This window comes from Nuphar pumila, chromosome 9 (genome assembly GCF_984573655.1).
Source record: "Nuphar pumila chromosome 9, dmNupPumi1.hap1.1, whole genome shotgun sequence".
NCBI classification, from domain to species: domain Eukaryota; kingdom Viridiplantae; phylum Streptophyta; class Magnoliopsida; order Nymphaeales; family Nymphaeaceae; genus Nuphar; species Nuphar pumila.
The window spans coordinates 14,423,103-14,495,191 of record NC_143257.1 but is presented as its reverse complement, the minus strand read 5'-3'; the positions used below and the strand labels follow the sequence as shown (position 1 = coordinate 14,495,191).

Sequence of the window (72,089 nt, the reverse complement as noted above, 5' to 3'; positions counted from 1 at the left end):
TATACGTGCAACCGACGTCCATGAATCGAAGTCCTGCGTTTGCCCATTCAAAAATAGATTCAGTTGTGTATTTCTGAAATGTATCAAAGTTATTCTTTTTGAACAACCATTAAATTTCAAACCATGCAGGGTTAATGGTTTATAAAGTTTGACATTTGAAAATGTCTGATGCATGCGAACATAAAATCTTATACACGTGCTTTTGAAAGGTGAATTAAAACACGCGTACACACATTAAAGTGTATGTATGTAAGTAAATTATGCATAATTTAAATGAAGCAAGCATACACACAACTGTAGATATAAATGGATGCACACATAATTTAAATAAAACAACACCCGCATAAATGCCATTGTAAATAAATACATATATAATTTAAATAAAGCAAGTGTATGCAAAACTGCATACATAAATAGATTCACACATAAATTAAATAAAGCATGTGTATAAATGCCATCATAAATAAATATGTGCATAATTTAAATAAAGCAAGCATACACAAAACTGCTTATGTAAATAAATCACACACACACACACACACACACACACACACACACACACACACATATATATATATATATATATATATATATATATATATATATATATATATATATATATATATATATATATATATGTATGTATGTATGTCTACATAATACGTATATCAGGACCATACAAATACGATCATCACATATATTTTTCCTAGCTCAAAAAATGTGTGATCCTTTAACAAATCTGAGCGTATATGACAATTTGCTTGTACCTCAGTATTTGTGTCAAAGGTACAAGAATGCACGTATGCGCACAATTATAGCGCTCAAGTGGGTTCGCGAATTAAGGCAACAATTCATGGCAAAATTGGAGACAAAAAAGATTTGTTAACTTTTCTCGCAGAGGTGGTGGCTACGGGAGACACAGAGGACAAATTCAAATTGAGCTCGGGTTGACAGGATTGAACCAAGCTCAAGTTGATGAGACCAAGCCACACTTGGTTTGTCGGAATTGAGTCAGACTTAGTTTTGGTTGAGACGAGTTGAGCTTAGCATGATCGGCTCAGCTCGATTGAACCGAGTTGGGGTTCAGTTGGGCTAACCAAGCTGAGCTTAACTTGGTTGAGTCAAGCTGGGCTCAACCTAACTACACTGAGTTGGCTAAGTTTGGATAAACCGAGTTTGACTTGTTTGAGCTCAGCACCAAATACTTGAATTTGAATAATGATTTTAATCAACAAAAATCCCGATTCGACTTTGTATTTTTCTAATAGAGTTTTCGAATCTCAAAACCTCTGATTTTTTTACAGGGACTCACTGACACATCCGTGTATCACATATAAAAAAATCAACAATTTCTAACAAAGATTTCAATACGAACTAACATACTTTCTATGGATTCAAGATTAAAACATACAAAAATCTAAGAAACCCTAAAAAAATATGATTTAATCAATAAGAAACCATAAAAATGCCTAAACAGTAAAACAAAATTAATTTCAATGCTGGAACACATGTAATAAAAATTAATATGCTAAAAAATAAAAATAAAACAGGGAATCCATGGCTGGAATTAATTTTTACCTTTGAAATTATGGATTTAATCCATTTAACGAATAAATCTCATGTTTTCTTGGTTAAAAATATGGAAAATGACAATGTAAACGATTTTAATGGATTAGAATCTCAAAATACAGCATTTAACAAGGTTAGATCATCTTCTTGGACCGATCTTGAGGTTCTTGATGGTGATTTCATGGTTTAAACCATGAAAGAGGGGGCACCAATGGTGAAATCTATGTTAAAACATGGAAAAATATTAAATAAAGCTTAAAAATTTATGAAAACCTTACCTTGAGGTTGTAGCTGCAATGGAGGAAGGAGGAAGGGCTGGAGAGGAGAGAGAAGCTCCAAGATTCACCAAGGGAAAGAGTGGGGGTCGACCCCCCTTGGGCTCTCTTTAAATAGAGATTTTTTTAGGTTTTAATTTGAGAGTTTAAAAAAAATGGACTCTAAAGGGGGGGGGGGGGATTTCTATAGAGGATTATCTAGTTACCCCTAACCTAATTAACCTAATTAATATCTAATTAAGCTCCTAACTAGACTAAAAGACTCTAAAATGTGGTGTCACTTGGCATTTTTCCACATTGATTTTTAAAACCTTTAAAAACAAATTGTTAAAGACTTTAAATAAAAATGGATTTTGACTCCTTTAAACTTCTAAACTAACTAGGACACTTACTAACCCTAGTCTAATCCTGACTTTATCAAATGTGGTGCCACCCAGAGTGGGCCCCACTTGAATTTTCAAAAACAATTTCAAAACCTGAAATTGAGAGGTTTTTCAAAAGATATTCAAAAGTAGACTTTGAGATTGAAAGTTTTGAAATGGTACAGACTCTTGACTGAGTCAAAACTCCTTTAGATATGGTGCCATCTGAGTGGGCCCCACATCAAAGTTTTGAAAAATTTGAAACAAAGACCGAAAATGATTTTGAAAAGGAGTTAAAATCACAGTTGAAATTCAAAGTTTTGAAAATAGAGTTCTAAGCAAATTGGAACTCTGGACCAGAGTTCTGAACCAATTAGGACTCTGAGATTTTAGATTTCAAAAGCCAAATGAAGAAGTTTTTTGAAAGATTTTATCAAAAATGCTAAAATAAGTCAGAAAAATGCAGTCAGGGTTAGAATCCTAACTCAATCAGAACTCTGAAATAGAATCCTGAATTAACTGGACTCTACAAAATGACCTAATTTTTGAAAAATAAATGGAAATAAATGACAACGAAAGTGAAAACAAACTTCATAATAGACTCCTAACTGGATTAGGACTCTGGGACGGAGTCCTGATCGAACTAAAACTCTAGATTTTTTTTTGGTATTTTCTGAAAAACAAATGAGAAGATTTTGAAAAACAGATGAAAACAAGATAAAATTAAAGTTTGATTCATAGTCCTGATCTGACTAGGACTCTGAAAAAGAGTCCTAATTTGTCTAGAACTCTAAATTTTTTTTTGTTTTATGAGAAGTAAATGGTGAGATTTAAACATAGCTTTTGAAAACCAGTGAAAATAGAGTGAGAAAACAAACTTTGGATAGAGTCCTGATTCGATTACGACTCTGGGATAGAGTCCTGATTTGATCAGAACTCTGAGATAAAATCCCAGAATTTTGAAATTCCATGATAAAAATATAACAATTTTGATTCCTGAAGGGATAAATAGAAGGATTTTTTGAAAGATTCTCTTAGAATTGAAATCAAGGTCAGAGTCCTGATCCAACTAGGACTCTTCAAACAGAGTCCTGGTTCAACTAAAACTCTGAGTTTTGACTTCTCTTTGAAAGATTTTGAAAGATTTGATTAAAAATATGTAAGAATAACGATGAAAGATAGAGTCCTGATCCGACTACAACTCTGAGGAAGAGTCCTAATCCGACTAAAACTCTAAAGTTTTGGTTAAAATGGAAGATTTAAAAAAAATCAGATGAAAAGGTTTTGGAATCAAGTGAAGAACAAGAATAAAGGATGAAATCAAGATAGAGTCCTGATTCGATTAGGACTCTGAGAAAGAGTCCTAATTCGACTGAGACTCTAGAATTTTGGTCAAAAATAAAGGATTTTGATATGTTTTCTCAAAAATAGGTAAAAAGGGTAGTAAAAAATAGAGTTATGATCCGATTAGGACTCTGGAAAAAGAGTCCTGATCCAACTAGGATTCTGGAAAAAGAGTTCTGATTGGACTGGGATTTTGAAAATTTGACCAAAAATGACAAGAATGGGCAAGGGATATGACTACATCTGGTTTAAAATCAGAATGAAGTTTTGAAAAGATTCAAAAAGATGAAAATATAGAGTCCTGATCCAACTAGGACCTTAAATTTTTTTGAGATTTTTGATAAATAATGGGATCCAGAAGCGACACCACTTACATGTGTCTCATATGAGAATTAAAATCAATTGAAATTGAGTTTCAAATGCATCCAGATTGTTTTCTGAGAAAAACACTTCAAAATATAAAATCTTGGAGATTGACAAATGGTAGAATGTCGATTCAAAACCCAGGTTTTGAAATTGACTTTGAAAGAAAAGTTTTAAAAGCTCGAATCTGGATTAAATATTTTGAAAACAGGACTTCTAGATCTCGATAATGAGATGCAATGACATGCAATGCTATGCAATGTAATGAAATGATATGTCAAATGCATGCAATGATATGCAGTGACATGAAATGTAAACACTGGATGAGGGTGAAAATTTGGGGTATTTACAGCACTGCACGAGGAGGGTTGTCTGAGCATGGATGAGAAAAATTTAGGGTGTTTACGATGCTCAAACATGTACCTGCAATAAATACACTCCATATTCCACTATCTAAAATCACGACAAGCATGATTTCCTATACCATAAGAAGAAAAACACTTATATTCTTATACATTCAAATCATGCTCAACATGATCTCTAAACTACAGTTACAATAATCCTAGATATCCACAACTAAGTGGCATATGTGCACATAATGGTATGACATACAAGCACTTATATTTTTATACATTCAAATCATGCTCAACATGATCTTCGAACTACAATCACAATAGTCCTTGATATCCGTAACTAAGTGCCATGTGTGAGCATGAAAGCGTTGCATACAATAAAATAAATTTATTGTGTGATGCATTTGCACTAAGATGGAGCACGATAAGGGCTACATATTCACATATGAATGCATGCATTTTTATAGCTTTTTGACCAAATTGCCCATGCTTAGTACAAGAACTTGCACAACAAAAAAATGAGGACAAAAAGGTAATTTTGGATTTGGATCTCATCAGAAGATCTAATTGGTCCAACCCACAACCCAAGACCCATATAAGTTTGGATTGGATCCAAACTGCATTGTGGATTCGATATGGAATCCATAAGTCAACACCTTCCAGTAAATTCAAAATTTTGAATTTATCTTTTTTGCATATGGCTAAGGTGGCAAGCATTACTTGCCAATTTTTGAAATCTCATGCAAACAGAGAAGGTGGGTGGGGGGTGGGGGGGGGGGGGGAGAGAGATTTTCAAAGTCTCCCTCTTCCTTCTTCATCTCATGCTCAAGGAAAGAAAGGAGGAGGCATGAATTTTAAAATTTCCCCCTCCCTTTTAGAAGCTTTGAAAATTAAGAAAAAGATAAAAAAAGAAAAAAAGGAAAGGAAGCAAGAATTTCAAACTTGCTCTTTTTTTCTTCTTGCTTCCTCTTCCTTTCCCTTTCTTACATGAGTCAGAAGGGGCAATTGGTGGTCAGACATAGACCTCTCTGATCAAAATCAGAAAAGAAAAAGGACTATAAACCTGAAGACTCTATAAAGTAAATTCATCAACTCATACTTCCGAAAAGAGGATGGAATAAAGATTTCAAAGGAACCTAATGAACTTTCTGGATCGCTGCCAGGCGTCATGTGATTAATTGGCAAACGGATACAAAGTATCCAGTTATACCTCCTCTAGACGCCGACAACCGGCTACCACCAGAGAAATTTACAGAATAAACAATTACGAAAAGATAGAAAGAAAGAAAAAAAAAATCAGAAACTGGAAAGGGGAATTACTGTGATACAAAATGTGAATTGGGACGTAATGCAAACGAAATAGCAAGGTATGAGGAAAAACAGAGAGAATGAAATGTTGGAACAATATTGTTTCTTTTTGCTATAGCATAGAGATGAGTTGACGTTGCACAGGCAACTCAACACCACCGAGAATGTTGTAATGAAGCCATAATGGGAAAATTTCCAAGCAAAATAATGAAAAGGGGAAATCAAAGGAGAAATGGAAGGTGACTTACCGGATTATTTTATGTTGCAAGGTGGAAAGGGGGCTTTCCTTCTACCAGAGGAAACTTTAGAGAAAGAAGAAGGCTGGATGATGCCTAGGCTAGGAGAGGTAGGAGATGGATGAAGTGAAGGAGAGGCAAATTGTGGATGCTCGATGGAAAATGGATGCCCTCTGATTCCTCTTGTTCCTCTCTTTATAGATGAAGAAGAAGCTTCCAGGAACGGGGGATCGTTGAAGATGGAGGGCCATCGAGCGGGAGAGAGAGCGATAGAGGGTGCGAACGGGAGGTGGTCGTTGCAACTTTTCTCAAATTCCAAAGAGGGGGCTCCCTTCAAGAGTTTTCTAAAAAGTGGTTCTTGATTTTCAAAAGGAGTTTTTAAAAAAAAGACATTTTAAAAAAGGAGGTTCTCAAAACTATTTTTTTTCTTTTTTCTTTTTTTTATTTTTTTGTTCTTTCTTCATTTTCTATATTTTTTTTTGTATTTTTGGAATAAAACTCTAAAAACTAAGAAATTTTAAACTAATTTTGCAAATTTTTCAGAAATATTTATAAAAGAAGGGTTTTTTTGAAAGTTCGAGTTTATCTTTTGAATTTTTCTTCAGAAAATGGGTTTGGATCCGGATTTTGAAGAAATAGTCGAGGTTTAAACCTCGAACCGAGGAATATAGAGTTTTGAATCCAAATGGCCACTGGATCGACTATTCGAGCATTTTTAGAATTTATTTTTGGTATTTTTGTAAAATTTAATATGAAAATTGAATAGTGAGACCCAAATTTGGATTTTAACACTGGATCAGGATCCGAGATCGAGTCAGATATATAAAATGAATTTAATTTCAGTAAAACCTGAGAAATAAACTGGAATTTAGATTTAAAAGTGACTCAATTACTCATAAAGTGGGGTCAGGGGCAAAAAGAGAATATTTACAACATTTTGAAAATTTTGGGGTGTTCACACACACCTTCTTCCCCTTTGAGTTTTGCTTGGTTTTGCCAAGCCTTTCTCTTAGCCGCCATCCCTTTTCTTTCATTTTTTATCCTTCATACCTTCCTTTCTTCTCACCTTGCTGTAGTTGATGTCCCATGTTGTGTTTTTGCAGGTATAAGCAGCAAATGGAGGGCGCCCACCATGGCTGGGGTGCTGTCTGCGCTCCATGGTTAACCGGCTCTATTCCCCTCCGGTTTTCTGCACCACCCGATTCGTCGGTCGAGCCCGCCATCTTCGGAGCTCTCCATCCTGCGAATTCCAGCAAGTTGCTGCAAAGAGGGAACAACACAGCACCACCGAAGGTTGTAGGTGCACCCCCCTAGGCAGATTCCACTCTACCTCACCTCCTCCCTCGTCCGATCACCCTTAAGGTATGATCTTCCCCTTCCCCACTCTTTTAGTGTAGATTGAGTCTATCCCATCATGGTCGAGTCATACCCATTTGTGTGTGTTGTTTTCTGATTTTGTTTCAGCCAATACATGTCTGCAATTCACGTTTGTACAGGTTTACAAGTGTTGAGTGTTTAGTTTAGATTGCATTTTTGTTAACGTGTTCTTATGGGTTTTACTGAAAATGTCAAAATCGGTTAGATGAGACCCAACCAGATTTGACGATTTTGTTAGATCTGATTCCAGCATTTAGAGTTCTGTGTTATCATTAGTAGGTCTGGGCTAATTAGTAGAACGGGGTACTAGTACATCGTTATTTGTTGTAGTTTTATTTAGTCAAACTATAATCTCTTTTGTGACATTGTAAAATCATTTTTTAGAGGGCTTTAGGAGGCTGTCATCTTCCTTAAGGGAATGACAACCATTAATGTACAGGAAGGTGCTATCATTTTAGTAGGTTGCATTTTGTTAGAAAGTTAATTTTTAATAGTCCAGGTACATTGCATTTAGATGGTTAGTAGATGTAGTCAATAATTAGTAATTTTAGAATTATGTCCTTCTTTGCAAGACGTTCACGTGTATTAGTTAGTACCTTTGTTTTAAATATTACTGTTCATTATGTTAGCCTGTAGCTAGTCTAATTAGTTATTATAATGTTGTCATTTTTTAATTTTCAAGGAAGGAGGCGAGTTTAGCCAATTGAGTGGGTTGCCAAAAATTTGATGAAGTAAAGGGAAAGGTTGAATCCCTTTATGGACACCAGCCTTGGATATCTTCTCCTTTTGATGATTTAGGAAAGTATGTAACATTCAAATGATTTTGCATTTCACATTAACTTTACTAAAAAGGAGAAGCTTTCCTTTGAGTTCAAGATCCCATTTAAGAATCGGGTGGGCCCAATAGGGCTGTCGATTCTAACATTGCAAAAATCAGAATTGTTCTTTGGAAAGCTGTCATAGACCCACCTACAGCCATGCTAGCCTATCCATGCTTTAATGTCCTAGCAGGCTGTATTGAGTTCTAGTGGGGTCCATCTAGGGGGAAGGCTCGAGCTTATGCCAACGTCTAACCCAATACCCGTCTCTTTTGTATCTTACTGGACCAACTTAACCTTAGTTTATATTAGATCTCTAGTAGTAAGTGCAATTAATTATATAATTCTAGTTAGATCAATATTGTAGAGTAAGTTAAGTATATTAGTCATAGTTTGCAATGTTAGTTTAGTTAGAATTTATCTATTATCTATCTTAGATTTAACTTGTTCTTTTTAGAAGAAAAGTAGAACCTAATTGTAGATTTACTTATTGTTGTATAATTAGATGTTGGTTACTGTTAGTTAGTTTAGCAGTAAGTTTATAAGATTGTCTTGCAAGTGCTTCCAATAGATAGTACATAAATGGAATCCTCTCAAATGAATAGTGTGTTGAGTTTAAAACCAGAATTTTACACTGATTTACACTCATTATTTTAAGTGATAATTTTTTGAGTTTTTCCAAAATTACTGTTCTATTCTATTTATTAATGTGTTAACTGTTTATGAACCAAAAAGCAGCTTGTTTCGAGTTGATTTGGTTTGCCTTTTAAGCGTTTTACAAAAGCAGTTTTTTCACAATTTTAGATTTCGGGTCAAACGGTTCTAGAATTTTTATCAAACTTGAAACTCTTGTATCCGGAGTTTCCGGATGAGTTTTTCAATTTCGTAAAGTCTGACAGACTCTTGAGTCTGTCAGAAAGAGAAAAAAAGAGAAATACTTAGAATCGAACTTAGTCTGCTCCTTCATACTTCCTGTTTGCGAAAACCTGTTTGAATATGATTTTGCACTGTTCAGGGCCAAAATAGTCATTTGCTTACTTAGTTGATTTTTGTAGTTTTTAGTATTTGCTAACATATAATTGATGAACTCATAGTAGTTAGGCTAGTTAAAGTGTATTTAACTCGTTAGTCTAGTTAGAAATGATAGTTTTGGTCTTCTTTGTTTTTAATTGTAGTTTAATTAAGTAATTAGTTTAGAAATAATTGTAGATATACCTTAGAATTAATTATTGACTCCATACTGACACTTTATTTTCAATGTTTTAGGTTGATAAGTTAGAAACGGATCTACAGGTGTATTTACAATGCTAAGTGCAGATGTACGTGTGGTTAAAAGATAGAATTACCCCTAGCGATCCAGAGAAGACTTAGCAACCATGTTTCAGTTCATTTTCATTGTTAGATTGTCATTTAATTAGAATTGTAATGATAACGTAGTTGTAAACCTTTGTGATATTAATAAATTGAAGTTGCAGATTTAATTGTGAATGTATCTTGTTCCCTGTGGATTCGACCCGTACTCGCCACATTCGTGGAAAGTCGGTTTATTATTACTTGATGGGTGATTTTCCAAAATGATTTCAACGATAAAATAATGTTTTAAAAATAACACTTGCAAATAACCATCAACTTCACTTTGCGTCTAAGCTCCATCTACTAGGGATTGTGAAATTATCCAAATAATCTAACGCATGCTCTTTTTACTTTTGAGCTCATTTTTACATTTTTGTTTATTTGCTTAGTTTTTCAAAAATAAAATTATGCATATTCATATTTGTGATTTAAAATAAACTCTAACATGCATCTATCATCATTTTTTTGAAATCCACATAAATAACCATAATTTTTAGATCCATGTCAGAAAAAAATTTCATGGGGCTTCAAAATCCTCTAAAAACATTAGATTTGAAATAGCATTCATATAAGTTAAAACTCCTTTAAAAACCTACTTTTCATGAAAGATGTGTAAAAATGTGCAAGAACATAGACAGAAATATCAGGGTGTGCAAATTACACCCTCCCCCATGCTTGAATGACATTGTCCCAGTGGCACTCCCCCATGCTTATATGAAACTAAGTGAATGCACATGAGACACAATAAATGAGGGAAAAAAGTAGAATGAACCTGATATGAAATATAAATACACGTTCTATGATTGTAATAAATACAATGGATACATGACATGAAAACTCATGAATGAAAAAGAAAATGAAAATCTTAAGACAGTCTATAACTCCTAAAGGTAAATCTAATACTATACAACATATGGGCTGCCTCCCATAAAGTGCTAAGTTTCACGTCCCCAGCCAGACGAATCCCTAAAAAAACCCTTCATCGTCCATGAGATCAATGGACATGAAGTCAGGCTCAATTGGGCTCTCTATGAAAAAGAGTGTCATCTGTGACACTGCGCACTATGTTTGTAAGACCCATAATTTTTCAGTATCTTTCTGAAGAAATTCACGAGGCATTTCTAAGTAAAAATAGCATCTAAATCTGAAATACAAATCGAATCGATTTATACGAACCAATTATACTTAGAATATTCGTCACTTCATGAATATATGCTCAAACACTCTAGAAGTCATAACTTTTTACTTGGATGAAATCAAGAGATTTCTATGAGCCAACTTTCTTAGTTACGTCAATACGAAGGGAATGGCGTACTTAGAATTTTTCAGAAAAAAATCACCAAAAACCCAAATTTTTTGCAGGACCCACAAAAATGTTGGTGGAACCCACAAAAATATTCCTCAGAAAATATCCGGTGGGACCCACAAAAATATTTCTCAGAAAATATCTGGTGGGCCCCACAGGATAAATATCTCATCTAGATAAGATCAGTGAGTTATCTGGATAAGATCAGTGACTCATCTGGATAAGATCAGTGACTCATCTGGATAAGATCAAATGAAATTTTTGAAAAAGCTATGGACTAAAAAGGAAATTCTAAAACTTGGGGCTCAAGTTTCAGAATCTATAAATAGAGGAGCCCCCCTCCTTTGAAAAATCGTCTAGCCCTCTCTCTCTCCTCCTTTTCCAAACCTCCCCTACCTAGCCTAGCTCACCTGAGCCTGCCTGACCTGGTCTGAGCCTGCTTGACCTGGTCCTAGCTCACCTGACCTGGTCTGAACCCACTTGACCTGGTCCAAACCTAGTTGACTTGACTTGAACCTAGTTAGGTTTGAAGTCAAAGTTAAAGTCCTTTTTGGTCCCAGATTCTGGTTTGGATTTTTCTGAACCCAGACCTAGTCGGACCTCTCGAAGGAAGGATCAAAGCTCGTTCAAAGCATTCGATGCAACTGGAGGCGTTTCTTTTGCAATTTGAAGTAAGTTTGCTTCGTTGATCCATCTCTCTTAAGTATTTGTTTGTTTGTATATAGCATATACTTTCTGAAATAGTATATGATCTTAGTTCTTGGTTGAGCCCTCTAGGACACTTCGATGTTCACTCGCTCGCGTCGTAACTATCGTTGGATATATGTGTTTGAATACGCAGTATATGCATTCTTAAAAATGGTATCTCGCCCTAGTTTCTGCTTGAGCCCTCTAGGACACTTCGGTGTTCACTCGCTTGCCTCATAACTATCGTTGGATACGGATCTTGGTGTATATCGTCTGGAAATGGGTCGTCGCGTCTTATATCACTAAGGCTGTGTAATCTACCTTTGTCGTCGTGTCGTATGATGCCAAAGCTCCCTGCTTTCTGTAATTTCTGATTAATGCACTTTCGATTATGCATTTACTTATGTCGTCACATTGAATGACGCCAAGGCTCCTGTTTTCTGCAAATATATATATAGAATATTTCATTCAGTTATACACTCTGAACAATAGTATATACATTTTCTTTATGCCACCGCTGTATAAAGCACAAGCTTTTTCTTATACTAAATATATGATGCGTAAATGAGCGTTCAAATGGAGATCAACTCCAAATCGCCAATGTGATTCCCTTACCGCTCCTCGTTCAAGATTTTGCTTGACGAATGAAGCCCCTATTAGAAAGGCTTCGCTTTTTGGCAAAATGCTCTTTTTGTAAATACTAAGTCATTTACGTATGGTCTGGCTATGGCCCAGGGTTCCAAATAACCTTGATGGATGCAAGGTAGGCACAACGGTGCACATCCATTTCTTGAGTTAAACATAGTGATTTTCCGCCAAAAAGGGGAGATGCTGCTGAAATGGATAAAAGAAACACACGTTTTCTCCGTCAAAGAGAGGAAGTACTGCTGAAATTTCTGAAGAAGCTAAGAATAGCTTAGAAAGAACGTAGCAGGATACTCCGTCGTATAGCGGAGTGCTACCCAGTTCATGGAATATTTTCTACAATGTAGAAAGGATTGTCGCACCACTGCCGATAGAGCAGAGGAGGTGCTGACGAAATGGTTGGCAGAAGAGCTACCAGAACCGGTTAAACGACATAATGATATCCGTTGTTGGAACAATGCCAGAATGACTCGTATCCCTGTGCCTATGAGGGCACTTTACTTATAAGGGCCGCTGAGTCAGAGTAGAGGTTGCGCCTTGACTAGGTTTGGACTCGTTGCGTAAAAATACGTCGAGTAGCCGATTTGTTTAGATCGAGTCATATGCATGCTCATTGAGAATGGTTACACAACCAGACTCATAAAGGCCGAAGAGCCAGAGTGTGTTGTTTCCACCCAGAAGAGGTGTGATTCTCGTGATGGCCGTAGTGTCGAGAGCGGTGTTCAGCATGCATATGAATAAGACTTAAGGTCGCATATACCCCGCAGTTGAAAATTATGTTAGGGGTATCCTCCTCAGTTGATGATTGTGTTGGGGGCATACTGAATGGGGACGGGTACATACTTCCGTAATACTGAGGCACGGGCTGCCTAAATGGCATGCAAATATCTGTCCAAGTAATCGTAAGTCTGTCAGACCCCTTCAGGAATTATGCTCACCGTGGAATGGCAGTGATTGTGCAACTTTGAGTGACATGTATTAAACTTTGGACCTGATAGAGTCCACGATGGCCTCAGTCACTCATGGGTTTTGGGGTCGTGGTTATCCTTAAGATCTAAGGATTGAACCCAACTACTGCAAGTAGAGGATGCATCCGAATATGAACCTATTAGGGTTCTCCCAGTTGAAACACATTGCCCTACTATGGATAGGGTCAACAGGCTTCTGGGGTATCTAAAATACATAGAATAATCAACCCCCAGAACGTCGAGTTGATGCCCGGACAATTGCTTCGCCTGCGTACCAAGGGTGGAAGAGGTTAAATATCGAAAACAATGCATTAGCTTAGGTTCAGCGATGCTTGAATGTATGAGTGGATGGATGTTGTTGAGTCAATCCTGTATAACCTTTGTGAAGGTGTCATGATCGGTATATGACTGGACCGACTGAGCAAAGACCCATGTTGTATCTGCATGACTAAGCGAAGCTCGAGGAGCTGTCCTTAGATATGTGGGATACAGATGTGCCAAGTATAAAGACTTGAGCTAGACATCCCTTTGAGACCCAGAAGAGGTCAAGGCTAAGTCGTGGAGACTTAAGCAGTTATTCAAATCACAACCTAGAAGAGGCTTGCGCTAAGTCATGAAGACTTGAGTGAATGTTCAACTCATAGCCCTGAGGAGGCTCTTGCGATATACGCTAAGTCATGGAGACTTGAGCGTCGTTATTGCGAACTGCGACCCTGAGTGGTCAACGTATTTACTTGAGTTGAATGGATATGTGTTTGCTTGCTTACCAGACCATCAGTGGTTCTGACCCCATTTTATGGGGATTTCAGGTGTTGGACCTGCATTGCAATATGCGAAGCAAGGCGGCATCGAGTTTCAGGGTTTCTCTAGACAGAGTTGTACTGCAATCTTTTATTGAATCTATACTACTTTTCCAAGCAGTGATATTGTAATAAACATGTGGGTTTCGATAAAATGGAACACTTTGGTGGTCAATGAGTTGCTTGGCCACATATTTGTAATGTGCTCGAAGTTTTCTAAAACTGACAACTCATTATCGTCTTATTCCACTGCTAAAAGTTTTTGTAAGTTTCGCTGCAAAGAAAAAAAATCATAAAAATTTCAACTTAGCTTTGTTTTGGAAATCTGGGGCATTACAGTGTTTCCGCCCACTCAACCCCTAAAAGTAGTATCATGACTCTCACTACAGGAAGGATGAAGGTTAGTCTCCACTTGGAGACTACTCTCGAAAGGAGAGTCTAGGACTGATCGACTATCTATATATGCAACATCAAGCAAAGAAGGGATGTGATCCTGCTTGACTAGGTCAAGCATCTTGTGAATGTATGCATCTTGCTTGCTATAAGCAATTAGTTGTCGTAAGGCTTGGGAAACAGGGGCTCGGAGGATATATGATGATAATGCATTTTGCGGGCCTTGCCCCTTCTTCTGCGGCTTAATGGAGGAGATCGACTCGTTAGTAGGTATGATATTGGGCTCATGAGTCGATTTCTGAATGGGATGACACGCCTTCTCATTCTGAAGGGATGTAACAGATTTGACCTGCGCAGGGTGTAAATCCATAGGCTGCAGGTCAAATGACATGGAATTCTCTCCCTTTGGGATGACAACAAGTCGACTAGGTAGGTGCCCTTCGCTTTGCCTGCTGAAGACATGAGCCAACTGTCCCATTTGAGTCTCTAGCTTGGCTATTGACTACGTATGAGAGCAAAGTGTGGTCTTGATGTCAGAAAATGCCTCTAACATCTTCTTCTGAAATGATATGCGCGATATGAGATTCTGAGGAGAAGGTAGACTATACTCGGGGTGGACCTGTGAAACTATGGGAAGCGAGTAACCTTGTGAAGGGTTACTATGTCTAGGCTGTGTATGGGAGGGTTGATGGGGTGGGTTGATGGATTGGTTTCGTCATCCCGGGTTATATGTGGGTGCAAATGAATCGTGCATGGGTCTAGTGAAACCTTGAGCAGCCTTCACCTGCTCCTGAATGAATTCAGGATATAGCAGTGTTGCCGAACACTCGAAAACATAGTGTGCAGGGCTAGCGCATAGCTCACACACTCTTCCTACTGGACTTCACAAAAACTTGGCTAGGAATTTATCTAATTTTCTAGTCAACAGGTCGACCTTGGTTTGCAAATTTTGCTCAGACCCTACTTCGGAAATCCCAACTTTCCTAAGACCACTAGACACAAATGTGGTCCTATCGAGCCGTGAAGACAAGGCATGATGCATCACGTTCTCACTCAAGGTCTCAAATAAAGACCAAGCTTAATCCTCACTCTTGAGCATGAAAGTGCCCCTACACGATGAATCAATCATTTGCCTATCTTTCTCTGTCAGGCCATCATAAAAATACTGAACCAGTTGCCAATGGGGTACCTGGTGGTGGAGACACTTGCTGAGAAAATCTCTCATTCTCTCCCAAGTTTTGTGAAACTGTTCTCCCTCGATCTAAGAAAACTAGTTATGGCTTTACGAAACTAATTCGTCTTACCAAATGGGAAGTATTTTTTGAGGAATTCGTGTTGTATTTCTTCTCAAGTGGTAATCTGAACTGTCTCAAGAGCCTTTAGCCAGTGCTTGACTTTATCTTTGAGGGAGAATGAAAACAATGTCAACCTCAACGTGTCATCTCCAAAGTTGTTGATTCACACAGTTGAGCAAATCTCAAGAAATTCATCGAGATGACGGTAGGGGTCTTTGTTGCTAAGGCCATGGAACAAAGGTAACATTTGGATAACACTGACCTTAATCTCAAAATGACTCGATCCTACATCAAGTCTCGTGATACAGGAGGCGGGAGTATACTGATTTGGCATGAAATACTCCCTAAGAGGACGAATCAAAGGTTGATCATTGGCCATGGTGATGGGACGAGGTGTTCTCTTAACGAGAGACTCGAGATCCTCAAAAGACTCAACTAGCTCAGGGTCGAGCAATCGTCTCCCTTGCATGCACCAACGAAGTAGACCGGTGTGACAAACATCCTAACTTTAGGTTTTCTGCCTAACTAACGCGCTAGCGGTCAAACCACGCAAACCACAAAGCGAGTAAGCAAAAGCAAATACTAAAAACTGAAAATAAACACATGCCGCGCAGTTACACACAACAGGGATCATGCAGAAAAATGAAATCTATGTGCACGGTATCAGTCGTACACAATCACCTCTAAGGGTGTCCTAATGGGTGGGCTATGCAGGAAAAGTAAGCTTGTCTCTATGGTATGTACACACATGGTTCTAATCCTAAATGCGAAAAACAAACTAAGCAATCCTAAGTAATCAACAGAAATGTGAACTAAGCAGTCCTAAGTAATGAACTGAAAGCAAACTAACAACCTAAAATACGAGAACAAACATAAGGCAATAAAGTGAATACTCATATTTTGCCATTCCTCGGCAACGATGCCAAAATTTGATGTCTATTTTTGAGAAAATGATTTTGAAAATATTTTTAAATGAAAATCCATGAAAGCCAGACACCAAAAATAAAACTGGCTCGTATGAGTGGTGGAGTTAGGGTCGAACTCAGAGAACGGGGAATACTTTGTATTCAAACATGAAATTAACTATTCTTTATTGCCAAAATTACAAAAAATGTATGAAAAAGAACTACTTATTACAACAAATGAATAACCTATGCAGAGGGTTTAAAATGGTTTTATTACAACCCAACATTAAATGAAAATTAAATTCCTAATTCTAAAAGAAAGCAAAAATGTCTTCTGCGCTCGTGCCTTGCGTAGCATGTCGAATGTGCGCCAAAAAGCATCTATCACTTGCTCTCGCTCCACGCTTTCCTGTACAATACAAAACACACAAGCAGCACAAGAGAAAGACGAGAGCTATACTATAGAAATGCAAAATATAAAAATGACTAAATGAAGCTAAATGTAAAAACACACAAATGTAGATGGTATGCTAACATTAAAATGTGTATTCTATCCATATGTAATGTGTAAATGATAATGCAAATTAAGAAATGCAAGGCAAGACTAAGGAAAAACATAGCACATAGGAAGCATCACAGAAAACTGCGAAAATAACAATCAGATTGTTGTGCTAATCAGAGGAACACAATGCACATCAAACAACGAATCTGCTGAATGGAAATCACAGATGTAAAAAAAAAGGAATGTAGTTCGTTGTTGTAGATGTCAACAGATGCACAACTAATGTAGGTAATGTAGAATATGAAATTCACTATGTTATGTTGTTCGATGCAGAAAAAAAAAATAGGTAGACTATATGCTATATGGTGAAAGACTACAATGTTGATGCTGGAATTAGATGCAGCAACACAGTTAAGTGTAGATCAGATGCCGTGAAACAGGTTGTGAAGAATCTCTTAGCCGTGATGTGCAGGTAGTGTGCAATAGTGAATGAAATTAACGATGGAAGTGTCGGCAGATTAACAGATCTGCTGAACTGAGATCCGGAATTTAGATCAGCAGACATTGATCTGAGTTACAACAGGAATTTCAAAACACATCTAGCAGATGTGCAAAATCCAGCAGCTGTGCAGAATCCAACAACTATGCCGGAGGAATTCAAAATAATTCACCGTGAAGTAGAGTTTCACAGTGAAGAAAAATGTGTATTTCATGTACGCTGCAATAGAGGAGTTTCGATAAGCTTCATTGTACACTTAAATGCATTTTCACGATAAATTGAAAACCGAGTTTAAAGCAACTAGATCTGATTGCGCAATACACTAAGCTGCCAGAGTCTGATGCCAGATGCGCAATGGATGAAGCTACACTAATGGCAGAAGGTGATGTGCTGGATGAAAGGATGATGCAACAACACGGGGGATGCTTGATGAAATACAGTGGATGCAGAAATCAAAACACTATATTGTGACTGATGCAGTTGCAGATTGCAAAAAAAAAATGATGCAAACTCATTATGCTAGATGGAACTTAAAGACAGATTGCACTTAATGATCAAAACAACAAATCAAATGCAAGAAATGTACAGGAGATCGATATAGTGAAATCAAGGCAGATAAAAATGATGAACTACGAAATGAGAATACGCTGAGCAGGGAATGATGAAATGATGCAGAAATTGGAAATCACACAAATAGAATTTGATCTATATTTTTTTTCATTTTCTTTTTTAAACAATTTAAACTAATCTAAAATGCAACAACAAGGAGAAGAAGAAGGGGAAGAAGTAGAGAAGAAGGAAAGGGAGAAGAACATGTACCGTGAGAGATCTGGTTGAGAAAAGAGGGTGGCCTCCACCCTTTGCGCTGCCACCGGATTGGGCCTCTCCACCGGAGAGGAAGGAAAGGTGAAAGGGAGAGAGGAAGAGAAAAGAGAGGGAAGGAAGGGAGAGAAGAGAAATCGGTTAGAGATAAAGGGGAAGGAGAGAGAGGAGCATGTGTAGAGGAGGAGACCCCTTCTCCTCTCCTCTACGTTGGATTTTAAAGAAGTTTGAGTGGTAGTTGTGGTAAAATTACCACAACTCCCACTACTTTTGAAATTTTCACTTTACTCCCCTACTAAACAAAAGATTATTTACTAAATACCTTTATTTCTCTACCTTTTTGTAAGACTACAACTAAACCTATTTTAATTATATTTTTTCGAACTTAACCTACTACATTAATTACAAATGATAATCTATGCACTAAATTACAAAGTAAAACTAATTTTTCAAGCATTTTCCACTTTTTATCCTTTTTGCATGTTTTCTTGAAACTAACACAAACTTGGATTTTTAATAAGTTTTTCTATGAAATCATGGATAGTTTAATATGAATTACACCCTAAAATGTATGCATGATCAATGATGCCTTGTGGGCCTACAAAATTGCATTTAAGACCCCTATTGGCATGTCCCCATACTGTTTGGTCTTTGAGAAGGCATGCCACTTACCTGTCGAATTGGAGCATAAGGCCTATTGGGCAATTAGAAGTTTAAATTTTGATTTAATCCAAGCTAGCAAGGAAAGACATTTACAACTTAGTGAGCTCGAAGAGTTGCAAAAGGATGCATATGACAGTGACCAAACCTACAAGACCCGAACCAAAGCTTTTCATAATAAACACATTTTGAGGAAAATGTTTGAAAATGGGTAGAAGGTTTGGTTGTTTAATTCAGATTTGCAACTCTTCCCTGGCAAACTCCGATCTAGATGAAGCGGCCCCTTCATTGTGCATGAACTATTTGCTCATGGGGCCGTGAGTCTAAAGGACCCAAAGACAAGGGGCATTTTTAAGGTTAACGGGCCAAGGTTGAAGCCATATATTTCAGATCTCACGACTGAGCATGACCTTGAGTCCATTGATCTCATGGATGATGAAAAGTAAATATAGATCTATCTAGCTAAAGACGTAGATATGGAATCCACAAGTCAACACCTTCCAGTAAATTCAAATTTTTGAATTTATCCTTTTTGCATATGGCTAAGGTGGCAAGCATTACTTGCCAATTCATGAAATCTCATACAAAGAGGAAAGGAAGGGGGGCGAGATTTTTAAAGTCTCCCCCTTCCTTCTTCATCTTATGCTCAAGGAAGGAAAGAAGGAAGGAGGAGGGCATGAATTTCAAAATCGCCCCATCCCTTTTCGAAGCTTTGAAAATTAAGAAAAAGATAAAAAAAAAAAAGGAATCAAGAATTTCAAACTTGCTCTTTTTTTCTTCTTGCTTACTCTTCCTTTTTCATTCTTACATGAGTCAGATGGGGCAATTGGTGGACCAGATCCACCAAAATCACCCTTCCTAGATAAAAGCTCCCAAAACAAGAGGAAAGAGCATTCTTCCTCTTGAATTCACGTTTTTCCCTGCTGCAGCAGCCCTCCTCCTCCTCTCCTTCAAGATGAGTACCAGCCCCAATTGACGAGCCTTGTGTTTCTTATTCGTTCTGCTCTCTTCTCCAACCCTCTTTTGTGTTCGAAGTGAAGACGAAGGTGTTGGCCGGCCTACCCCCTCCAATGCTGCAACAAGGAATCCACCCCTAAGGTAGAATCGACACCTTGTATCTCCTCTAGTTTGGCAAAATTTTGATAGCCTTTTGATCTAACAATCTCTTAAAGATCATTTTCTGTTTGAAAAGGTTGTCCTTGACATTCTGCAATTTTCTGGTAAAGAAAATCATTCCAGATCAAGTTGGAATCACCCAAACACTTAAATCAAGTTTCTAGACCTGCAGCAGGCCTATTCGGTCGAAAATGGCCAAGTTCAGGTAGTTGCCTATCTTCGATCCACCTGAATTTTGAATGATGCAGAGCACACATCCAACATGACTGGGTTCAATTTTGGCATGATTTCATCCACGAAATCTTTTTTTATAAAATCTAGAAGTCGAGGGACATCCTTGATGCCGAGCGTAGTCAAGATCTGTTACGTCGATCTTGTGCAACACGTATTTTCCTGAGTTTCTTGAGTTTTTTTTTCATATTTTTTTATATTAAAGCTTTGTGTGTCCATTTCGTGTCTTGCTTTTTAGGGATTTTTTTTAAAGTAGAGCACAGAGTTTTAGGCATCACAACTCGATAAGCCAGATTTTGTCAAGAATTTGACCGACTGATACTATTGACATCATTTTATAATCGATTTTTTGTTGTTTTGAGCTAAGTTTGGGGTTGTAGATCACTAACAAACATAGGAACCTCCAGTTCAAATTTCACGACCATCACTATTCGAAGCAGTCGGTAGCAAAGTTTTGAACAGAACATTTTTTTTGGGTTTGTTATAGGACAACACAAGTCCAACTAGGCTCGGTGTGTGGGCTTGGGTGTCGGCAGACCTGAGTCCATTTTCATTGTTTTCTTTCAATTTTTTTCCTGTTTCATGTTAGTTTTAGGTTGTCTAGAGTCTGACCTAACTTTGGTTTGATTTGATCAAACATCCAACTAGGTTAGGTTCAAATTTTGCCTTCATCTAGTCAGCGTAGTCTACCCAACCCACTCAGCTAGCATAGGGGTCTAGTGAAGGGCAGAGTTGTCCTTTTACTTGGGTATAATTTCAAAGTGGGCCCAGCAGCATTTTGGTGGCTTGAGCAAGTCTGCTACAGCAGACTATCTTCTGGTTTTCGTCAAAAAATCAGACTTAGTCTATTTGCAATCCCAGTCCAGCCGACTAGGATCGAGTCTAGCTGGTGGTGCGGTCTAGTCATCGTGTTGGACTAGACTAGGTGCGTAGTTGTATCTGACAGTCTTAGATTGTGTTTAGGTCTGCACTCATATTGTCTTTGTTGCATTTTTAGGTTTGCATTTATAGTTAGGTTTAGGTTACACTAACTCTTGCGCAAGCAAGTTTCTTCTTGTGTTTGCAGTGTTGTGCAGGTGAAGGCAGCTATCTCGTGCATATCACCGTGCTGAGGACATCATCAAGTTGCTGAATTCACTTTTTTTTTATTTGTTTATTTCATTTAGTTAAATAGGGCCTTAGGCCAATTTTAATTCGGGTTGTATTAATTTTTATTTCTACTCAAACAATTGCAATAGGCTTGGTGCTCGATTGCTTTCGCATATTTCTTGTTTATTTTAAGGCAATAAAGAAGATTGAATTATTTGGAATACGTAGTCTTACTTTGTTTCTTGTGGATTCGACCTGGACTTCACCACTTTTGTGTGTGAACCAGTTAAAAAAATTTGGTATACGGTTTACACTTATATTTTATCAAAAATTATATTTCAAAACAAAATCACATCAAATTTTTGGCACCATTGTCGGGGAATGACACTTAAGGCTAGGTATTTACTTTATTGCCTAGTGTTTGTTCATGTACATTAAGGAGTGTTAGTTTGCTTTCTTTCATTATTTGGGATTGCTAGTTTAATTTCTTGCCTTATATTAGGATTGTTAGTTTGCTTTCGCAAATTAACTAAGATTCTTAGAATCACGCTTGTGTGTTAACCCTAGAGCTATCTTATTTTTACTGCTCGGCCCACCTAAATAGGGTACCCAACTCTAGGTAACTGGGCATCTACTTTGCTTATTGTTAAGATAACTCTATTGTTGCAAGTGTTTGGTTGATTGTTTATTTGCTTTCATTATAATTGCATGATTCATGGTGTGGTTTGATTATGATTGCACGCTAGTGTAGGTAGAAAACCATTTCTAGGACGTTTGCTATACCGGGTCTAACTGCGGTATATGCAAGGACGACGTTCTCAAAACCCTCATTTTTAGACGTTTGCGAACACAAACCATGCATGTGTGCGTGCAAAGACCGCACTAGCAATGTACATATTAACATGTTTAACTACGCACATTCGGGCTCTCAAGTGCATGTTCATGATGCAAACTATGAAATCAAAAGCATATTTACAACATGTACAAAACTCATTTTGAAATGAAGTTTCAAACATGTGTACTTGACTTTTGAAGACATTTTTGAAACCTTGTTAGAAAACCATATTCAAAACTGGAATTCGGTCTCACATAGGCATTTCACCAAACACTTAGTGTGCAGCGAAATTCCCAAGACATAATCAAATTTCAGAATTATGCAACATGCTTAATAGTGTTAATACACTATATTAATCTTGCTAATAACAAAATCAATGTAATTGCTATTTAGTTCATGCAAAACCATCAAATTAGGCATTTCTAAACCTAATTCACTACACATAACACTACGTTACGATACTTAAGCAAAGTATCTCTAAGACACAATAGATTAATACCAAACAACAAGAATTTATATTCTACTAATTTAGTTTAGGAGTCCTACCTTTGCGATACGATAAAAAAAGTAGCGAAACTCGAAAACCCAGGATGTCTCACGCAAACCGCAATAAATTGCCACATATGCAATATATTGAATACTTGGTGGCAACATACAATACCAAGCGAACCACAAGAACAGGGTTAGTTGGGCATCCTCTCATAGTGGGAGAGTGCTACAATGCTGCACACATAACGATGAATTCATCAAAATATGTTTTTGCATACGAGCGACAAAAACTACAATATAAATTGATAACCTGATTGGCAAAAGTCCATAGAACAATATACTAAAAAGTCCAAAACAAGGTTAGACAGCTGTGTGGGGCATCTCCATAGGTTTGCACACTGTCCAAAGCACAACCACAGTGTTCGCATGAAGATCGAGGCACCCGATTTCAAGAAAAAAATCATATTCCCTTGGAAATTTGATCCAAAATAGGAAAATACAAAGAAATAGTTGGCTAACACGTTGTCATGGCTGAAAGTGGTGTCATCAGTAGCTAGGCATGATTTCCAATGCTAGAACACAAAATGAGGCAAGCAACAATAATAAAAAACGTCTAGAAATTTACTTAAGCAATAAAGAACGAATAACTAAGAATGAAAAATAGCGAACAACACATACCTTCACACACTAATGAATGTGGAACCGAGTCCAACCTGTTGGGCATGCATCCCAATGCAAAGGAAACATAAAAAAATAAAAAACCCTAGTTGGGGTCATATGGCTAAAGTAAAAACACGAAAAAGTGCATGGAATTTAGAAGAATGAGGGAATGGGGTAGAAAAACTCACCAATGGTCATGAACGGCGATTGAAGGTGGCGCATATCCCCAAAATACAACACAATCCACTATGTTAGGCATCGGCTAGGGTTTGTGCAAAAGCCCAATGCAAAAATGAAAATGGAAAGAGGGATTACACTCTCTAAAAACAAAAGGATAAAAAAAAAAATGGGAAAAGAATCAAGATTAAAGAGGGTACTTGAAGCAAGTTATATGTTCCCCCCTGAAACATGCAGGTTCGTGTTCTCAGGTCTGAATGAGCACCATGTATGTAAGCACGTGGGGCTCATTTCCCCGTGTGTGTCAGCATCACTTAGCATCAGAGTCTGGTGCGTTTGTAATAACTTAAGTACCCTTTCCTGCCATTAGCACCATAAAATGATGTTTTTAGTAAAGGACAAAAATGTCCTCCTGCCAGAAAGGGTTAAAATCATCATCATTTTTGCCCTAAGGAGTAGAATCCTCTGCTTTAACAGAAGATCCTCGCAATATGTCGTCCTAAACATTTTGGATCACCCTTTGGCGATACACCATCTGCTGTAACAAGAGCTCTGATTGATGACGCATTCTTTGTCGTCATCTGCTGTCGCCGGAGCACCCTTTGTTGATGTCTATTATCGTTGGATCACTTTTTGTCATCGTTTGCTGCCGCCAAATCACCCTTTATCGTCGCCATCGTCTATTATTGTCGGAGCACCCTTTATCATCGTCTGTTCATGAGAAATAGTTGAACTACCAGAAAAAACAACATTCTGTCTATTGTTCATCATGATACGAGGGTGCAAACGTCGAACTGAGTAGACAAAGAATAGCGATTTACAACAGAGATAATGATGGAAACATCAAACTGAGTAGAGTAGCGATTTATAATAAAAATCAGATAAGAGGGTAACGATTTATAGTAGAAATCAAATCAGATAGTAGCGATTTACAATAGAAATCAGATAAGAGAGTAGCGATTTAAAGTAGAAATCAACTAAGAGAGTAGCGATTTACAATAGAAATCAAGTAAGAGAGTAGCGATTTACAGTAAAAATCAGACAAGAGAGTAGAGATTTACATTAGAAATTAAATCAGAGAGTAGCGATTTACAATAAAAATAAGATCAAAGAGTAACGATTTACAGTAGAAATCAAATCAGCGAGTAGCAATTTACAATAGAAATCAGATAAGAGAGTAGCGATTTACAGTGGAAATCAGATAAGAGAGTAGCGATTTACAGTAGAAATCAAATTAGAGAGTAGCGATTTACAATAAAAATCAGATAAGAGAGTAGCGATTTATAATAGAAATTAGATCAGAGAGTAGCGATTTACAGTAGAAATCAAATCAGCGAATAACAATTTACGGTAGAAATCAGATCAAATAGTAGCGATTTACAGTAGAAATCAAATCAGAGAATAGCAATTTACAATACAAATCAGATTTTTACTATAAATTGTTATTCTTTGATTTGATTTTTATTGTAATTTACTGCTCTCTGATCTGATTTCTACGATAAATCGCTACTCTTTGATTTGATTTCTACTGTAAATCGCTACTCTTTGATTTGATTTCTACTGTAAATTACTACTCTCTTATCTGATTTTTACTGTAAATTACTACTCTCTTACCTGATTTCTACTATAAATTGCTACTATCTTATCTTATTTTTACTGTAAATCGCTACTATTTGATTTGATTTCTACTATAAATCGTTACTCTCTGATTTGATTTATATTGTAAATCGTTTTTTTTTCAATAGAGAGAGAATAAAAAAAAGCATGGCCACTCAGAGAGAAATCTTATTGCTCTTTTCAACAGTTATAAGAGAGAAATACAAGAAAGAATTTATACAAGGAAAGAGCGACAACCCTAAACATAAACAAGTTGGGTCTGATCCATAAGAAATTGAGTCTCAAACATAATCCCAAAAAAATTTTCTTCCGGAGGGCGCTGCTCCCCATGACCCCCCGCCAAGGGCAGCACCCACTGGACCCTCGCCCGCTGATCGCACAGCGGGACCCGCACTGGAGGGAGCCCTCGGACCCCCTCTTCCTGCAAGGGCAAAAACTTTGAATCAGGCTCCACAACTCATCAGGCAGGAATGAGAAGGCGACCATGTGTTGTAACACAAGCTAAAAACAAAGGCAAAACGTGCAAATCTATTTACGGGGAGTGGGAGGACATTTTCATCCAACGCATATCTATCTTATCGGAGGACATTTCCATTAAAAGCATATCTACCTTTTTTATATATTATTTTATTATAAAGTCATCATGGGCAACATTGGCATATGAATTATCGTGGGTCCCAAGATATTCCGCCGTATACACAGGATCACATGAATTTGTGTTTCAGGGAGAATACACACCACCCTCCCGAGGGTACCTATCGAGTCATAGAGAGGATGCCCAGTTGAGGAAAAGACTGGCATTCACTGAACCATCTTCCACTAGGAAGCCGAAGACTGACACCTCGTTCCTGACATCAAAAAGCTCATTGACAAGGAAATTGTCATCTAGGGTTCCGCCCCTCATGAAGATAACGAAGGAGCGATGAGCTGCCTCAAGCCTCCTCTCTGGCGGTTCAACGAAATAAGGGTGGGTGAAGTCAGAATTAGAAGGGAAGAGGGAGTGGAAGGAGGTCTGATGCTCAAGGAGGAGGGTGTTGTGCTCGAGGGGGACCTTGAAGGAGAAGAAGAAGAGGGTGAAATAGGAGGTTTTCAGCTGGTGTTTGAGTAGGAAATGAAAAGGGGAATATGAAGGTCGGGTGCCCTAGTGGGTCCCACATGACTCTCCTTAGGCGATAATCCAAACAGGCTCCTATTTGGATCCATTTTGGATCCAATTAGCCCCAAAAACCAAAAATTGATCTTAAAATAAAAATTCAAAACTAAAATAACAAAGAAATGTCATATTTAAACAATATTTGTTCAAAAATTCTAATTAGATTTAAATGTAATATTCGTTTAGTTGTTTAAAACCCATAAAACTTTATGTTCGGGTCGATCCATTTGGGTCCAACCCGTATAGAGTTCAAATCCATTTTAAAATCCATAACCTTTTCTAAAATTTAATTTTCTTATCTTATTAACACCAAATAATTATACTAATGTAGATAGTTCATGGTTTTTTATATCTTCTAAAATAATAATTTATTTGATTAAAATATTTTCCATAAATTATTTTATGGCCAAAATACCCTTTTTAAGATTTTTTTTCGAAAACCATTAAAATGTATCTAGTTAAGTTCAAAACACTCAGATGAGTGTGTGACTTACTAAAACCATTATTTTCATAATAATTTAAATTTTTAATAATATTTTGTTTGAAATAATTCTTGAAATGACTATTTTACCCTATAGGTCAGAAAAGAATAATTGAGCATGTAGAATACCCATAATTGACGTTTAAAAGATAAAAACACATTTCTAACTCAAAGATAAAGCTAATTTATTTATAATATCAAATTTTTACAGGTTTGGCAGTTTGGCTTTATTCAATAAACACACTGTCGCCCTAGAGTAGTTAGTAAAATAATCCATGGCACAATGAAGGATAAGAAAAAGGATTACCCCACTTTGTTTGAATACGATCTGGAAGACTGGTACAACGGTGGAGAAGACATTAACAGGGAATCCATGGCAGATGCACACATAGATGAATAGGGAGATAAGGTCCATATCGAGGAGGAAGTTGAGGCTACAACAAGTGCAATTGAGGCGGATGTAGAAATAGCCTGTTTAAGAGAAGAAGTTGCCAAGTTGAGGGATATGCTTAACTCTCAAGGTCCTCTTATTACTAATTTATAAAATTATGTCAAGGAGCTACTAAAGCAATGAATTTTGTGATGTACGTCATTAAACTTTATAGATTATTGAAATTTGTTATGTACATTAATTGAACTTTGTATGTGTGTGAGGTCATGAAGTTGTTTATAAATGAATTAAGTATATAACACGGAATGAACTTATTTGATTATTGTTTTTTTAGGAGGATGAATTATGTATATAATAAGGAATGAAGATGCTTGATATGTGTTGTTCATATAATATGTGTAAAACCGGTAAAATTTTGGCAATTATCGAAATAAATAAAAGTGAAATTTCTTCAAAAAAAAATGATAATATGATATTATTCGAATGAATTCAGTCCAAATAGATCTTAGATCCGAATAAGATCATATGGATTCAGTATTTGGATGCAGATATGGCAAGTCGATTCGAATCCCAGATGGATCTGAAATCCAATTGGATCCTAATCGATCCAAATATCGTAAAACCCTAATCAAGATCTAAAAATCAATTAGAAGATTCTATAGATTTGTAATATTTAGTAACTCAAATCCAAAAATCTGGGACGCGTTGAAAAAAACCTGAATAAGGTATATTTAAATTAAATTAGACCAAACTTGCAATGAAATAAGATGTGGTGTGGTGGAGAGGTTCCTTGCCTCTTAGGGGTTTGATGCAGGTTCAAATCCCGCCACACCCACGACTTAATGAAGAAATGTTAGTCTTTTTGACAAAAATGTATAATGCTTACGCGTGTATAAGTAAATTAAAGAAGACTCTAATTGCAATGAGAAATAGCAATGAGAAATAATTCATAATGCAGTAGAGAGGTTTGTTGCCTCTTTGGGGAGTGACCTAGGTTCAAATCCTTCTGTGTACATGGTTTTTTACTTTTTCATACTTTGATTTCTTTTTTTTTTCAAAAAAAAAATAGGCGTGAATGAGGAGAGTGGCAAAACAGTGATTATCCTTTGTGATAACTTTATAAAAAACGATAATCTCAAATTTCTTGATATTCGGTTGGCCTAGAGTCAACCAAATTCTTTTCTCTCTCTCTCTCTCTCTCTCTCTCTCTCTCTCTCTCTCTCTCTCTTCCTCACATTTTCCCCTAGGCTAGATAGGTGTGGTTGTGGCTGCCATTGAGGGTGCTAAAGGTGTTGCTGGGCAAAGAGGAACAGCCACGGTAGGAGTGAGAGTTCGGTGCGGGCCAACATCGTTCGGTGTTCGCGGTTTCGATTTTGGTTTTTGGCACTTACAAGGTAGGGGTTCTAACCCGATACCCATAGGCTAAGGCTTGTATGCATGAGCATACTCTGGTGGGATATAAATTGAATCTGTATATCGATCTTAATGTATGAAGTGATCAATATTGGTTTGTACCCTTAAAGCACCGAACTGGTAATATATGTGGATCGGTGCGCATGAGAACCTTTTGCCGGGTATGTGTCTGAACTGGCCTGATACGAACATCATTGAGCCATTCATGGATCAAGCTGGTCGGATTCCAAGGGACTTGATCAGTCCCTACTATCATGGGACTGATCGGTCTCAGTAGAAAGTTAAAAAAAAAGAAAAATATGTATATGAGATATACATATTAATACACATGAATGAATAAAAAAAGGATGATACTGAGTGTTGGTTCGTGGGTCTGATCCATTTAGGGATCAGACGTAACCGAGCCACTGAAACCGACCAGACTTGGAACTTGGTCTGTCCAGTTTCAGACGTCAGATTCAAAAGAAAAAGAAAAAGATTTTTGTATGGTGCGGGGATACTTAATTGGATGAATCAATTTGCTGTATAGAAATTGCCAAAAATCTGATAAGAGTGAAAATTAATGCATCAAACGTTATGTTAACTTTGAAATTCGATGGGGATATAAATATGTGGTGAACTAGTTAATATCCACAGAAAGCAGTGGAGGCCAACAACTCCTTAGTCCTTATACACATGTATTCATGTTTTACTGTTAAAAAAAAAAAACATCCTCATATTCAAAATATTTTGATTTGGGCTCTTTGTGGGGTATGGGCTTATGACGAACACTATTTTTCATCAATTATAAAATTTAAATCAATAGGTTATAGAGGTTTGCTTGCTCAAAAAAAATAATAATAAAAATGGTAACGTGGTCACTGGGATTCAGGGGACTAATCCATTTGTGAATCAGGCCCGATTCAGGGATATGGATCAGACCAGTTCTTAATGGGGTTGGGTCGGTTCGATTTCAAAACAAACACAAATATATATATATATATATATATATATATATATATATATATATATATATATATATATATATGAGAACACTCTAGAGATGATTTCCGGTTAGAGTGTATTTATGTTTGCAACACAGTTTCATATGTTTGCATAACTGACCCACTGGTAGATCAGTTATGACTCTTATTTGACAGTTCAAATGGAACTATCATGTATAGATTGAGTTTGATTGCACTTTATGGAAAATTTTGGAGTATCAAGATTATGAAATCCGAACACGTTTGCTTTTAAATTTCAACTCTCGTAGCTTTGCAATGGGCATTGTTGGTTCCACACATCATGGTTGAATCATGCCTGTTATATATGCTAGGACCAAAAAAAAAAAGAAAAAAATTTTACATGGACCGACTTGGGTCAGCCGACGCCCAGCCGGCTATGCGTATGAGGTTGTAAACCGTTATTTCTGCTGCCACAACATATGTTTTCTGCGGTGTCGAGCAGATACAACAGTTGCTGCACTAGAAGAGGTGCAGTAGGTGGGGGTCAGCCTGACCCCAACTCATTTAAAGGCCCACGAGGACCAGCAAGGTGCAACCTTGCTGGTGCACCCCGAGCGAGACTGCAGCGAACTGGAAGTTCACTCCAAGTTTGCCGCAGCTCAGCTGCAATCCCGAGAATATATATATATATATATATATATATATATATATATATATATATATATATATATATATATATATATATATATATAATTAGAATATTGTGTGCATTGACAGTTACGATGACTGCTAATTACTGATGAAATAAAATGTATACATATGATGCATGTGTGAGGAGTTGGTCGTGTTGATTTATAATTGCTTACATCATTGACAATCGATCACTACCCAATAAAATATGTAACTCCCATTCTATGAGAAGTTTTTATGAACAGTTTGTGGCTTATAGAAGCTGACAAATGAGAGCATTTATGATAAAAAGATGACCTTAAGTCTCATCCTGTGTACAACATGGTGTTTACTGTATAACCGAATCCCTAACCAAATATGGGCCGGCTAAGTTGTGTGATGTATGAACTCTCGATGTTAATGCGTTGTTTTGAGTGATAAGTTAACCTGCATTTGTAACATGTAGTGTTGTGCAAATATTTGTTTTAAGGTTTTTGAGCATGACAACGGATGAACTGTTATTGCATGCCACTGAATAAATGCTTTTATTGAATTTCAAATGCAAGTGCATAAAAGTATGTGTATCATGTAATGGTGTATAGATGCATGATGAAAATCGTATTCAATGCTTATGAATGAATGTATAAATGAATGTGGATTCTTATAATTAACATGCACGACATGAAAGTGACACTGACATCGAATAATGCATCATAGTGCCCAAATTAGAGGCACGACTCTTAGAGGTAGATTCCTTTTACATGAATATGAAAGATTCAACCCTTTATATTGGTAAGCGTAGGTATTACTGACCAACTCATGCCTAAAATTATTAATTGTTTCTTAAATTTTGCCTCATTATGCCATTGTGATATCATATATATACGAAATGGATGCTAGTCTCAATTGTGTTTGAATTCATAGAAGTATGTTCATGTATATTGGTTTTAGTTTACCTGTGTTGGTTTAGTACCTTCTACTGAGACTCGATGGAAAGTTTGACCCTCTGATATTACTATTTTACAGACGTTGTGGAATGACCTACAGAGCGGGTGCAGGAATGTTGCAGGGTGTTATTCGAACCATCAAATCTTTTTCAATACCTTTATATTGGTTATTTGTTGTTCCAATTACCTGTAACTTGCCCAACTTGTCTGACTCAAACTAAAAAAATATTTTCACTGTGTTTAAAAAAAAAAGTTGACACATATTTTTTAGTTAGAATTTTGAAGCATTACAATAGGTGATTGATTTTTTCAATCACTTCAATTGTGTATAATATGTATATAATAAGAAATGAACATGTATTTGCAACTTGTGATTTTTTGCACCAGCAATGAATTTCGCAAGGTATATGCAAATTTTTTGTTTATTTCTTTCTAATTTAAAAAGAATGAATGAAAATTCACACGTAGAATGGACATTCGCATGTACCTTGCAAAAAATTTTTCTGATTTAAAAAGAATGAAAAAAAAATTGCACGTACCTTGTTGAAGGTGTTCATTTTTTTTTTTAAATTTGCACGTACCTTATGAAATCCAAACATGAATGGGTTATAATGTTGCTCATTACATGGATAAATGGCATAAAATCCAACCATGATTGGGTTAGAATGGTGTTCATTGCATAGATGAATGACATCAGAGTGACCCATAACGGGAATCCATCAAGAGTATCCTTGACCTGAACTTGCACATGGTTGGCAGAGCAATAAAGTCAAATCGAAACTACCTTACCCAACTAAAAAAACACAAAAAAGAGTCATTGGTTTATTGCTTCATTATATACATAATCCATTCTTATAAATAAATCAATTACTAGTTATAAATAGGTAAATATATAGTACCCTATCCACATTCATAGTCAATACATAATACTCTGTCCATATTCATAGTCGAAAATCCGCATAGTCATCCATAAGGTCATTATATACACAATCATTAGCAAACAACACTCATGATTGCCCAGAGCTCCTGTAATCTCTCATCGCCATTCGACACCTCATTGTGTGATGTCCTCTCTACATCATCAAGCGCAAGAGCATCCTCTAACGTAGACTCTTCATGTTGCAGACCAACTACGAGTCAGTGCCTACTATTCTATTGCGTATGCTTTCAAATTAAAGTTTCATAAATATGGCAGGGACTATCACTACTAGAATTTGACATAGTAGATCATGGATTTTGGAAAAACAAAAAATGAGAAAATGCAGATGACGAAATCATCTTTCCAACGCACAAAAAATCAAAATTTTTTGATGTTGGGATTTGGAGATACACAATGATTATCAGACCTAATTGTTGGGCCAGTAAGACAATCTCTCAAGAAATTGCCTATTCTATTTCGGCTCTATTTTTAGAGACTATAAGAATATAATCTTCTGATAGACAAAACAAAAAATTTGAAGATATATTTATTATCTTTCTAATGAATCTGAGAACATAATTTTTTGACACTAGGGTGACGAGATATCGCATAAACACCAAGACTCATTGATAAACTAGAATACATGAATGGGAATGACAGAGCTCTTTGTTTGGGTCCATTTTCAAGGACTACAGGAATAGAATCTGCCAACAGACAAAACATGAAAGTTGAAAAATTCACCAGCTTCCCAACAAATCCAAGCACAGAAAGATCTTATTTAAAATGAGCGAGATATATCCAAAATACTGTGACTAGGTCAAACAAACCAAAATTCTGAAAAATCAAATAGTGAACACAAACACACAAAATTATGGTCCAATTTTATCTTTAGGTGTTTAAAATTCAACCTGCATTCAAACACACTTCTAAAGGTGATTTCTACAATGTCAATATCCATCCCGCCTTAACCCAACTCCGATTAGATCAAAATACATGCAACACACAAGAGATATTCACCCAACACAAGATTATGTGAAAACAGATTTTCAAAACTGAAATCTTTCAAAACATAGTAAGTTTCAAATATGATAAACACAAAATCAGAACTTAATCAAGAACTATCATGATGAAATATCAAATCCAAGATTCAACAACATTCGCAACACAGGTTCAACAAAATAATCAAGTTTCTAGTCAAACTAAAATAGATGAATGTTGATTGACTCAAACGCTACAAATCGTCAGTTCAATGGACACCCAGGTGAAGATGCAGTCCACGACTGCCACAAAATGTCACAAACGGCTCCAAGGTCCACGAACAAGAACAATGGTTCCATGAACAAGGCTCACATGCACAAAGCTCACACGAACAAGGTTCACATGCACAAAGCTCACACAAACAAGGTTCACATGCACAAAACTCACACAAACATGGTTCACTCGAACAAGCTTGAAACATGACCAGTTTCCAAGCTTCAAGGACTCTAATGGCAACAACGATCACACGATTCAAGAACTTCTCGAAGTGCAGCAAGGTTTAACGATGCAGCAAAAATGATTCTCAAATAGCAACAATAGCACTCTTGACCACCTTCACACAACTAGGGTTCCACCAAGGAAAATCATCTATTCTTTCTCTCAATTTCTTCTCCAAACTTTTCAATTTTTTTTTTTCAAAGATGCAATAAAGATCCCTCTGCAATTTTCTGGAACTCTTTTAAAGAGCAAAGAAAGTGGTTGTGGCTCTCATTGGTCCCTTAGGAGCCTACCTCCCAAGAGGCCAATAAAGGGTCATCTTTTGAATTTTTTGTCTTACTCTCCTCTTGGCTGACCAATGGAGAGCTATCAAGAGAGAGAGGAAAGCCCCATATAGGTGACACCTCTAGAAGAGCCAATGGGTTTAAGATGAGGCGGCTGGCTCTTGATTCGACCCTAAAGTAGCCACCTCATACTTTGGGCAATGGCACTCTAAAAGAGTTAGCCAATAGGAGGGCTCCAACCTAGACGGATTGGACGTCCAATATTCAAGACAAAAGTTGGATCCAATATCTAGATCTATGGCTGAGACAAAATATAAAATTATCTTTTTACCCCTTACATCCTCTAGTGTCACAAATCGATCATAATGGGTACTAAAACTATCCAGAATCATAGAATCTGATACCTAAAATATATATATATATATATATATATATATATATATATATATATATATATAAGGATTCCAAAAGATACAAAAATAGAACCACATATCAAAATTAATTTTCTGAGATGGATGAACAAAAATCCTAGAAAATTAAATCATGAAAAATGATCAAATGCCCCTAAGATCCATTTGGAACCAAATGGGTTGAATTAGGCTTTGATCTTCTGGAGTAAGATTTTTTTGGATCGGGTCTTTAATGGCAGATTGCTCTCCTACTCCATGCTAAGATCCAAATGCTCTGAATGCTCTGCACCATTTCTTCTTGGGTCAAAAAGCTTCATCCTCATAGCCTGATTCTTCTCAACTGGATCTCCATAATATTTGTAGAAAGATACATCAATAAATACATTGTAATTCATAATTATAAGAGAAATATAATAATGCATGTTATGAATAATAAAATTTGTAGTGTAGAAGATTACGTGATTTCTCCAATTTAAAGCTTCACAAAATTCAAAATTCATCTATTCTAGAACTTCTAACACATTTGAAAATTGCAACATGTTATCTTTAGGCAAAAATGCATCTAAAACAAAATACTTAACATTTTTTTCTTTAAGTAAAGCAATCACAATTTCAGAAAAAAATTGAACATCTGCATGTAAAATTTTTCTATTTAGCATTTCACAAAACAAGATAGGATTTCTTGCTAATTTCACTAAAAGATGCAATTTTCTTTTCAAAACTAGAATTTAAATACGTTCTAAGGATCAATAATTCAAATAGACTACATGCATTTTTTCTAGTTTCAAATGCAATGATCAATGCATGTCCTAGAGCAAGTAAGTCTTGTTGAAAGCAAAAAAAAATTGAGACTTTCACACGTAAAATATCTAATGTTTTAAACTCACATTTAGGAATAAAATAGATAAGTATACACTTTAAAGGCTCAACATGAGGAATTTCTTCCTCAACTCCTAAATGTTCAACAAAATACGCATCTGGATGATCCTCCCTATCCTCAAATTTATCAAAAATAGATTCACTCTCAATTTCATGCATAGGTTCCCTGCAAACCCCATCAACAATTAGGGTATCCTAAAAAACAAATGGGTACTCTTCTTTGATTTCCTCATCGAGCTTGTCGAAGATCAGATCACTAAGAATTTCATGAGAAGGTTTTTCACGAGACTCTAATTCAAAAGTCAAAGAAATTTGATCAAACTCTTCGACTTCTATTTCATCGAAGATGGGTTCACCAATGATCTCACACGTAGGTTCCTCGTGAACGTCATCAATCATAAGGGCATCCCCAAATATAGGCGGGGATTCTTCTTTGATCTTCTCATTGAATTAGACATCTACCTCGAGATCAACACCAAATTTGACTCCTTTGTTGTCTTTGATTTCATCGAAGATCATATCCATTTGAGACTCATGGTTCGTTTCTTCAGACTCTACTTCCTCTATGACATCCTCAATTTTTCATCAAACTGAGGTTCTTTTTCGAACTCATGTCTCACTCTAAAAATCACCTCCTAACCTAATCTTCAATTTAATAGACTCATATGAGGATAGGTTGGGTAGGGAAATGGATGATGAGAAAGACATCCGAGTACTCTGACTCATAGTTCTATGCAAAGAATTTGCATGGCTTGACAATGGGTACCTCAGGCACAACTCCCTAAGGTAGATATAGGGTAGGAACTGAGCTCTAAGCATTCATTCTATGTGTTCCCAATGAACAATGGTTCCTTACCCTGATGAATACGAGTTTGCTTGAGTTCTCTCAACCAAGCAATAGCTCGACCCTTCAACCTAATGGTAACTAATCCTACCTTTTTGTGTTCAGAAACTTCCTTGAACACTAGGGCATTCTTGACTTCTCCTAACCAATCTAAGAAGTCTTCGGGATCATATGAAGCATTAAATTCGAGGATTTTAAATTGTATCTTGGCTTCTCAGTTGGTTCTTCTAAGCATGTCATGTGCTCTACTGGAATGGGTTCAAGTGGGTTTTTTGTATTCCTTGTCAGAATCATACTGACTCGCTTCTTGTCTTAACCTATGAACTCTCCTAGTCAATCCCTCGACTTGATGCCATAAATCCCAATTTTCATACATAAGATCTCTCACCTCATTCTCAAAAGCATGCTCAACTCGACCATGACCTCTCATTCGCGCAACCATAGCGAATGCACTCAAGGATAGACTAGGATCAGAAAAGACCCTAAACCGCTCTAATACCAACAATGGTGGTGACAGATCACGAGCCGGTCACCGTATCTACTATTCTACTGGGAAAGCTTTCAAATTAAAGTTTTGGAAACATGATAGGGACCGCCACTACTGGAATTTGACATAGTAGATCATGGATTTAAAAAAAACACAAATTTGAGAAAATGCAGATAACAAAATGATCTTTCTAACATTTTTGATGTCAGGGTGCAGAGATACACAATGATTATCAAACCCAACTGTTGGGCCAGTAAGACAGTCTCTCAAAAAACTACCTGTTCTGTTTGGGTCCATTTTCAAAGCCTGTAAGAATAGAATCTACTGATGAACAAAACATGAAATTCGAATATATATTCGTTATCTTTTTAACGAATCTAAGAACACAATTTTTTGACACTAGGGTGATGAGATATATCATAAACACCAAGACTAACTGATAAACTAGAATATATTAATGGGAATGACAAAGCTCTTTGTTTGGGTCCATTTTCAAAGACTACATGAATAGAATCTGCCAATGGATAGAACATAAAAATTGTTGAAAAATTCATCAGCTTTTCAACAAATCCAAACACAGAAAGATCTTATTCAAAATGAGTGAGATATATCCAAAATACTGTGACTGTGTCAAACAAAGCAGAATTTCAAAAAATCAAATAGCGAATACAAACACACAAAATTATGGTCCAATTTTATCTTAAGATATTTAAAATTCAACATGCATTCACACACACTTCTAAAGTTGATTTCTACAATGTCAATATCCTTTCCTCCTTAACCCAACTCCGGTTAGATCAAAATACAAGCAACACACGAGAGATATTCACCCAACACAAGATTGTGTGAAAATAATTTTTCAAAATCGAAATCATTAAAAATGTAGTAAGTTTCAAATATGATAAACACAGAATCAGAACTCAATCAAGAACTATCATAATGAAATATAAAATCCAAGATTCAACAACATTCACGACACAGGTTCAATAAAATAATCAAGTTTCTAGTCAAACTGAAATAGATGAATGTTGATTGACTCAAACACCACAAATTGTCTGTTCAATGGACACCCAGATGAAGATGTAATCCACGACTGCCACAAAATGTCACAAACGACTCCAAGGTCCACGAACAACAACAATGGTTCCACGAACAAGGTTCACATGCACAAGGCTCACACAAACAAGGTTTACTCAAACAAGCTTGAAACAATACCAGTTTCCAAGCTTTGAGGACTCTAATGGAAATAACGATCACACGATTCAACAACTTCAACAAGTGCAGCAAGGTTTTATGATACAACAAAAAGGATTCTTAAATAGCAACATCAACACTCTTGACCACCTTCACATAGCTAGGGTTCCACTAAGGAAAATCACATATTCTTTCTCTCCATTTCTTCTCTAAACTTTTTCAGAATTTTTTTTCAAAGATGCAAAAAGTACCCCTCTGCAATTTTTTGGAGCTCTTTTAAAGAACAAAGAAAGTGGTTGTAGCTCTCATTGGTCCCTTAGGAGGCCACCTCCCAAGAGGTCAATAAAGGGCACTCTTTTGAATTTTTTGTCTTACTCTTCTCTTGGATGACCAATGGAGAACCACCAAGAGAGAGAGAAAAGCCCCATATAGGTGAAACATCTAGAAGAGCCAATGGGTTTAAGATGAGGTAGCTAGCCCTTGATTCGACCCTAAAGTAGTCACCTCACACATTGGGTAATGGCACTCTAAAAGAGTTGGCAAATAGGAGGAATCCAACCTGATGGATTGGGCATCCAATATTCAAGACAAAAATTAGATCAAATATCTGAATCTATAGCTGAAACAAAATATAAAACTACCATTTTACCCCTTACACCCTCTAGTGCCACAAATAGATCCTAATAGATACTAAAACTATTTGGATCTGTAGAATTTGGTATATAAAAAAAAAAAATAAAAAAATAAAAATATATAAATGGGGTTTCCAAAAGATACAAAAATGGAACCACATATCAAAATTAATTTTTTGAGATGGATGAACAAAAATCTCAGAAAATTAAATCATAAAAAATGACCAAAATGCCCTAAGATCCATTTGGACCCAAACGAGTTGAATTAGGCTTTGATCTTCTGGAGTAGGATTTTTTTGATCAGGTCTTCAATGGCGGATCACTCTCCTACTCAATGCTAAGATCCAAATGCGCTGGATGCTCTGTGTCACTTTATCAGCTTTCATTATCGCAAGCTCAGTTCACTTTTTCTTCCACTCCTCATGAATGATCTTTCTTTCACATTTATAGACCTTTATCATTCAACACCAAACTGCAGTTATATCAACCTGAAAAATGGTCACTCAGTTAACATGCAACAAAATTCATAAAAAAAATAAAACATGAGCATAGTATACTTGTATGAAATTTAATAGTTTGCCTAATCCTAAGTATTGCATATATAAAAGGTTATATATTTTACAATCATACCTATAACATTTATATACCAAGTGAACAAACATGTACAAAATTAGTTAACAAACATGTAAAAAGGTAATTACCAGTTTAATTGCTAAGGAATGTCTTGCACAACAGTGGTCGACCATTCTGTATAAATATTATAACCAATCTATCTATTAAAAAATGAACTTGCGACACAACATTAAACCAAATAAGTACTTGAATAAAAGAAATACAATATTGAATAGATAATAATATTACGTACCATATCTACGGTGTTACTATGACAAAGTTTTGTAGTCTCTATCAAATTGCATAACCTTAACTTATTCGCTTCCATATACATCTCTTAAATAACCCAATGATAATTGCTCCAGTTGATAGTAATCAAGATCTGCAACATAAATTGATTTTAAGGTAGTTATCAAGTTCAAATTTTATGTTATGTAAGCGTATACGTTGTCACATTTATAAAACAGATATGACAAATGGTCATGCTTCAAGCTTGCTTATGCCTCATCTTGATGTAGAGGACTTTTGAGCATTTGCTGTGAGTTTCAATTTTTAACGATTAATTTCTATTAGAAGGAAGAAAAGAAGAAAATCATTTCTTTATAGACTCACAAAAAAATATAGGGTCATGTAAATGGTCTTCGGCAAATCACATCCTTCTGCCATTTTTTTACTATGAAAACTACTAAGTCTAAGTATGAATCTTTCTAGGTGTTACATCAAGTATGTAAATACACTCATGTTATTTTTAAAAGAATCTACATACGATCAAAATAAACAAAACACCTAAAAAAAATTGTAATATACTTACTTCACTAATCAAAAAAGTTTTTTTGAAAAATAGTAGTACTTCACTATATTTTGGCTTTGTCGGATCCTCATTAGTCCTAGCCACCACAATTGTGTCGGATAACTGATTGTTGACTCCTTTGCTTGCAACACATTTAGACATCGCAAGCTAGCTATGATTTAAATAGCAAACACTATACTTTGCAGACGATAAAAAAATAGAGTATTTAATTAAAAAATATTATGTAAACTACAAAGGTTTGCTAGGGTAACCCAATATTTGAAAAATAAAATTTATTAAGTGCATTCAGCATATAAAAAGTTTAATCTTTCCATAAAGATTTGTAAATTGAATAACAAAACAAACTTATATGTAATTAGTTTTTTGTGAAAAGTAAAAAATAAGTTGATCAATGCATGTGTTTTAATTGACTTTGTATTCCATTATGCACATAAATATTAAGATTATTTTCTCCTCTACTAGATAGAAGTCAATTCTTCCATGAACTTTCATTGTATAATTATACTTTGATCAAATGCATGTATTCTAATGACTAAAAAACTTTCATGTTCATTAGAAATGATGCATCGATTGAAAAAAAGACCACAAAATCATGCAATATTTCATTCATGGAAAAGTTTTATGGTCAAATGGCGTAAAGATTATTCAGACGAGGAATTAACATGTCAATATCTTCACTGTACCTCTCTTCATGTGGTAGCATGCTACTTAAAGGCAACATAATCATTATGCTAATGTTGACAAAGCCATCAAATATTGATAAGCAACCGACAAAAACAAGTAACTGTATGTGAAAAACTATATTGACAAGAAATAAAAAAAAATAAGTAATTAAAGCATGATCAAAGTTTATTACTTAAACATTTGTTTGAGGTTTTGTGCATCTTTTTTAAGTTATAACAAAAAGGTAAACAAGAATGAAACCTAAAGTAGACTGAGAAGACTGGTTTGTTGGAGAAGAAAGAGGAGAATGACATGTCAATGGGGAACAATCCCACACATCTAGGGGTCAATTAATTCTTTATTATAATAGAATTTGATTAAGTACCCAACAAGTATGGTATAACCGAACACACCATAAGTGTCCCTATGGATACCACATGATCAAAGCTCTGCCATTTTCACACTATAAGTGCAAGGCTTGGACGGGGCACATAACAGACTCCAAGACCCTAGTCATCCTTGGGTAATTCTTGACCCAACTGAGCATGGCTTGGTTCTTAACAAGCCAGGTCCCTAAATTTGGCCTTGTTGTAGCTAGGGATGGCAGTGGACCGGAGGACAATGGGCCCCTGCCCAGCCTCGTCCCGTTTGAACCAGGGATGAAGGGCATGAAACGGTGATGGAGGCGGGGATGAAGGTTAAAATCTATCTCTGTGCGGGGATGGATTTATGCTTTTCCCTACCCCACCCCATTTCAATCCCTGCCCTGCCCCGTCTCCAATCCTTCAAGGGAAGACTATAGACTAAGAGGAAACGGGGCCTCGCCCCCGTTTGGACCAGGGATGGAGGACATGAAATGGGGATAGAGGCTGGGGTGGAGGTTAAAATCCATCCCCGTGTGGAGATGGAGGTTCGGATTTTGAAACAGGGTGGGGGTGGAGATCTTGTCCACCACCCCCGTCCCGGTCCACTGCCATTCCTAGTTGTAGCAGGCTAGATTGACTCACTTTCTGACATAATTTCTATGATGGGATGGGTATATGCATGGTGTAATTGTGCTCACATGCGTGCACACACTGCTTATCAGTTGCAATAGTATCTAGTTAAAATTTGTTCTCCATTACTAATTTAAGCATCTACTTGAACACTTTTCACTGAACAAATTTACATAATTGGGCTTTAACTGATCACTTGTGACTTTCAAGCATGATTTATATAATTTGGCTTTGACTGATCTCCATGTCTCTAGTTAGTAGACATTTTGATAAATATAAAGTTGATATTGAGCATGAATTTTATTCTAGACATACTTCCAGAATGAAAATTGGTACCTATTGTTAAAAGTTCGCATCAATTTCTGAAAAAATAATCTGAATCTAAGTTTATCATTTAAAAAGTAGGAGACATCTATTAGCATTATTAACTCACATGTTCAACTCGAAATGTTTTATGATTTTTTTGTGGAGCGACCAACATAGCTAGGATCAATACTCAGAACACGAAAAAAGGTGGTCACATAAGAGAGAGACCAAAGGGTTGGGGAGAAGAGAAAGAGAGAATGACTTTTAGATCAAGAGGGGCGAGAGAGTACCTGGTTCTCGGGACTCTTCTGCTCTGCTTCCACTATTGACGGGCTCCCTTCTCGGCTCCAGCGTTTTGCAGAATCCTAGAAAAGATGAGCGATCTTTTGAGAGGGAGATGATGAAGGGAGAGGAGTCCAATGATGGTTCAAGGTTGCAGCAAAAGGGAGAGGAAAAAAGAAGGGAGAGAGTCTAGTGATGGCCGACGAGAGGGAGAGGGAGAGGAGATGGGGGTGCGGGTGGTCGAGGGAGAAGGAGAGGAGAAATAAAAGGGAGAGGGTCCAGTGATGACTCGGGGAGCAGCGAGAATGAGAGGGAGAACGAGAGGGAGAGGAAAGGGGGATATGGGGAGGGAGAGGGAGAGGGAGAGGGAGAGGGGGTGGTAAACCCAGAGGGAGGAGAGGGAGAGGGAGAGGGGGTGGTAAACCCAGAGGGAGGAGAGGGAGAGGGAGAGGGGGTGGGAAACGAGAGAGAGAGAGGAGACGAGGATGTCGATGACCTGCGAGGTTTCGACGTGCTGTGTCCGGCACACCGGTGGGGAGAGAGAGAGGGAGAGGGGGTGGGAAACAAGAGGTGAGGGCACACACCATTATTCTTTATTTTTTAAATACCCTACCTGCTGGATCTAAATAAGATCCAATGGCCAACATAATTAGGTTTTGATTAGGCTGCTAAGGATTAGGCAGCTACGCATTTATCTCTCTATATATACATATACATGAAAAAATTATGGTTGTTCTTTAAAATGATACCATATGGTACATACTCCTGTTTGTATGAATCTACCCATCAAATGATAGATCTAACAATATGGATGTTTATGGATTATTTACTATGTTAAAAGGTTTTATCAGGTCTAAAACATCATAAGATTATTTGAGACCATAGAAATCAATGGCTCACAATTCATGAAAGTAAGAGCGGTCTATAAATGGTATAAAACATCATATTTCAATCAACTTTAATGCATGAAAATATTAAGTAGAACATGTTAAACTTAATGCAAAGGTTAGATTTTGCATTTGAAGCTTAGATCTATGTAAATCGGCTCCAAGTTGATCCCAACTCCTATTTAAACTCTTTAAGTCCAACCTAATACCGATTTTCTAGTCCTAATCAATCGTACCCATCTAATTGCTATTTAGACCAATATCCATATCAGAACCCACCTCAACCAATCCAATGTAATGCAAATGTCTAGTATAACTCAAAACCTGTTCAAACCAACCAAATCCTATTTCAACATGTCCTACTACTTATCCACGACCTTACCCAATCCATGATTTAAAATTAAGTCGAAACCCAATTCCAAACACAACAACCTATTTATCCAAACCCAAACTTGACTCATTATCCGAACCTAACCCAACCTCAAACCCAAAACAACTCGCATGCCCAATCTAAGCAAGAAGTGGATCTAGTGAGACTTGATTTACTTGAGGCCTGCAGAGGTATTAAAGCCTAAGAAGCGTACGTGAAATACTATTTAATTTATGAAGGTTGTAAATCTGTTGCTGAGTATACTGAAGAATTTTATCATATTATATCACAAGCTCATATTGAAGAAACCGGAGAAAGGTTGATTGTCAGGTATAATTTTATACTACAGTTTCTCATAAGCATTAGATTGGATCACTCTAAAATCACCTCACTAGTACAAGCATTTCAAATGGCATTAGATGTTGAAGAGAAGCTAAAGTGGGGAAAAAGCCCAATACTACATGCCCAAATCCAATTCAAGAAAAATTGGATCTAAAACCCATCTTGGACCCTCATATCCCAATGTCTAACAACCCTGGCTTAGGCTTGATCCCAAGCCCATTGCATATAATCCAAAAAGAACCTATCCCAAAGCCCAAACCAGTTGAGCCTCTAACAAACCTTGTTTAGAACCCAATATCGTATCCAAACCTAGTAAAAGGACATCTAGACCCAATCTCAGTTAATTGGATCTAGGAGCATTTCCAAATGAACATTTCTGGTTTGACCCAAATCCTATATGTAGAACCATTTGCCACCCTCCTGGATCAAAAACCTAAGGATTGGATCATTATACTTCTCATGCTTGAGACTTCTATAGATAGGATCCTACTAGTATCAGATCCTCCTGACCTGTGCTTGATGAGCTCGCATGTAAGTGAAGTTACATTAAATCAATGGTTTATAGCAGTGACATGGAATTGGAAGAAGTAGAAGAGAACTATATTTGAGGTGAGTCTTCTCCAACCGGGGGAAAATGATGCGGGGCTAAAGCAAAATAAACCTGGGTCCAAGATCCATTTATGGATCCATTTTCTTTTTATTTTTCTTAATTTTGGACTTTAGTTAGAATTTGGATCTACTTTAGATCCATATTAGATTACAGTTTTGGCTTTCACTTATGAAAATTGACGTAAAAAATTTTATTTTCAGAGATAGAATGAATGAATTCTGAGTTTTTTTCTTCAATTTCTGCATATTTTTCATTAGAACCCTAGCTTCCCCTAGCATAGTATAAGAGTAGTTGGTACAGTTCTTTGCTAATCGGGCAACAAATTTTCATCATATAGTCATAAGCATCTATTGTGAAGGTTTGAGTGCTATTCTCGATGAATGCCTAGTCTATGACCCAAGCATTTATCCTCCTTTTTGGACCCCAGCAGTTCTAAATTATAATATCATAATATTTATCTTAGGCTTGACTCTTTGACATATGGACCCCAGCAGTTTCTCTGTTGACCTTATAGAATGTGATCCATTTTCTTATTGAAAGAAAGCTACTACCAAATCAATTAGGTTGATTTTTCGATCAATGGAAAAAAGACCATGAGTAGCATAACAAACCAATTGTCCTTAAGCAGTCAGGTTCTAATTGCTCCTATGATTTGACTCTTCTTGTATTTTTCTCCTTACCATTGTAAACACCTTGTATTGGATCCCTTCACTACTCGAGGGTTTCTATATAGGGATGGCAGTCCATCAGAGGACAATGGGCCCTGCCCTGCCTCGTAGGATGAAGGGCATGAAACGAGGATGGAGGCAGGGACGAAGGTTAAAATCTATCCCCATGCAAGGATGGAGGCGGAGATGGACTTACACTTTTCCCCACCCCGCCCCGTCCCAATCCCTGCCTTACCCTGCCCTTCCTTGTCCTCAATCCTTCAAAGGATGACTATAGACTGACGGAAAATGGGGCCCCGCCCTGCCTCGCCCCCGTTTCGACCTGGGATGGAGGACATTAAACGGGGATGGAGGTGGGGGTGGAGGTTAAAATTCATCCCCGTGCGGGAATGGAGGCTGGGATGGATGTTCAGATTTTGAGATGGGGGCGGGAGTGGAGACCTTATGCCCCACCCCGGTCCACTGCCATCACTGTTTCTATATTCCTACAATGCAATTGGATACTATTGACAGCAAAATATTTTGATATAATAGACAATAGAGAAAACTGCATTTGTACCTCTTGGATCTCCTTAAGGCCTTGAGCATTAATGATAGGTTGCTCTCTCTCTCTCTCTCACATTGACTAATGCCGCGCATATTCCATTTACTGAGAATATACCAAAGGGACAAACCAAGGTGATAAGTGGACCACTTGAATCTGTCGACAAGGTCTATCTTTCCAAGAAACCAAAACGTCTATTTTTAATAATGAAGATGACATAAATTATAAAAAAAAATGAGTCGATGCTGTTGCAGCTAGATGTTTTGCTCCCTTAATAATGAATAAAACGAGTACTCAGATTTTTTCTTTTCCTCTTATTCTTCCTATTTTAACGTGAGATATGATACCATTATGTATGCTTTTGATAGTAAGAAAACTTCTCTAAAATGAGTCATATTCTCCAATACATTAAATTAAAATATGGAAATGCTCCATTTCATCTCACATGTCACTTTCTTTTCTTTTCTTAATAAAACGCCTTATTGATTCGGTAAATTCAAAATAAAAAACAATTATTTATTTCGTCAAAGATTTAGAACGGACGGATAAAAATATACAATGATGACCAACTTTGCATGATGATGAAAGCCCTAAGGATAAAGTTGAAGGTTGAAGATGTGATAAAATTGCATTAGAAATAAAGACTTGGTCATTTTACCTTAAATCTACTCAAGGGGAGAGGCACATGTAAAACTTAGTTCATCAGCCTATGTAAACCTTAGCATTAAGTTGAATATGCCACACACCTTGACCCTGGGAGTTTAATACTAGCATCAAAGGCTGGTCCAGCCTGACTTAGCCACGGGCCCTAAGTAGGTCGATCCTTGAAGAGCTACATTCATGTCCAACAAGTTATGGCTAAGTATTAAGCCTAGGGGTTCAATGTCTATGGTGCCAGCAAATCTTGACTGGTCATTGACATGGCCTATTTGCATCCTTGTATAAGACTTTAACTCGTTGACCTCGCCGACCAACAGTCAAGATTTAACTGTTATAGGATTCAAATGTTCTCGACAGGATCGACGGCTCAGCAACGCGACTTTATCCTAAATGTGAGCCCCACGAAGATTTCATTGGTCCAAACACAGACACAGGCATGTTCCCAGTTGGAGAAAACAAAAAAAGAAACAAGAAATAAAAAGCTAACTCAGTGCGCTAGGCCATGCTCCCACTAGACAGTCAAACCAGGCACAGTCAAACTGAGGCAGTTTTTTGTCATTTTTGAGCAAATAAATTTCAAAGCCACTTTTTTCAAGTACAAGATAAGTTGCACCCTTGGCTCAAACCCCATAAATGCTACGAGTAAGACCCAAAAGATAGGGTCCAACTAAATCAAGCTCTTGTGTAGTCTACAAGACAAATAAGATTAGCCATATTGGAAACAACATTTAAAACCTTCGAACGTGGAGACGGATCACCTACTGGCTTATTTTTTAAACTCAACAGTGCGTCGAGATACAATCTCCATTTCTAACACCAAGATCTGAAGGAGAGATTCCTTACGACAGGCCAAGCGGCAAAGGGGGGACTTAAAAAGCTACGGCTGATCCTTGCCACGTGGCAAGATCTAAAAGGTGAATGGGAGCACGTGATTGGGCAAACTCCCCCGAAGGAGAATAAAACCCCAGATATCCTTTTCCCCCACGAGGCAGTAAACGGATATTGCTTTCCGCCATATTCGCATATTCCCTCCGCTCACCATATATGATAAATCCACGCTCCCCGGTCTTCCTCCTCCATTCCACCACCGCATCGGAGAGGGAGAGCTGAGAAGAAGGATGAAGTTCGGGAAGAGCCTGAGCAACCAGATCGAGGAGACGCTGCCCGAGTGGCGGGACAAGTTCCTGTCTTACAAGGAGCTCAAGAAGCGCCTCAAGCTGATCGACCCCAAGGGCGGAGACAGGGCCAAGAGGCCCAGGCTCTCCGAAGAGGCCGAGGAGCCCAGTTCGTGTTGCGGCGAGGCGGCCGAGATGACGCCGGAAGACAAGGACTTCGTTCGCCTCATCGACGCCGAGCTCGAGAAGTTCAACGCCTTCTTCGTCGAGAAGGAGGAGGAATACGTCATCCGCCAGAAGGTACTGGTTCTCCCTCTCGTTTCTTTTCTTTGATTTCCACGAAATTGGATGAAATTGGAAACCCTATCTTGTTCAGAGAAAGGGTGAAATCGCAGTCTTTGATTCCTGTTGGATTCCCTGGCTTGTCTTACATGCCAGAGAATCGTCGATTAGGAATTCCAAGAATTTGAAATTTTGTGAATTTTACAGATGTTGTGAACCGTCTTTTGGTAGATGGGCATGCTGTAGACGCTTTCATTGAATTTTTAGGGCTTGTATGACTTATGGGAAATCGAGGGTTACATTTCCTTTTGTTCAAAGTGACCGCATCCATATCTTTTCGGGAATTAGTGAGAGGTGACATGAGAGAATTTGGGGATTTTGGTGTTAAATTCGAATGAATGGAGAGACAGGAATCGTATAAACGATGCCATGGGTAATTAACCATAGAGGCTTACTAATCAAACCGGATTGACTCGAGCATTACCCCATATTGAAATAGGTCTGGAATAAGCCACCCGATGTCACCATGCTGGCGGCGCCAGAGGCATACCCATGTATCACTATTGCCGGATTGTCTTAAGCATGATCTGTAGCATGCTAGATCATAGAAGGCTTTGCTTTGGAGGGCTTTTCTATTCTGGTCCAGGGCACAGTCTGTAAAATCCTTCCCATTAAGGGATGTGCTTATACTATCAAGAAGCCATGCGTTTTATCTTGAAATGATGCATGCATGGATAAGGTGTTTATAAAATTTTGAGTTTTCATTCAGTAATCATGTTTTCCCACCTTGGGCTGCTGCTGCTGCTGCTACTACTACTACTACTAATAGAAACACATACTATGATAGAAGTTGGTGATCGATGACTTATGTTTGTTGACATCTGCTAGTACAAAAATGAATACTAATGGTGTGTTTATGAATGGTAAGTCATCAACCAATACTAGCTAGTTGTCCATCTAGGTATGGACAATCTGGTTCTTACAAATATGTGCGGTCGAAAAAGTTTTTGGGATGCTTTTTTATTTTACCTTCATTTTGCTGTGATGGTGAAGTTGCTGCAAGAAAGAGCAGAGAAGGCAAAGGATTCAAAAGAAGAGATGATAAAAGTGAGGAAAGAGATTGTTGATTTTCATGGAGAAATGGTCCTTTTGGAGAACTACAGTGCTCTCAATTATACAGGTCCTCTTCTGCCTTGCTTTCTTTTGGACATCTTTCAATAAATTAAATTTTTTATGGCTTGTGAGAAATTCGTCCAATTAGGAAAAAAAATATTATGGATAGATCATAGAAATTTTCTGTGGCATCCTACTATTTTTTTGGGGGCTCAATATTGTTAGAAGTTGTTCACAATTAAGCACGGTATCCCTTGTGTGTGAAGCTTCAAGCCAATATATACTGGTGATTAAGATGGTCATCAGTAATGCATCTAATTTATGTTATATCTTTAGTTGAAGATGGTGACCTGGTGTTGCTATTTCTATTTTGGCCTTGCATGGGATGCACGTAGGTTGAGTGTGCAAAAATTTATCGAGGATAGTTGTCCAGTCATTTTCTTGCCAAAGTCATGTACATATATTTTTATATTGGTGATGATAAATGATGTTTATCTTGTATTTATTTTAATTAGAATAATACAATACTTGTTGTATCTAATAAAAAAAGTGTTTACTGGAAAAATCCATTCGAAAGCTCTATTGCATGGTGAAATAGAGATAAATTTCCTTTCTTTTTCCTTCTTTACACAAGGAAATAGGAATTTTTTCCTTTCCTCCTTCAATGAAGTATTGATTGTGGTGTATTAATTTCTGACATGTGATTGGTTAAATATTATAGATCTACATGACATGATTCACTCGGTTGCATGTGCTTGTACCTTTTTTTTTCTTTCCATATGCAATCTGGGGAATAGATGCTGTGGGTTATGATAGACTGACCTAATCATCCAACTATCTCATTCGGTCCTTGAATGTGCACAAACTTAAAAAGTTTCTTTTAGATAATCATGACCTGAACAGTTGGTTTATCTTTTTAAATACAAAAATCATGCATCACGTGCTTCAGAGCGCTTGTATCTGACATGTCCAACAAACACTTAAAATTATCTAATCAAAGCTATTATAGTTGGGGGAGTGCTTGACTAAAAAAGAAAGAACTGAGACGACAATGAACTCATATGAAGGAATCTTTGTCACATTGGGTGCGGGTGCGGGTGCGGGTGAGGGGGTGCGACACTTTCAAAAAACTTGGGTGCGGGGTGCGGCAAAAATATAAAAAATTATATATATATATATATAGTCCAAAAGTTGGACATAAATGACCCTGGGTACGTTGACCGCACCCAGGGTCAGGTTGACCGCACCGGGTGCTGCACCCGCACCCGCATCGCATCGCGTCAACGCGGGTGGGGCACCTAGTGGGTCGAGTCCCTGTGACATAGAAAGGAATGTTTGAGATTTGGCAGTCCTTGCTATTTGTTTTTTCAAAGTTGTGGTTGATTATTTAGATCATGTTGTGGCCCACATTCACGCTTGAGGTAACCAAACACTGGCTCTCAGTTTTCGCTCAAAATACGGATCTGATATCATATTTTAGTTGAGATGCACGTATTTCTAACCTTTGTTTCTTTTTTAGGGTTTGTGGGCTTGGGGGTTGTGGTGGGGGGGGGTGGGGAAGTGGAAGGGGAAGAGGAGAAAGGGTGTGACTAGAGTTGGTTGAGCCAGATATCTTGTATCTCTAATACATGATAATCAGGTTCCTCGTGGTCAGCTATGTCACAAGGACACGCCATATTAGGTGTGTGTCCCTAGTGACACAAGCAGCAGATACATCGACACAGACACTGACATGTATGGACATTATTTTAATATTTTTAGTAATATTTTAGTATTTTTTAATATTGTTTCTATAAAATGCAATTTTACTATTAAAATACTAAAAATGGTTTTTTGTTGATTAAAAAAAAAAATCACCATCCTTGTGTCCTATTTTCTGAAGAATTTTCGAACTTGTGAGTCAAACTCGTGTCACATGTCCTTGAGTCAGTCAGTGTATCTTTCTTACATAGGTGATCAGAAAAAAAGGAAAGGAAAAAAAGGTTAAACCAGATCCAAGAGATTCAAATGTACCCTAAGTGTTTGTTGACTTGAACAAGGCAGATGAAAAACATTGATTATGTGTTCGATTTGGAGTGCTGGCATCTATGTCACAAAAACTGCAATATTTTTAAGAGATCACATAGAACTGGTGATTCATATAAAAACAAAAAGTGGTGATTAATTTGCAAATTTATTGAAAGATATTGTTATTTTATGGTTAAAATAAAGATATCATGAAGAAAACATGTTATTTTCACTTTGTTGCAATTTCTAAACAAGAAAATTAGTTTTCCTTCAATTTTATTAGTTTTTAATATGTTTATTCTTATATCTATTCAATTTACTTGTTTTCCTTTGACAAGTTTTGTTTGATTAAAACATGAGAAATTTGAAAATTTTTAGAAATCTCTCTAATAAGTATCCAGCTAACAGACTGCCCTTTTTCTACTTCTACCACTATTCTTGACACTCCGATGTGGGTGAAACTGTTCATTTCACTGTCACTAAACATCATGATATTTTCAGATTTTTGCATTTGTAAAGTTTTTTTAAGGACAGTAGAAGGCAAAGCGTCACAACAAATTGAAGATATTGCTATCACATATTTATCAAAGTATTATTGATAGGTTTTTAAAATTTATTTAGTTATTTTTTAATTTTTCTGATTTTTAAAAAGATGGCAAGATTTTTAAAGACAATTAACTTATTTTAGAACCCTTTTGATAAAGATATCATCTATGTGGCAACAATAGATGTGTTGGCAATGCCTTCATTGACATGGTTCATATTGATCGGTTGATACACATATGGATGCATGCATAACATGCATGTTATGCGTCTAAATCCTTCAAGAGAGAGAGAGAGAGAGAGCTTTGCTAACATATATAAGCACTTGTGGGCTTAGTTGTCAAAAGCTATGCCTAGGTTGGCTAGGCGTAGTGCCACTGCCTAGGCTTATGGGTCTAGGCAGTAGGACTCTGTTTTTTTACCTAGGCTTCCTAGGTTGTCCATGCCGAAGCTGAAGGGACATAGTTTTCATGTTTTTTTTAATTTTTTTTCTTTTTCTTCTTCCTTATTTTTTGTTTTTCTTTTTTACCTTATTTTTTTTCTTATTCTTCCTTTCACCCCTCCACTTAATTGTCAAAGGCGGAGCCAATGCGCAGTTGCACACACATATATATGTTTTTGTGTAATTGTATATAATTATATATATTAATATCATAAACATATATTATAAATTTATAATATTCTGTGTTTATATTATATATATATATATACATATCTGTGTACTTAATTCATATATAATCTATAAGCGTTTGAGTTATCTATTTGAATGTTTTTATGTAATATAATTGTTTTACAGTGTTCAACAACATATTATTTGTCTATTGCTTATTGTTGATTGATTTTATGTTGTATACATGTTTGTTATTAATTTTAGTAGTTTGTTTACATATTTTGTATTTTTTTTAAATTTTTTGTATTTGGGGTACCGCCTAAGCCTCGCCTAGTCTTTTTAGGGGCTCACCGCCTAGGCTCCGCCTAATGCCTTTGACAACTAAGCTTGTGGGTGTGATCTGTGAGAGATTTGCCATCATATTCCAGCACTTGTCGGCATGGACTGCAAAATTGTCTCAAGTGAAAGTGAAATATATGAGATCACTGGATCCGTTGTTACAGTTTGTACTAGATACATCGCTAAAGTACTCGCTGCATTTGAATTAGGTCAAACTGGTCGTTTTGGCTTTGAGTGGGCCAAGTTGCCCAAGTCTTTCATGTGGCCGATAACTCCATCCTGTTTTTACTTGGACAGCCCAGTATGACTGGATGACTGTCATAGCCAATAGTGATCCAGTTATTCTGCCAACCAGCTGAAGCTTTTATTTCCTGACAGCATTTTTTTATATATTAAAAGATGAATCTTCAAGCTGATTTTCTTGTTCTTAATCTTGTCTACTTTGTATGGATCTGTAGGGCTGGTGAAGATCCTGAAGAAATATGACAAACACACAGGTGCTCCCATGCGGTTGCCTTTCATTCAAGGGGTCTTACAGCAACCATTTTTTAGCACTGACCTCCTCTATAAGCTTGTCAAAGAGTGTGAGAGAATTCTTGATCAGCTTTTTCTAGCGGATGAGCCAACTATTTCAGGTGCTACAGAAGGTTGTGAAACTGAGCCTGAAGACAGGAAAACAGGGAGCAGCAAGCCTATGTTGAAAGAAGCCCCGGAGTTAGAGGAGATAGAGTACATGGAGAGCTTTTACATGAAGAGCACGATGTCAGCATTGCGGGTTTTGAAAGAAATCAGAAGTGGTAGTTCTACCGTTAGTGTTTTCTCCTTGCCTCCAATACAGACTACAGGGGCAGAGGAAAGTTGGAGTAAGATACCTCTTCTTGAACAGATCAAAGTAGCAAAGTAGAATAAGAAAACCATGAGACTTTAATATGTTGTACATTAGTTTAATCCAGATGATGGAAGGCTATCAGCCATGATTCTAACTAAAAGGAAGAAAAATGACCATGCAAGGATGTATTTTGAAACTCTCAAACCACCTTTTCTTTTTCGTTTTTATTTTGTTATAATAATGAGCAATCACATCTTATTTGGCTTGTAGATCTTCTACCATCTATATAAGTGTCTCTGGCTTTTACTCCTGGTAGAATTTTTGGGGCAAGACTTTGAAAATTGGTTTGTCAAACTGGGATTGAATTGTGCAACTTTTTTGTTGATGGCTAAGATTTCTCTTGGTTTGGCAACTTCTGAATTATGCAACTTCCTGTTGGTGGCTAAAGATTTATGTGTCTTGGTTGACCTCTTGCATTGAAACATGGTTCAAGTCCTACAAGTCTTTTCTTGTGGTATGTCGTAGTGAATCATGAGATTTGCCTCTGCGTAGCTTCACTTCACTTTATTCATTTCTAGTAAACATGGTTGAGTTGTGTTAGTTAAAGAGTTTAGTACTTGGCTGGGAATCAGTTAAAAGCTGAAAGTATCTGCTGTCACTCGGGTTGCCATGAAATCACTTTGTTGTCTTTGTGCTAAAATCTTGGTGGTCTTCATCATGACTTGGTAAGGTATGACAAAACTTTAAGGTTTGGAATTTTGACGAGACTTGCTAGGGTGGGCGTTGAACCCTAACCGAGTAACTCACTGTTTTTCTTGGATGTAAATAGAACATGCTCAGGGAAACATCAGAATGTCATACACATTGTAGCAGCTTATGTGAATGACAGCTCTAAGAAGCCTGCTTGAATGCACACTGTTTCTTTTCCTGGGCAAGATTTGTTTTCAGAGTTGAGAGGACCAATGGCCAGTCACAAGTTCCTTTAGAAGTGCGGTGTCTCTTGTTTCCTATGTTTCTGGGCAATTGCTTGTCATGGCCAGGTGTTATCATCATCATGGTACTATTGTCTCTATATTTAAAAGCTTTTCCTTTCTTTTAAAAATTACAAGCAGCACCTTGGAGTAAGAAGCTTTCACCCATCTATTCCGACTATATCGGCTAACTTAATTCATGTTATTAAGGTACCCTACACTGAAGTTGAGCTGGGGTGTGTGTGTGTGTGTGTAGGGAATGTGTTTCTATACTCTACTGTATCGAACTGTCCCCATGAATATGTAGCATGGTTCATTTATTTGGATTGCAGTTTGTCACAATGGTGCTTCATGGACTAGAGATTGATGAAGTTTGTAAAAAACCTTCCTTACATAGATAATCTAAAGAATGTTTTCTTGCTAAACAAATTATATGGAGCATAACTGGAAGGTACTATTTTTTTTAAAAAAAGGCTACTAAAGGGCACGGGGCTAATGATTGTAGCCAATATTTTCTTATAGCCAAAATGCTGTGGTTGAACGCAAAGTCACTCTCAAGGAGAAATAGTCTGCCCCTAGATCGCCCATTGGAACAAGTCTACCTTTCGACCAGTCATTGTTCTTTTTCTTTGCTATGCTTTTGGCTCTGCTTCTGAAATATTAAAGAAATGTTGCATTCTATCCGCGAATTCGTCAGATAGTTCATCATTCTGCTTGATTTGTTCAGCAAAATAGGTAAAATGCATGAGTTACCACCCTGCCTGGGGACTATTTTGATTTGGATGTTTTGTTTAAAATGCATTCTGATGCTCAAATAAAGCAGGAAAAAATATCAAACCAGCTGATAAGGGTTGAATGAGATAGCTGGATGGTTAGGTCAGACCATCATAAACAAGGGGTCTGGTGTTTGAATTCCGTGGGAGGTTATCCCCCCTCTTGACTATAAAAAACGGTCAACTGATACGAAAGTGAACTGTGAAATTCATTATCAGAGCAACAAAAGTAATATAATTTTCTCATTCCTTGAGCATACACATGAAAAGATCTGAAAGGAATGCTGAATTATTTGGAATTGAAAGAGAATATAGGAGATTTGAAAGGAAAGGGAACTCTTCATCAATTTTATTGCCCTTGCTACTTATACTGCGTGCAGTGGGTATGTTTATGCTATTGTCTTTTGTTAGGCCCTCCTCAAGATTAGGTTTTTAAGGTTTGAAACTTAGACTTGAAACGAACCTCGGGCTGGCAACAGACAGTACTCTAGTTACAACCCAATAGAAGTGAGAGGATCGTGCTTGCAGTTTTGGGCCCTTTAGGCCTGTGGCTGACATGTCTGGAGGTTGTACCCTGATTGACATGATGTGGTAGGGGTCTGAGGCCTTTAATGGTGATGGTTTAAGAGGTATGTGAAGCTACTAGGTCAATTCGAATAAATTTGAAAATATTGGCTTTGGGTTTGACGAGTGGTTCACGTGCTAATTTCGGTTTAAATATGAAAAGATCTGATCTTGAGGTTTTAGGGTAGTCTGAAGATGTGTGTTTAGACCTGCTACAAGTGTTGAGAGTTAGAGAGGTCAGGTTGAGTCATTGGAGAGGCGGTCAAACCAGCAAAACTACATGTTCTAGCAAATCGGTAGGGTGTGGTTTTGGTGTTTCGGGTCCCGGATATGGGTAGGGTCTTAGTTATGACTGAGATCAGTTTCAAGAGTTGTGTAGCAAATCTAAGAAGGTCTTAAAGGGGTCTACACGTTCAAGTGTGGTTAGGGTATGTGCAAGAGATTAGAATAAGCAAAATGGTTTGGCAGGACTGTATTGCTCTTTCAGGTGCGGTCTTGGTCTAGACGGCTTATGCGACTTTAGGAAAGGTTAGAGATTAGTCATAAGGTATGATAGAGGCCCAAGGAGTAGTATAAATACCTAAGACATGTTTGTAAGAATAATTGATCAACATAACCGTGGTTGACAGGTCTCCTACATCAATTTTCAAAGTAGGGATCACTCCATAGTGGAGATACAGGTACAAGAAGGGCTTGTGCTCTTGAAATGAATAAAGGACCTGCCTACGAAAGCCTAACATGGATCACTGAGAGGAGAGAAAGACAAGAAAGATAATAGAGAGAAGAAGAAAAAGAAGAAGGAGAGAGAGGCACACCTAGAGAGAGAGAAAAGTTTAAAAAATCAATTCAATCTTATTTAATGCATAATTCAAAGATGTTCTTCAGACCTTTATTTATAGCATGAAGGTCTGGAGTAAAGTTTTAATCCAACAACTAATTCATAAGCCACAAAAGAGTCATACTGTGAAACAAGAACTAGACTACATAAAGGATTCTAGAGTACTATTTCTATCATGACTCCTACTCTAATTAAAAATCTTAATTAATTAAAAAAAAACCTAATTAGACTCTACCTAATTAACTTGAGAAACATCTAGAGATGGAGGATGACCTATCTTGTTCTTCCAATTAGACGCCCATATATGGGCCCCATTGAGTGGCTCTCCTTGGTTCTGATGTGGACATGTATCACACTCTCTTTCTTTCTGGTATGGATATGTGTCTATTGATTTTTTTATACTATATTCAGTTATATAAGCTTCTACATCAACATAATAGACCTCACATATAAGCTGCAATTGCCCCCCTATGGGCATGAGGTGAGGTTTGGGATTTGGAGCGCGGATCCTAGGACATCTTTTGAAAATTAAGCCATAAAAGACTAACACGTTCCACACTACTTTTTCTTTTCTAAAGTGGGTTACTTTGCTACCCCACCAAGGTCAAAGATCTTCATTTGCATATTCTGATAACAGTCTATGGCACCACTTGTAACGAGCTTGGCTTGTTTGCTAGCTCACGATCTGCAGGGGTAAAGTTCCAAGATGATAGTAAAAACTCCCTCGAGCAAGTGGCACACATGATGTTAAACTCTTCCGAGATCAAATACCACCTTATGATATGTTGCACCTATTGCAATGAAGTTGAGGTGAGTGTAGCTCAGTGGCCCAATCAAATCCAGGGTGGCCTGTTGAGTATGCCCATCCCTTGTTCTATGCTAGAATATGTTGCTCATGAAATCATGTCGAATGGGAGGCATGTGAGTGCTTGCACACACTTCGATTGGCAACCCTAACGTGTCCACAAAAATATTCTCTTTAACTCAGTTCGCAAGTTGCAATAGAAGAGGGTTGGAGTCTGCATTTGGCTGCTAGTAAGGACGAGCCAAGGGTGGCTCAGATTGAGTTCCCTGCACACCTGGGAGTGCATTGATCCTTGCGGTTTGGGTACTGATGCAAAGCATTCAGATATTAGCGAGGAGCAGAAGATTCGATCCAAATTGCAAGACCCGTGACCCTACGTTAAAATTTTCCATTTTGGGTTGAGGAGTATTTGGGTTATTATGAATAACTTATTTTCTGAGAATTTTGATTTTTATCTTCTCAGAAAATATATTTTATATTGTGATTCCATTTTTGTAAATGTTAGAATTATTCTTATGTTTATTTTATTTTATTTTTTTTTAGGTGTCAGATTCTATAGATTTGGATAGTTCTGGTATCCGTTAGGATTTATTTTGGGCACTAGAGGGTGTATGAGGATATTTGGATAATTTTTATATTTTTTTTGCAATTTTAATTTTTGGATCTAAAGTCAATTGTTATGAGATCCAATTTGTAAGTATTGGATCTTGCAAAAGATCCAATACCTCAAACATTGGATCCATATTGGTGACCTTGGCGATGGACCAATATGGACCTATCTTATGTTACCTTTGACTAGCCCCAAAAGTCGTATAAAGGAGAATAAAGGTGTAACACTCTAATTTTTAAAACCAAAAATTTTAGGGATTTTTTTTTTCTAAAATCCCTTTACACGATTTTTAGGAACACAACGAAAATTCTTTTTATATTCGGTTCAAACCTTGGGCAGGTTATAGTTACCAACACACACTTGAAAGACTAAAATAATTAAATCAAATCATTAATTAAATTATAATAATTCAAATATGAGTCTTTCAAATATCAGAGTTTAGAGGACTAAATAAAAATAATAAAGTAAATAAATTCATTTAGTCCCTTCAATAAGGCTAAAGGAATGCGACCATCTTGACACCACCCTGAGCCTCCTGTCATCACCCTCTAGCTTATTCATTATCTGAAATGTTAAAGTGTAGGAGCATTAACCACAACCCCAGTAGAAAAACACCCTACACATAGGCATGAAATGAACATAAATTCACAAAACATACATCATTCTCAATGCAATTAAATCATAGCATATCATAGCATATAAACTCAAAGCAGTTAAAGATCTCAAAACTTATAATTTAATCATGTAGGATTTCACAATAATTTATTTTTACCATCAAGTGATGTACCTGCATAATATCATTAGTAGTCAAGATTACAATCAATCAGATCCATATATGCCAACATATGCTTGAACTAGAAATTATACATGACATGCATAAAAATTTATGCCAATATTCTAGTGAACCTGATCTAATGCATTGTTTTCATTTTCTTTCCTAAAGGGTACACACTCAGGACCTAATCCTAACTCAGTAATTAGGTGGGGGTTTATTATGCTATGTATTTTAATTAACCTATTGATTCAAAGAGCCAAGCCAAACATCCACTGAAGCAGTCTTTAACCAAGAGAGAAACTTAATACTGGTTTAGGGAATTGATTCCTACTCCGCAGAGCTTGACTGTCTACCTAAAATAAATTGACAGCCACAGCCTCCTATACCGACGACTGGGGGCTCAAGAGGTATCAATGCCCTCAAAACCTGTCTGTCGGCGAGTGTACCTCCTACTCTCTCCAAGGTAGGCCACTCAAACAAATGAGCTATTATTATGTGTTATTTATATTGGGTCAAATTACAACACTAGGTGCACTCAACACCAGGCTCAACAACCCCAAGCTACACTATAGGTAGCTCAACAAACCATGGCCTCACAAGGTACGAACCCACACCTTCTACAGTCACTGAAGTATCCTAACATAGTTTATTTGAACACAACTCAAGGTACGTACTCAACTTAAGGCGCACCTAAAAATATCTCAAGGTACATACTCACATTAAAAAATACCCAAGAGTTCAGTTAGTGTGTGTGTATGTGTATGAGCATATTTAACAAAGCCAAACTAGGTACTTACAAGCACCCCACGGGTTCTACCAAACCTGACTCGCATTCAAGCTCCATGTATGCATGCGTCACATGACTTACAACATATCACATGTCACATATCATACTCCATGATACATGAGACTCATTTCAATTTAGCATGAACAATAAATTTCATAGAATAACACATGCATGATCATGTATACCATTTGGTCTAATTATTATGTTCAATTCTCATATTTAATATGTAGTCTCATATGCCATCATGCTCAAATAATTCACATGCATACATACAACATATTTATAATAAATTCCATATTAACATATGCATGATTAATATCTCATATCAAAATCAAGCACATGATTTTAGAAATATAATTTCACAAGTCAAGATATTATCTAAAATCAAGAACTATATAATATCAGAATTTGCATGTTGTTCACATGTTTGACAGACCATTAAAATGAATAGATGTAACTCTATAAAAATTCACTATCATGTCAGAGGATAATAGCTTTCAATTCCAAGTACTAGATCTCAAAAAAAAATTTTTGTTTGCCCATGAAAATTCACGGACCCGAAATTGTTTTTTTGCTCTTTATAGAACTTGCCAGAATCTTTCTTCCCAACAAAGCAGTCACTAGGCCCAATCCGAGACAGATTTTGTCCTCCCAATTTTTTTGGTAAAATGTATGTTTGTTAGCTTTCATAATCATTTGTGTTTGTCAAAAAAATCCATCATATGAATTTTCTAGGTTTTATGGACTGGACCTTGCCTGAGACAGTTCCAAATCCAGGTTTTCTACAAAATCTTGAATTTTTTATGATTTGTGTGAGCCTTCAAGATTTATAGAAAACAAAATATTATTTTTTTTATTTTTTCTCAAATCTATTCATATGATATGAATGACATATCCAAAAATCAGCCATTAAAAATCAATGATCTATTAGATTTTCTGCAAAACCAATTGTCAAGAATCGCTCTGCACGTAGGATAAAATTTCTGTCTTGGGTTGCAGCAGTCATAACCATCACTTTCGTAGACCAATAAGGCCAAATGTTTTTTTGAGATACCTCTCAAATGTCTGGAAGGTCTCCATGAAAGGGTTTGGCCATTAGTGATCTAATTTGAGAGGTATAATTATTTTACTATGATGGATCAGTCAAGAAAATCAAGAAAGCATGAGAAATATAATATAAATTATGAGAAAAATAAGAAAACTAAAGCATCATCATGGAATAATGATTTCTAATTATGCATCAACCTATGGACAATATCTAAACATCATCTACAGTCATAAAAAGATGTCATATGATCACTATACATGCCTTGAAATCAAAACTATCAAAATAAATCACGATTTTTGCATAAAACAACTAGTTTAAGATACTAGCATGCAAAAACACTATGAAACATATAAAATAAATTTGCAAAGATATGATTCATAATGTAAATACATGCAAGAAAGAAAATATACATCCATTCATGCTGGAAATAAATATTTAACCATCTAAAACTATGTAGGAACACAAAACTATGCGTTTTGGGTTACCTGGTTTTTTGGTTTAGTCGTTCGGTCATAGATTTGCCAAAAATAATTTTTTAGATCTATTTTAAAGCATGATACTGAATTAAAACACTTTAAAAACCTTTTTCAAACATATTCTAGATCTGATCCACCATGGATCAGGCCATAAAATTGGCAAGATGCATGGTTTATGCGTTTGTGTTCGATCTATGTTATGTGTATGTTAAATCTTACCTTAATCGGGTTCTCAAACGTAGATCGGCCTTTGTCTCCCATGTTAGAACCTTAGAGGAGTTTCAATGGGTGCTGGAAAAGCTCTAAGAAAGAATAAAAAAAGAAAGAAGAGGAAGAAGAAAAAAGAATAGGAAAGAGGAAGAAGAATAAGAGAGAGACCTATCTCTTTTCTTTTCTTTTTATATTAGAAAATCCACCAAAAGGGGGGGCGCCTTCTCCTTGGAGTCCAACCCTAATGTGACACTAGATAGGCTGATCCCTTAGAGTCCTATTTCAAAGATATTCTAACTAATCTCTTAATTAATTAAGTAATTAATTTAATTAACTACAATTTTGATCTTAATTAATTACTAATTAATCTAATTAGTTATAGATCCACTAGAGGGGAGCATCACACCCTCTCTAGAATCCTCTATGATTTTAAAAGATCTTCTAATGAGATCTCTAAAGTCTGGAGTAGATCTCACTTGGGTCTGGATCCAAAATGATCTAGATCCAAAAGTCTGATCCAGATCCAATCCCCATTTGGGTTGGATCTAGAAACTAAATAAAGAAACGCATATCCAAAATCCATTTAAAGATTCATATCTAAACATAATATCCAAATTCATATTGGATCCAACTTAGGTTTCAATCCAAACCTAACTCATGCAAGATCCAAAATAGCTATGTGTCACCCTTGAACCCCTGTGAGCCACCCTAACCGTACCTGGCACCCCATTAGGTTGGGTGTGACCCCTATGAATCTCTCATGGACCCTGGTTTGAGTCCAAAACACTACTTAGTCTACTTACTCTCTTAAATTTTGCCTAGATAAAAAATGATTTTAACAAGAATTTAAAAGTTAAACTAAAGCAAAGTCACAGATGTTATAGAAGGTCTCTTGAAAAATCGTGTGGGCTATTATTTCCTTTTTAACAGTTAGAATAAAAAAAAATAAAGCCAATTTCAAATAGTGCTATTTCATCGGCCACGTTGAAGGTGGCCTTAGAACCCGCTTCATCACATTAAATTAACATGAACTAAGTTTAAAAGCCTCAAAAAAAGTTGTAAAAGATAGCCTTTGTTCACTTTTTTTTTTGAAGAAAATTTTAAAAGAAGAAGATGGTGGAAACACCCTAGTTGCCCCCTACCTCTTGTCGCCCCCCTTGTGGTAGAAGAGTTGTTGGTTCTGCAACCTGGACTACTGCTACCTCTGTTGGGAAGTTGTCAGTTACTGTGTGAAGTCACTACCCCTTGGTCGTGTGGATCCTTTATTGCTGTTGTTTGAAGGCTCTATGGTGTTGAAGAAACTGTGAACTCTTCCTGCCATTGAAGTCGTTTACCAATCGTGGCTGGTGAAACTTGAGTTGCTGATTTCTTTTTTGGTGTTGCTGAAGAAACTCACTAGTGAACCTCATAGTCATGAGTTGTTGTTGTCGTGAAACACCAACATTTCCAGCATCCTTTGAAAGTGCAGTAGGATCGAGGCAACGAGCACTAGAGGGGGGGGGGGGGGTGAATAGTGCTTTTAAATATCGTCTGCAAAATTTTGACGGATTTTGCAATTCGCAAAGCAATCACACAAATAACACAAGAATTTATCCTGGTTTGGTCTTTCCTGACCTACATCCAGTCCCCAAGCAAAACTCGTTTGAGATTTCCACTATCAACCTTGTGTAACTGCAAGATCATGCATACCAAATCCGGTCCCACTTCCAGTAACACATCTACTGAAAGCAAACAACTTCTTTAAACCAAGGAGTCCTTCCTTTTACAGAAAAAAGAAATAAGTAACAACTTACAAAACAACCTATGAGCCCTTCTTATGAATGCAAATGAGATACAATTGGCTTTTGAGGTTGTTGGAATACTCTACTCACAAATTCACTGTCTCTCAAAGGAATTTGAGTGAAAAACTGAAGTGAAAAATATCACGTGAGTGAGAAAATGAATATGAGTGAAAAGCAAAGAGTAATTGATTCAAATTGATTAAATTGCAGTGCTTTTGAGTGTAAAATGCACTCATATTTATAGTTGAAAGTTTTCATAAGTTGAGGGTATGAAAGGGTGTCAAAACAGTCCATTTTGAACGATCAAAACGTTTGAAAAATGAAAAGACACACTTTTTCAAAGTTTCAGGAAAAATGACAAAATTAGTCGACTGGAACAGTAGTTAGTCGACTAATAATTAGCTATTAGTAGACTGACAGTTATCTTCGGTTGACTGATCTGTTAATCGAGCCGTTTGAAAATCTGAAGTTTTGAAACTTAGTCGACTAGAGAAAAGTTAGTCGACTGATAATATCATCAGTAGACTGAAAAACCTTTCAGTCGACTACTGCTAAAATTTTCTGAAAAACATACGTTCTGTCCGGTCGACTGATAAAAGCATTAGTCGACTGCTGCTAAATCTCTAAAAAACACATGTTCTGTCCAGTCGACTAATAAAACCTTCGGTCGACTAATTTGATAAAAATGACATTTTGTTTAGAAAATTTGGTGCAAAAGGATTAGTCGACTGGTGAGTCTATTGGTCGACTAATAAACACGAAAATTTAAGAAAAGAGTTTTCTAAAAAGATTTTCATGAAGGGTTCTTATAGAAAAGTTTTTCTAAAGACTTTTTAGCTGAAATGCAACCAAAATATGTACTCCAAGTAAGGCTCTTACAAGAATCTAAGACTTTTAATGAATTTAACATTTACACACTAGTCTTTAAAGATTCTTCATCGAATTCTTCAATGTTTGTCATATTTCTTCATCGCCTTAGCTGAAATGCAGTTGATTCACTTGCTCATCATCAAAACCTTGTACTTGAAGTATCATATACAGCTTCATTGTCGTAACAATCTCCCCCTTTTTGATGATGACAAACTTAATCAAAGATGAAGCATTTAGATGCATAGATGGAGATTTTACTCCCCCTATCAATATGCTGCGCAATATTAAAAGTTAGTACATTCAAAGCACATATATCACATATTGATTGGTTTGCATTTCCATCATTACTTCATGCATTTTTAAAACTTTTTCATAAATGCAATTTTCAATGCTTTCTTATGATGTAATTTCCATGTCATAATACAATATTCAATTTCTATCTTTTTCTCTTAATTTCTCATTTCTCATGCAAGGTCTATCTTTTTCTCCTGCTACCAAATTCTATCTTTTTCTCCCCCTTTGTCATAATCAAAAAGAGTAAGGGCAGAAATAGCATAAGCAAAATGTAAATTCAAGTTCAAAATATTACAACCCATAAAGTATCAAAGTTCAGTAAAGATAAAAAACAAAGATCAGAAAAGTGAGTTGAGCATGTCCTTGATTGCAGTAATATTTTTTTGAATGGAAGAAAGTTGTTGAGTCACATCTTCACGAAAAGTGTGTTGATGCAGCTCCAAAGCTTCCAGTCGCTGCAAAACTTCATCATTGTCTTGACTAGTAGAAAATTTCTTTCGTTTTGCTTGAGATGAAGGTGTCACAGAAGATGGTGAGGGTTCAAAAATTGATGGTTCAGTTTGATCAAAGTTTAAAGGAGGCATATATTTGATTTTCATTCGTTTAAAAATAGTTTGATCAAAGAACTCCTTTTGCTCAATATATTTTTCATTAGTTAAGGGAACTTTGAAATGCCTGAAAATACGAGTAAGAAGACATCCATAAGGAAAAAATGGTTTTTGTTTCCACAAATAAGTAAAATACACATTGGTCTAATTTACAGAAATATTTCCAAATAAGACATAAAGAGTTGTAGAAAGATATGTGGAATAATAATCAAAAGAACCAGTTTTAGGTAGAACATTGTGGGCAAGGATTCGTCCAGCAATGCGTGCACGAGTTTGAAGATTGGTATTTTTGAAAAAAGGACAATGAGGTGCACCAGGAAGAAGAATTTGTTCAAAAATTCTTTCATCATTAAGTTCAATAGTATTGAAAAGAGTGTCTGAAGGTGGAATTTCTAGGATTTGTCCAAGTAGTTTAGAATCAAACTCAATTTCAACATCACGAACAAGAGAGGAAAGAACTCCAGTTTCATGATCAATTTGTAAATTTGTATAAAACAAGTGAATCAGAAAAGGATAATGAAGGGTGTCTGCAAAAGCATCAAAAAGATGTGAAATACCTGGAAATAATTCTCTGATTTTGTAACGAGAAAATATGTGAAAGAGGACATTTCGGCCTGGTAAAATAGGAAGTGCAGAAATCGATCCAAAAGTATCATATAAAAGAGGATTTCAGAGTAATCTGAGAGAAAATCCATGTCTTGCTAGAGGTGTAGGAGGAGGAGAACCTTTTGCGGATGCAGTCTTCTGACGAGGCATGGTTGAAACAAATTCACCCAAAAAAATTTCAGTTGCAGAGAATGATTGATCAACACAGTCGTTGAGAAGAACAGTTGATGTCGGCTTCCAAATGACGTTCGGCGGGAGGAAGATGTTGTTGTGCGTCGTGCAACAGAAATAGAGGAAGACACGGTGGCTGAGGGCGGGTGAGAAGGCTGCCACAAGAGGATTTCGGCGATGAGTGAAAATGCACCGGTCACGGCAAGAGGATTCCGGCGACTCCCTGTCACGGCTAGAAGATTCTGGCAAGGAGAGGTTCGAACGACACTCTGAGGGTTTTTCAAAAGAGAGAGAGGAGAGAGAGAGAGAGAGGTTCGTTTAAGAAAAGGGAAAACGAATGGGCGTAAAAAATGAAACGGTGCCCTTTTTAAAAAAAATCCAAGGGGTATCGGGTCCCTTCAGTTGAAATTTTAAAAAAATATTAGTTGACTAAAATTTTATCGGTCGACTAATAAAGTGTGATTCCTTCAGTAAAAAAATTTAAAAACATCAGTCGACTAGAAGTTTATCGGTCGACTAATATGGTGCGATTTTGAGATTTTGTTAAAAAAAAATCAACATTTTATAAATCCAAAAACGAGCAAATGCCTAGTTCTCTCCTAATTCTCATAAAATCTTCATTTTTAAGTAGTTTAGTGAAGATATCGGCATGTTGTTCATTAGTGGAAATAAAATTTAACGAAATGTATCCTTTTAACACATGATCTCTTAAGAAATGATGTCTAACTTCAATATGCTTAGTTCTTGAGTGCTGAACAGGATTTTTAGAAAGATTTATAGCACTAGTGTTATTACAATAAATAGTTGTTGTGGAGTAATTCAAACCAAAATCTTTTAAGGTCTGTTTTATCCATAGTACTTGTGAACACGCTAAACTAGCCGCTATATAGTCTGTTTCAGTTGTTGAGAGTGACACTGAATTTTGTTTTTTACTAAACCAAGAGACTAAGACATTTCTTAAGAAATGACAAGTTCCGCTAGTACTCTTACGATCAGATTTACTTCCTGCAAAATCTGCATCACTATATGAAACTAAATCAAAGAAAGATGATTTTGGGTAAAACAAACCAAAATCTGAAGTATCTTTCAAATAACGAAGAATTTGTTTTACTGCAGTTAAATGAGATTCCTTTGGATTAACTTGAAATCTAGCACACATACAAACACTAAACATTATATCAGGTCGACTAGCAGTTAAGTATAATAAAAATCCGATCATACCTCTGTAGAGCTTAGTATCTACATTTTTACCATTTTCATCTTTATCAAGAGAAGTAGTTGTACTCATAGGATTTCTTCTTGATTTCGATGAGTCCATCCCAAATCTCTTGAGAAGTTCTTTTGTATACTTAGCCTGATTGATGAAGATTCCTTCTTCAGTTTGCTTTATTTGAAGTCCAAGGAAGTAGTTTAATTCGCCCATCAAGCTCATTTCAAACTCTTCCTATATAACTTTAGCAAATTCTTTACAAAGAGAATCATTAGTAGAACCAAATATTATGTCATCAACATAAATTTGCACAATAAGAATGTCTGAATTAAGTTTTTTAATAAATAAAGTGGAGTCTACCCGACCAATGAAAAAACCAGATTGTTCTAGAAAATTTCGTAGTCTTTCATACCACGCTCTTGGTGCTTGTTTCAGTCCGTACAAAGCTCTTTTTAATTTGTAGACTTTTTCTGGATATTTCTCATTTTCAAAGCCTGGAGGTTGCTTTACATAAACTTCTTCATTAATATGTCCATTTAAGAATGCACTCTTAACATCAATTTGATATAACTTGAAATTCATGTAACTAGCAAAAGCAAGCATCATTTAAATTGACTCTAATCGAGCCACTGGTGCATAAGTTTCATCAAAATCTATGCCTTCCTCTTGATTATAGCCCTGTGCTACTAGCCTTGCTTTGTTTCGAATGACTTCGCCATTTTCGTCCAGCTTACTTCGGAAGACCCATTTTGTTCCAATTACTGGATGATCCTTTGGTCTATCAACTAGATCCCATACATCATTCCTAGTAAATTGGTTAAGTTCTTCAGACATGGCCAAAAGCCAAAATTCATCATCACAAGCCTCATTGATATTCTTTGGTTCTATTTTAAATATGAAAGCAATATTTATAATATATTTTTCTAATTGCCTTCTAGTTTGGACACCACTCTTTATTTCTTGAATAACTTGTTCATGTGGATGATTGGGAACTTCTTTCCAAACCGGTTGAAGAGGAACATTTTCTTGAGAAGTATTCTCTATCAAAGATTTTTCTTGAAGTATAACTTCTTCTCCTTCGCTTAGAGGTATAACCTGCTCACAATTCTCATCAAATGCAACATGTAAAGATTCTTCAATGCAAGATGTTCTTTTATTAAAAACACGATAAGCTTTACTTCTAGAAGAATATCTAAGAAATATTGATTCATCGATTTTAAATCAAACTTATCAAGATTATCTTTGGTATTTAACAAGAAGCATTTACTACAAAAAAATTTGAAATATGAGATCTTTGGTATACGATCATAATACAATTCAAAAAATATTTTATGTAAGATTGGTCGAATAAGAACACAATTTAAAACATAACATGTTGTATTTATTGCTTCAGCCCAAAAGTATTTTGGTAAATTTTTATCTTAAAGCATGGTTCTAGCACATTCTTGCAAAGTTCTATTCTTTCTTTCAACAACTCCATTTTGTGGAGCCGCTCTAGAAAAAGCAAAGTTGTGAGATATACCATGTAAATCACAATACTTTAGAAAAGATTCATTTTCAAATTCACCACCATGATCACTACGAATTTTAATTATAGTTATAGATTTTTCATTTGTAATTCTTCTACAAAGTTTGGAAAATTCAAAAAAAGCATCATTTTTGCTTTTTAGAAAAATCACCCATGTAAATCGAGAATAGTCATCTACTATAACAAAAGCATACTTGCTACCATTCAAACTTTGAATTCTAGATGGTCCAAATAGTTCTAAATGTAAAAATTCAAGAGGACGTTTTGTTGAAACTATATCTTTTGCTTTAAAAGAACTCTTGATTTGTTTACCCCTTTAGCAAGTATCACATAAGTTATCTTTCTTATATGGTATTCTAGGTAGGCCTCTAACAAGATCATTCTTGGATAACTTGGAAATAATTTTAAAGTTAACATGTCCAAGTCTCTTGTGCCATAACCATTGAATTTCATTTGAAACAATAAGACATTTTTCATTAAAAGTGAGTAACTCATCTAGATAAAGTTCATACACATTGTTCCTTCTTTTACCTTTAAAAATGATCTTTTTAGATCGAAAATCAGAAATTAAGCATAAATCATGTTCAAAAGAAACATGAAAACCTTTATCACATAATTGACTAATAGATAATAAATTATGCATTAAACCATCTACTAAAAGAACATTTTCTATCAAGAGAAATTTTGGATTACCAATATTACCAATACCTATTACTTTTCCCTTGTTATTGTCACCAAAGGTGACAGTTCCTTCATCCTTATTTTGGAGGGTGAAAAATAACTCTGGCCTTCCAGTCAGATGTTTGGAACAACCGCTGTCCAAGATCCATTTGCTCCTTATTTTGTGTACCTATAACAAAATTAGAAGACAAAGCATTTGACCCATTTCTATTTTTGGGTCCATGAGAGTTAGTCTTAGGAACCCATATCTATTTGAATTTTGGTTTCCTTTGATAATAAATATTCTTTCTATAAAAAGATTTAGCATTTCTAGAGTAATCATGTCTAGGCTTATAAGCATTATAAGTTCCATGATTAGATGCATTTCTATTATAACTAGAAAATTTAGTTCTTTGAACAAATGGTTGAGAATATTGTCTTTGATTCTTCACCACATAGTTTGGTCTATTTTGAGTATCAAAGAAGCTATATCCCAATCCGGTTCTATTAACCGAGCATCTTTGAGAACCAAGAAGTTTTTCTAGATTCTCTTTTCCATTTGTGAATTTGGTCACTATAGAAAGAAGATCATTTGATTTTTCTTTTAGACTAGTTATTTATTTTTGTAAGAGATTGGTTCTAATTCCAATTTCTTTTATCTCAAATGCTTGGCAAGAGTTTTCCTTCTTGAGATCTTCTATCTCTTGAAGTAACACTTTATTTTGAAAGTCAAGAGTTGAATTTTCAGATTTTAACTCTTTGTTTTTAGAACTTAGACTCTTAAATTTAGCATATAAATCATTGAATGCTTCTAATAAATCATCATAGTCAAATTGACTTACCGAGTCTTCTTGTGCTACAAAGCACATGTTGGCAACTTCTTCATTTGATTCTTCATCGGAAGAGGAGTCACTATCATCCCAACATGCTTGAAATGCCTTTTTCTTTTTGAATTGGTCCTTGGGCTTGATTTTGAGAAGAGGACAATCTTTCTTGATGTGTCCTGCCTTTTTGCAGTTAAAGCACTTGACTTCATTTGGATTGGAAGAATCCGCTTTCTTTACCTTTCTTTGAAATCTTCCCCTTTTGATGAATCTTTTGAATTGCCTTGTGATGAGGGCAATATCTTCATCTTCATCTTCTTCTGAATTTTCAGAGTCAGAAGTAGCCTTAAAAGCAAGAGATTTCTTCTTGGGTTCTTCTTCTTGTTTATCTTGAAGTTGGACTTCATATGCCATTAAGTTACCAACCAAATCTTCAAGAGTGAGAGTGTTTAAATCATTTGCTTCCTCAATAGCTGTGGTTTTTCTCTCTCATTCAGGAGTTAAACACCTTAGGATTTTTCTGACTAAATCCACTTGTGAATATTCTTTTCCAAGGGATTTAAGAGTGTTAGTGATATCGGTTATTCTTGTTACCATGTCCGATATAGATTCATTTTGCTTCATTTTAAACAATTCAAATTTATGAACTAAAGAAGCGATTTTAGATTCCTTTACCTTTGACGTACCTTCGTGAGTCATGAGAAGAGTATGTCAGATTTTATTTGCTGTAGAGCATTAAGAGATGCGATTGAACTCTACCTTGTCAATGGCACAATACAATGCATTCATCGCCTTGGCATTAAGTGAAGCAGTCTTCTTTTCTTCATCGGTCCATTGACTGAAATCAGTTGATGGCATTTGGTACTTTTCTGAAACAACTCTTCAAATTTTGAGATCCATGGATTGTAAGAATATTGTCATTCTCACTTTCCAGTATCCATAGTTTGTTCCATCGAAGAGAGGAGGACAAACAGAGGAGCAACCTTCTTTGTGCTGAGATGTTATTGTTGCCATGCTAGATGATGGTTAAATCAAAATAATAGCAAACCTGCTCTGATACCAAATGAAAGTGCAGTAGGATCGAGGCAACAAGCACTAGAGGGGGAGTGAATAGTGCTTTTAAATATCGTCTGCGGAATTTTGACGGATTTTTCAATTCCTAAAGCAATCACACAAATAACATAAGAATTTATCCTGGTTCGGTCTTTCCTGACCTACATCCAGTCCCCAAGCAAAACCCGCTTGAGATTTTCACTATCAACCTTGTGTAACTGCAAGATCATACAGACCAAATCCGGTACCACTTCCAGTAACACATCTACTGAAAGCGAACAACTTCTTTAAACCAAGGAGTCCTTCCTTTTACAGAAAAAAGAAATAAGTAACAACTTACAAAACAACCTATGAGCCCTTCTTATGAATGCAAATGAGATGCAATTGGCTTTTGAGGTTGTTGGAATACTCTACTCACAAATTCACTGTCTCTCAAAGGAATTTGAGTGAAAAACTGAAGTGAAAAATATCACGTGAGTGAGAAAATGAATATGAGTGAAAAGCAAAGAGTAATTGATTCAAATTGATTGAATTGCAGTGCTTTTGAGTGTAAAATGCACTCATATTTATAGTTGAAAGTTTTCATAAGTTGAGGGTATGAAAGGGTGTCAAAACAGTCCATTTTGAACGATCAAAACGTTTGAAAAATGAAAAGACACACTTTTTCAAAGTTTCAGGAAAAATGACAAAATTAGTCGACTGGAACAGTAGTTAGTCGACTAATAATTAGCTATTAGTAGACTGACAGTTATCTTCGGTTGACTGATCTGTTAATCGAGCCGTTTGAAAATCTGAAGTTTTGAAACTTAGTCGACTAGAGAAAAGTTAGTCGACTGATAATATCATCAGTAGACTGAAAAACCTTTCAGTCGACTACTGCTAAAATTTTCTGAAAAACATACGTTCTGTCCGGTCGACTGATAAAAGCATTAGTCGACTGTTGCTAAATCTCCAAAAAACACATGTTCTGTCCGGTCGACTAATAAAACCTTCGGTCGACTAATTTGATAAAAATGACATTTTGTTTAGAAAATTTGGCGCAAAAGGATTAGTCGACTGGTGAGTCTATTGGTCGACTAATAAACACGAAAATTTAAGAAAAGAGTTTTCTAAAAAGATTTTCATAAAGGGTTCTTTTAGAAAAGTTTTTCTAAAGACTTTTTAGCTGAAATGCAACCGAAATATGCACTCCAAGTAAGGCTCTTACAAGAATCTAAGACTTTTAATAAATTTAATATTTGCACACTAGTCTTCAAAGATTCTTCATCGAATTCTTCAATGTTTGTCATATTTTTTCATCGCCTTAGCTGAAATGCAGTTGATTCACTTGCTTATCATCAAAACCTTGTACTTGAAGTATCATGTATGGCTTCATTGTCGTAACATCCTTCAGCCCTATTTGTTGTGCTGCCATCCTTGACCAACTGTTGTCTTAAACCAACCTGCGTCACTACTGGACACGACTTGTTTGTGTTATCGTGGACTTCCAAAATTTTGTTGTATCCTTTATCTATTGTCTGCAACTCTGGTTTGACTAGAACTCTCTTCAATAGATTCAAGTTTGTATCACTTCTTATTTGAAGAAAAACATTTTCTAAAAAAAGTGTTTTGTGATTTGAGAATCATGCTTAGACATATTTGTTTTTGGTGTGTTGATATTCCTTTTGCTTAGACTAACTAAAGTCGAGGTAAGGCGAAAGATAAATCTCATTGTAGAATCCACCATTTGAAATGATTGTCTGTGCATGCCGAACTTTGAACATTAAACTAAATATGACCTAACATAATTTGATGCTTAAAAGAGTGTATGAATGTGTATTTGATTCTCAGAACTCTGTCAAAGAGAACCAGTCTTTGTTGTT

At 36.4% G+C, this 72,089-nt stretch overlaps 1 protein-coding gene across 1 annotated transcript; it reads left to right on the top strand.

Moving 5' to 3' along the window:
- The first annotated feature begins 46,912 nt into the window (after positions 1-46,912).
- LOC149828446 (SPX domain-containing protein 1-like) lies at positions 46,913-53,034 on the top strand. Its single transcript, XM_090017580.1, has 3 exons — positions 46,913-47,342; positions 48,378-48,504; positions 52,395-53,034. Exons 1-3 carry the CDS (start codon positions 47,046-47,048, stop codon positions 52,838-52,840), a joined length of 870 nt encoding a protein of 289 aa, XP_089873706.1. The 5' UTR covers positions 46,913-47,045; the 3' UTR covers positions 52,841-53,034.
- The last annotated feature ends 19,055 nt before the right edge of the window (positions 53,035-72,089 follow it).

Bases quoted from the DNA above. Each gene is read 5' to 3' on its own strand.
- LOC149828446 (XM_090017580.1), top strand. From the start codon at position 47,046: ATGAAGTTCGGGAAGAGCCTGAGCAACCAGATCGAGGAGACGCTGCCC. The intron at 47,343-48,377 runs GTACTGGTTCTC...GTGATGGTGAAG, and splicing joins AATACGTCATCCGCCAGAAG to TTGCTGCAAGAAAGAGCAGA. The intron at 48,505-52,394 runs GTCCTCTTCTGC...ATGGATCTGTAG, and splicing joins CAGTGCTCTCAATTATACAG to GGCTGGTGAAGATCCTGAAG.